The sequence below is a fragment of the Eleutherodactylus coqui genome, chromosome 1 (assembly GCF_035609145.1).
Source record: "Eleutherodactylus coqui strain aEleCoq1 chromosome 1, aEleCoq1.hap1, whole genome shotgun sequence".
In the NCBI taxonomy this organism is placed as follows: domain Eukaryota; kingdom Metazoa; phylum Chordata; class Amphibia; order Anura; family Eleutherodactylidae; genus Eleutherodactylus; species Eleutherodactylus coqui.
Window position 1 is genome coordinate 313091593 of NC_089837.1, and position 68903 is coordinate 313160495.

Here is a 68903-nt window from a genome sequence, read left to right on the forward strand (position 1 = left end):
TTGTAGAGGTTAACAATATCCTGCCATACTGGTAGTACTAGGGGGCAGGACCACCAAATATGTAGAAGGTCGCCTCTTCCGTCCTGACATCTCCAGCACACGTCCGGGGTTAGGGGATATATTTTGGCTAACAGCGCCGGGGTTCTATACCATTTGGTTAGGATCTTATAATTAGTCTCCTGAAATTTGGAGGAGGTCGCCAGTGAGTGGGTTAGAATAAAGGCATTTCTCCATGTGTCCCTCTCAAAAGTTCTCCCCAGGTCCCTCTCCCAGCTTGCTACAAGCCCCGGCGTGTCGTCCCCAACTTCCACGTCCAGCAGTAGGCTATAAAGTCCCGAAACCTTTACTGGGCCGATGGCAGGAGTAGTGCAAAGCTGCTCGAACTGGGAGAGGGGAACCTGAAGGGAGGTCAAAGGGCCCAGGGACTGGACAAAGTGTCTAATCTGCAGGTATAGGAACCATGCTCCGGTCCGGGGGACATCTCCACACAAGATCTCGTGTACTGGTCGTATTCCCAGGGCCGTCACCACATCCCTCGTTCTAATAGCCAGGGATTCTCCCTCTTGCAGGAGTGGGGAACCCTTAAGTAAGACTGGAAGGTCAGGGTTCCCGATCACCAGTGTAAGGGGTCTAGGGCGAGAGATCAAGCCCAAGTGGGAGGCGAAGCCATTCCACGCTATTAATATCCGCTTCAATAGGGGAGAGAGTGTAGGAATTCGAGCTGCCACCGTTGGCGGGAGCCAGATAGAACCCATCACCAGGGCGATATGTTCCCCTCGTTCCAGGTCTACCCAGAGTTTAGGAGGGTTGTTGTGGATGACGTCTAGCACGCATCTACATAGGGAGGCCCTGTAATAAATAGAGAAGCTGGGTAGGCTTACTCCTCCGTCCTTTTTCCTTTTGATTAAGGTCTTGTATTTAACCCTTGGCTTTGTCCCTTCCCAAACAAACTCCATGGAGAGCTTGCGAAGCTTAGTCAGGTATAATTTCGGGATTTTGATCGGAAGGGTGTGGAATAGATACAGAAATTTGGGCAAGACGTCCATCTTTAACGCGTTAATTCTCCCGAAACAAGTCAACATGAGGGGTCTCCACTTACAGAGATCCCTTCTAAGACTGTGTAACATCGGTTTGAAGTTATTTAATATTATTTAATATGGTCCTTCCTCCATTTCAAGGCGGAAGATCTGCTAACTGTCGGAACTACCTCCGGTGGGATCGAGACGTTGAGGATTTTAGATTTGCTTATATTTATTTTGAAATTGCTAACATTGCCGAGTCTCTTAAACTCTTCTAGGGCTACTGGGATAGCCACCCGGGGATTTGTAATGTAGAGTAGGAGGTCTTTGGCAAAGAGGGAAAGTTTATGTTCGTTGGAAGCTGATTGGATCCCTCGAATGTTGGCGTTACTCCTTAGAGAATTGGCCAGGGACTCCATCACCAGGACATACAGGAAGGGGGAAAGAGGGCACCCCTGTCTTGTCCCGTTCTTAATTTTAAACGATGAGGATAGGGCACCATTCACTCTGACTCTGGCTGATGGATCTCGATAAACGGCCAAGACCCAATCAATAAATCTGGGTCCCAATCCAACCTTTCCCAGGGTTGCCTCCAGGAACCCCCAGTGCACCCTGTCGAACGGTTTTTCGGCGTCTACTGACAGTAGGCACGGGGGGGCCCCCGAGAGGCGAGCCCGCGAGATCAGTGAGATCGTTCTGATAGTGTTGTCCCTTGCCTCCCGGCCTGGGACAAAACCAGACTGTTCGTGGTTGATCATGGTAGGAATAAGGGGCCTCAGACGAGAAGCCAGTATTTTGGAGAACATTTTAGTGTCGATATTTAGCAAAGAGATGGGTCGATAGCTAGAGCAGAGCGAGTGGTCCTTCCCCTGTTTCGGGATGATTGTGATTGTTGCCTGGAGGGCCTGAGGTGGAAAAGGACATGTATTAGATAGTGAGTTGAAGGTTTCGGATAATGAAGGCGTTAAGAGGTCACTGAACGCCTTATAGAAGCGTGGGGAGAACCCATCTGGACCTGGGCTCTTGCCCACTTTTAGATTTTGAATTGCCTCCTTTATCTCCCCTTCCGTGATGTTACTCTCCAAACCGACCGCGTCCTCCTCTGCGATTGCTCCCGGGGCATGTTTATCTAGGTACTCTTTAATTGCCTGGGCCTGTTCGCAATCCCGACCCCTCGCAAATCGTATAATTTCTAGTAATATTGTTGAAAACACTCTAAGATGTCGCTGTTTGTGTGTATGAATCCTTTGGAGGGTAAGTTTAGTGACGGTATGTATGGGGCGGATGTCCTGGGATGAATAACCCTGGCCAATAACCTCCCACATTTGTTCCCCTGCTTGTAGAAGCTGCTTCGCCATCTATCCCTGGCGCATAGTGATTGTTGATCCAGAATTGAAAGGATTCTACTCCTAGTATCTGCAATGTCTGCTTTAAGTGTCTCGGCAGGGGAACTCTTGTTAGCTGATTCGAGGTCGCCCAATTTCACTAGTAAATCTTTCAGCCCCTGTGCCCGTTCGCGTTTTAACCTAGCGCCGTGAGAGATAAAGACCCCTCTGATTACACATTTTAGAGCTTCCCATTGGGTGGGTTGGGCCGTAGGCTCATGTAGGTGGTCTGTAATGAAATTTTGAATCGCTTGTTTTACCTCCTCTACGCATAGCGGATCTTTGAGGAGATTATCATTAAGGCGCCACTGATGGTTCCCTCTTCCTTTCTGCAAAACCCTGGAGGGCCCCAAAGACCGGAGCATGGTCTGACCAGAGAAAAAACCCTATAGAACTTGAAGAGGAAAGGTCTAGGAGATCGTGCGAGACCAGCAGATAATCTATACGATTATAGCTATTGTGGGCTAGTTAATGAAAGCTGAAGTCTTTTGTTTTAGGGTGCTGTAGCCTCCATAGGTCTACCAGTTTTAAGGAGACTAGAGCTTTTTTGAATTTGCGTAGTTCAGAGAAAGAAACCCCGGACCTACCCGCTGCAGAGTCCAAGACGGGATCGAGGCATAAATTGAGGTCCCCTCCCAGGATTATGCGTGATCCCCCGGCGAAGCTTGACAGTGTGTCCATGACCCGGAGACCGAAGGAGGCCTGCGCCTGGTTGGGAAAATAAACATTTGCTATGGTTAGGACCCTGGTGCAGACAGAGATTTTAATGAACACATAGCGTCCTTCTGGGTCAATCTCAGAGGAGATAACCTGGTGGGGGAGATTTTTGTGGATTGCTATTGACACTCCACATATTTTCTTTTCTGGATGTGTGCTGTGAAACCAAGTCGGATAATAGTTAGACTTACAGTTAGGGGTGCTGTTTGAGGAGAAATGTGTTTCCTGTAGAAGCGCTATCGTGACTCTGTTTTTATGGAGATGTTTGAGTATCTGACCTCTTTTGGAAGGTTTATTCAGGCCTCTGAAGTTGTAGGTACAGAATGTAAGGTTATCCATGGTTGGTAGTCAGAGGGGGAGCTCTTGACGCAGGCGACCTGAAGGGGTGCAAGGGGAGAGAGGGGGGAAAGACAAAAACACAAAAACAGAAACAAACTGTACATCCGGAAACAGCCGGAACTTGACAGGCTATTCCCCGATCTATGTCGGGGGACGGACCACACATAGTGTCGTCCAGCCTGGCGGGGGAAGTGATTGACAGTAGCGGGGACGAACGCCCCTGGCCGTCTCTTGACACGAGTTAAATATCCCAAATGGGACCAGAATGAAGACCAAAGTTGTTTAGTAGTATAGAAGGTGATTGTGGGAAGCAGGCAAGTCAAAGATAAGAGCAAGTATGGCATATAGCTTGCAGGTATGCATAGGTACGTGAGGCATGGGGTTAGGAGGTGAGCTGAAAGCCAGAGGAGGAGAGGAGGGAAGAGGAGGTTTTAAAGCAGAGGGCAGGCCCCCTCGTGTGTGGAGCCCACCAGCGGTGGTGATTCCTTCGGGTTCTTCGAGGGCGATGAGCGGCTGTTCCCTCCCCCCGGGTCAAGTTGGTCTCGGGGAGCCCCAGTTTAGTGGTAATGTCCTCATGACTGTGGAGGTTCAGATTTGCGATCTTTCTTCCTGCGCGCCGGTTCTACCGTGTGCCAGTTCTCCATAGCCGGTTGTGCTGGCAAAGAGGGTAGGGCCGGCCAGTCTGGGAGCGACACCATCGGGAGTCCAAAGGTCCCTAGAAAATTAGGAAGATCTCCTAGGGAGCGAAAGATGGCGGATTTGCCATTTTTCCAGGCCGTCAGCTGGAATGGGTAGCCCCATCTGTAAGGAATATCTTTTCCTTTAAGAGCCTCCAACAGTGGTTTCAATGCCTTACGGAGTTGCAGAGTTCTTCTGGCTAGACCCGGCAGTAGGATAATGGGTCCCTCTTGATAGGATAGGTTCCCAGCGCTCCTGGCTTGTTTTAAGATGTCTTCCTTATTTTTGTAGAAGTGGATGCGACAGATGATATCCCGGGAGCGTCTCGGATCAGGGTTTTTAGGGTCGAGAGATCTATGTATGCGATCAATTTCTAAGGGCTTGTCCCGTGGCCTTTGAGTGAGGGATCCAAAGAAGTCCTGTGCCCACTGCTACAGCTGTGTATTGAAAACATCTTCTGTGAGACCCCTCATGCGGATATTGTTTCTTCTGTGCCTATTTTCTAGGTCATCGATGTGCGCGAGAATGTTGGAGATCTGGTTGGAATGGGAATTAATAACTTGCCTGTGGGCTTCAAGGTCTGTATTAGTTTGTTCCAGTGTCTCTTCGACAGCTTGCACTCTGTGCCTGATCTGCTGTATGTCTTTCTGGATCTGGCTCATCGCTCGTTTGTGAGATTGTTCGAGGTGGGAAAAGGACACGTCTATTTCAGCTTTGGTGGGGTGGGCTCTAAGGTGTGCCTTCCAGTCCCAGTCATTATCCTCTGAGTGTATGCTGAGGGAGGGAGAGCACGGAGCCCAATTTCCTCTGGAATTCTGGGGGGAGGGGGTGGAATGCCAAGATGGGGAGCTGGTCGTTCCTTCTCTGTGGGGGGGGGCTTGAGTCTGGGGTGCCTAGTGGCTTAGGTTGTGGGCCCCTAGTTTCTGCTTTTTCCCCCTTTCTTGCAGTTGGGGTGTGATGGGGTGTAGACTTCCCCTTCCCCAAAGCCCTGTCTACCCCATGTATAGGGGGGGACTGAGCCTCCACTGTCTTGTGTGCATACTCTTCTCCCTCAGTGCTGAGTAATGCTGCACTCCAGGGTCCCAGCTCTGCTCCTCTCTCCTCCATCGTTCCCCCCCCCCCCCCTCCTCCTGTAGCACGCACCTTTTGTGACCTCTGTCTGGTGGTGAGCTCGGCTTCTCTGCGGAGTGGATATGCGCTCCCCCCCCCCCCCCCCTGCGTCCTGCTGGCTGCAGAGGTATCCCTGCGGTGTTCAGGGCTTCTTCCATCCCCCTCCTGTTACTTCCCTCTGCATACTCTCCGGCCGCGCCGCGGTCGTTGCTGTAGTGGGTGCGCTGTGCCTCTTCCCGGAGTAAGAGCGCAGACGCCGCTTCAGGTGGCTCTCCCTCTCCTCCTGCCCCCGCTCCGTCGGCACGGGCCGCGGGGCTGAAGAAGCGGCTTAGACCGATCGGGTCCTTCTCCGCCGGTGTCCGTGGCTGACTCTTTATCCTCACCATATCCGCTGCGTGAGTGCCAGCTTTTCTATTGAATGTGGTCTATGGTGATTTTAAAGCATGGACGGCTCGGGAGCTGAAGTGGAGCACGTCCTATCCCGCCATTGGCAAGCCACGCCCCCCCAAAATTTTACACTTTAATTACATATGCTAACAAAAGTGAAAGTGCATTTGAAATTTTTTTTAATGACAGTTACATTCTAAGAGTTCTAAATTGATGGAAGAATTCCTGGCAGGTGGTTCGGTGTGAAGGGAATCATGTTGTGACTTCATGAGATCGTTTCCTTTTGGCTTGCCTCTTGTAAGTGAGTTCTAGAGCATCCCTACACACAGACCAGCAGTAATCAGCAAGCATTCCTTCATTCCAATGGCCCTGATATCTTTGTTCCATTACAGAAATATCCTGGTGGAGTCTTTCTCCGTGTTCATCACTGACAGCTCCACAACTAGGAGGGGAAAAGTCTAGGTGGGAGTGGAGAAAATGGATTTTAAGGGACATGTTGAATCCGAGTTAATGGTAATTTTCCAGAAGTACTGTCACCAACTGAGTGTAGTTAGCATCTCTTTTGTTGCTTAAGAATCCATGAAGGTCCTTTAGGCTTGCCAAGCTTCCTTTTCTTTTCCCTCCAAAACTTGGTCAAGCGCAGGATCCTTTACAATTTGTCGAATTTGTGGCCCAACAAAAATACCTTTCTTAACCTTTGCATCACTCAATCTAGGAAATTTGTCTTTTAAGTACTTAAATGCCTGTGCTTCCTGGTTCATACCTTTGACAACATTTTTTCATTAAGTCCACCTTTATATGAAGGGGTGGAAGAATAACATCTTTTGGGTCCACAAGAGGCTCGGCAATGACATTTTTCTTGGTAGAATCAAGATTTCTTGCAGGCCAGTCTGCTTGAATGTCATGTGATTTCCTACTGTCCCACATACATAAAAAGCAGCAGTATTTAATGTACCCCAGTTGCATTCCTAAGAGTACAGCGATGACTTTTAGATCGCCACAGATTTTCCACTTGTGTTCAGTATATTTGATTGAGTCGAGGAGGGCTGTCATGTTTGCATAAGTCTCCTTCGTGTGAACTGCATGACCAACAGAAATAGAAGGAAGACGGTTGCCGTTGTGAAGTAATATAGCTTTCAAACAAAGCTTGGAGGAGTCTATGAACAGCCTCCATTCAGTTGGATCATGATTCAATTTCAAACATTTCATGAAGTTATTGACGTCGCAGCAAACAACCAGATTGTTTTTCTTCTCATAAAAAAGAAGCAGATCACTCTGACGTTCTCTGTACTGTGAAACCCTGACATCCTGTTAGAGAAGATTCCATTCTGTAGCCTTGAACCTAGAACTTCCACCTTCTCCTTTGACAAGTCAAGGTTTCGAATGAAATCACTCAATTCCGCTTGACTCAGTCGGTGCGGTGTATCGTCTTTTTCCTCAAAGTCAGGATCATGGGATGTGGAAGGCTTGTTGCGTTCTTTTTTTTCCCCACACTTTCTTCATTTCTCTACTTCAAGCTCATAATGTTGGGGTGGAGTAGGAACTGGTGTAGTGGCCCAATGGGTCCTACAGAACATTCGCAGCAACACTTGTCCTGTCATATCTGTTTATGTGCCGTTCTTGGACATAGGTGTTGTACATCTGAGAAACTCCGTTTCTCCATTTCTTCTAAACCTAGAGCTTAGTCTGTCAGCTGCAGTCCAAGTGGCTGATAGTCAGCTTCAACTGCAATGGTGCAGAGCCAAGGGACGGGAAAACAGCAAAACAAGGTCCTATGCACAGGTGCTAGGAGTCCAAAAAGTGTGGGAAAGAAGCCGAGGAGATGAAAGAAAGGGACAGAAAGCAGTTAGGCAGACTCAGCCAGGTGTGATAGAGAGTAGGTTGCAGTCAGTCGTGTCGAAGAGGAGGAGGTGCTTGTACACAAGCAAGTCAGCAGTGCAGCAAGTTTCCTCACCAGATCGACTGTGGTGTATACTCATTCCCTTGTCACCTTACAGCAGAGGGAAAGATTCCTTTAGAGGTCAGTCTACTACTACCAGTGAGTCATAGCTACCTGGTGAATTCAAAGCCACTGTTTACTCTGCTTCATTTGCACTTCACTAAAAATCAATCCTTCAAGTAGATCAACTAGTGTGGAAATTGTATTTCAAGTTCAGTTCAGTAAAGGAAAGAAGAGAGTGTTGAGATCAGTTCCTAAACAATTCAATATTGTGGCATTCTTCATCGTGTTCAATTGTCTGCTTACTACTGCCTCTTCCTGCACCTATTCTAAAGTACCTTTGTGGAGAATTGTGAATTCAATTTGTTTAGCAAAATATCAGTCAGTAAATCTGCGTACTCCCAGATTTCCAAATTACTACTGTCCTCGACTCATTTATTTCAGCGTCATTTCACCCAGAGGGTCAAGTTGGAGTACTGGCGTCACCGTGACAGCAGGCCTTCCTGTCACCCGTGCTACGGTACATTCCATGGGTCGCTGCACAACCCTGAAGAGAGCACTGTTACCGCCATTGTAGGGAGGCCATAGTGCCACCAGTGACAACCTTTCTACAGACCCCGTGATCTCCCACACGTTGGCGCACTTTGCTCGGACATTGTACTGGTAAACTATCTGAATGTGGGATAGGTCGATTAGCAGATGGAAGATTTGGGTATTGAACTATTCCCGTTTTGTTTATTGACAAACCTGCCTTTATAGGCGGAGTCAGGCAGAAATAGCAGTCATCTGTATGGTTTGCAGGCTCCCGCCAAACCATAGGCACAGCAAAAGCCATAGATTTTTTTTTTTTTTTCAGCCATTCTCAAAGTTTAACTAAACAAGAGTTGCAACATACATCTGGAGCCCATGACTTATCTTGGTCCCCCATCTTAATACCAAAATAATGATGATAAGCAGTCTTCACAAGAGGCGTCAAATTGTGTTTCTGTGCTGAAAATGTTATTTCACCACAAATGTAACATTATTCACTAAATTTACACATTTTCGTGGAATTTTGATATAGCAAATTTCAAACTTCAAAAGCACTCCAAAACCAGAAATTCTGAAAAAAGGAAACCAGAAACAATATGAAACTCAGTCATAGAAACATTATGTTTATAACCTACAAACATATGGGGAACGTTGTGTTATGTCAGTTGAGAGGTGTGACAACTCCACCCCCCAAAAAAATTCCCACAAAATAAAAATGTAAAAAATGTAAAAATGGCATTTCACTGTATCTCCAAAGCAAGAGCTTATCGGTCATTTTTATGGTGATTTTTTAATTCAGCAGATGGGAATACATAAGAATAAGCTTATTTTGAGCCGAAACAAAATCATCATTGGGCAGTTCTATTGATAGATTACAACATCTAATATTAATGGAGCTTTCTTGATATCAGCCTTGTGGAGTACATATCTATAATGTTCACTTTTATAACTGCCGAAATTTCAACACAGCTCCAGATAAAGAGGACTTATCTACTGACCCTTTTATGAAGTTAATGTGCCCCCTCTTCTGGCAAGAGTGAGATCTACCATCCAGCAGAATTTAAATGGGAAATTAGATTATTTTCATTGCAATTAATTTGGTTTGAGGCTGTACTTCCTGTCATCGCATTGGACAGAATAACCCATCAATATCCGCTGCAATATTGTTTTTTTAATTAAGTACAACTTAAGTTAAAAAAAAATTTACATTTGCTTTCTGTCAACATTTTTTGACCACCTGTAACCTCTTCAGTTTTTATTATTCGGGTTATGGGAGGGCTTGTTTTTCGCCTGCTGACCTGTATTTTTACTAATACCGTTTGGGGTATATGTGACTTTTGGATTGTTCTTATTCAATTTTTTCTCGGATAGTGGGTGACCAAAAAAACAACACGTCTTGCACTGCGTATTTTTTTTTCTGACAGCGCTCACTGTGCGCTGTGATATTTTAGTAATTTGGACTTTTGTGGATGCAGTGATACCCCTTTTTTAGTTTTTCGTGCTATGACTGTGGAAAGAGGTGGGTTTTAACTTTTAATACTTTTTATTTTTCAGTAATAATTAACATTTTCTTAAGTTCCCATAGAGGACTTAAACTTGAAATAGTTTGATCATCTATACCAGGGGTCCCCAACTCCAGTCCTCAGGGACCACCAACAGGTCATGTTTTCAGGATATCCTATAGTATGAACACCTGTGGCAATGTCTGAGGCGCCGACAATAATTACATCACCTGTGCAATACTAAGGCTGGGTTCACACAGGGCGGATTCCCGTCGGAAATCTCACGGTTTGGCCGCAGCAAAAACCGCGAGATTTCCGCCGGGAGAACCGCCGCGGCTTTGAAGCGGCCCGGCCGCTTGCTTTTCCGTTGCGGCCGGCGCTTCCATAGAGGAGAGCGCGGCCGCAACGAAAATAAACAAAAAAAGGAAAGGTAAATAGACATGCTGCATCTTCTGAAACCGCGGCTGAGGCGGCCGCAGCTGCGGTTTCAGCCGGACTTACCGCAGCGGATTGGCCGTCCCGCGTGGACGAGATTTTTGAGAAGTCTCGTCCACATGGCTGGCTAATCCCGAGATTAGCGGCCGCGGGCGGATTTGCCGCGCGGCAAATCCGCCCTGTGTGAACCCAGCCTAAGGAAATACTGAAAACCTGACCTGTTGGCGATCCCTGAGGACTGGAGTTGGGGAACACTGATGCACTATACAGCATAATGCAATTCCATAGTATTGCATTATACTGCATTCTGACAGGCAGTCTATCAAGACATACCACAGGCACACCTTAATAGGCAATCATTCATTGCAGCCATGGTGGCTAATTGTATTTAAGGATAGGTGGCCTTTGGGGCACCAGAACTCCAATCAAGGCATTTAAATTTTGTGGTCAGAATTGACATTTAAAAGGTGTCAAAAATGACTGACACCTGCCACGTATGGAGTAGCCTTGTCCTGAGCCTGCTCCATACAGAGAAACAGACATGTACGGCGCATGTCGAGAAGGGGAAAATATAAATTTTGTACCAAAATGTGTTAAAATCATGTTTCTCTGAGCTGCACAACAGACATGGGTTATTGTAAAATTAGCCCATGAATGAACCCTCTTACAAAAAATCTTGCATGAATATAAACATTTTTTGAATGGTCCTACACTTGAGCGGCAAAATCACAGCATGTCCTATCTTTGGGTGTTCCCTTGGAATGCCTTGCATCACATCGCCTATTGTTTTCAATGGGGCCGACACAGCATTGCACGGCCTGAAATGCGGTGCAAGGTTTACATATTGAAAACAATAGGAAACACTCAGAGATTGCTACTTTCCTGAAGTGATGCAAAGGGGTTTTATTACAAAAACGCCTCGCATAAGCGGGAACATCGCACGTCAGCAAGTGCAATATTGGTCCAAGTTTCACAGCCCAAAACTGCACAAACCTGTATGAAATTAGCCTTAGGCTAGAAACACACAGACACCATGTTTTACTGAAAAGAAAAATTATTTTGTCACACTGGGGTTTTTTCTGTCTGCATAGTGGTATGTCAGCTTTTTTTTTTTTCTTGCATTGGTTTTAGTTTTTTTTCTACCATTTTGGAGTATGTATAATTTATTGTTTCATTTTCCACTTTTTACAGACAGTAAATTCTGTCGTTATTTTGAGGAGCTGGGAGGGTAGAGTGGTCACTTGTCATGGTTTCACTTACCAGGCTCCCTCCCGGAGAGACACCAGTAGCCTCGGGCAGAGCAGCACTGAGCCTCTTCCAAACACCCCTAGGATAGGAATGCCCAATAAACTGCTGAACAGTGATAGCAGATTTCACAGGTGATGCCACAATTCCATTACCTAATGGTATGACCGTCGGCGGTAAATAGTGGAGCCGCATACAAAAGTAATGTACCTCACGTCCCTGGGAACAGTCAGGGCCTGGCAAACCTTTACTAAAACAGAAGTAGAGTTAGGAGCACCTCCACCCGGTGATCCCAGACTTCAGGACGGCCAGATATGAAAAACAAAGGGGTGTACCTCTAGCGGTGATCACCTAAACTAGGACGGCCGCGTAGGAAAAATAATTACTGAGTACCTTTGCACTAGGCCTGGCTGTATGCACCTTCTTTGGCTCACACTCTATCTCAAGGGACTCACTCTGCCAAGGTTGCTGTCATACAGGTAAATGGGAACCACTCTTCCTCCTCCATTCTTCCGCACATGGGAGTTGAAGGTACCTCCATGTGGCTGGCACTCTCAGGAACCCAGAAAGAATGGAGATGCCTTTCCTGCTCTCACACACTCCTATTTATATTCTCCCTCATATCACGTGACAAGACAAATTGATACATTGCAAGCGTCTTCCAGGCTCATGCAAACACTTAACAAAATGACAAAACACTTGCACAGTGCACCAACACAAGACATGACATGTATGACATTATGGAGGGGGCCAAGAATAGATGTACTGGGCCACTACATTAGTTCATTCATAAATAGGTTAGGGCTCTACCAAAATAGTCTACGTAGACATAGCAGGCTTATAATTATAAGCCTTTTGGCCAACGCTTTGAGAGTTTTTACCCATTTTACATTTTATATCCTATAACAAATCTCTAAGATCACACAGGCAGTGAATAGCAGAAAACTGCCTTGGGTTCATTGAATGAGTGGATACACAATGTATTCTTCAACTATAACCAACAGTGAAGACAGTTGGTGCAAAAATTTCAAATTAAGTTGCGCTTTGTTATGTTATGCCATGGTATGTGATGTTGCACTATATAGGAGACTGTACGTGATAAATCACATGCTCTTTATTGCAGGTACTGTAATATGTATATATGAACTGTTGTATCATTTTGTACTCTACCTTTAAGGCAATATTGCTGGGCAGCAGTGGGCACACTAGAGCAGTTTTCCCCAACTCCAGTCCTCAGGGACCACCAACAGGTCATCTTTTCGGGATTTCCTCAGTGTTACACAGGTGATGTAATTATTGTCGGTGCCCCAGACCTTGCCACAGGTGTTCTTACTATAGGATATCCTGAAAACATGACCTGTTGGTTGTCCCTGAGGACTGGAGTTGGGGACCGCAGCACTAGAGGGCTGAGATGATTGGTCATGTAGGTATGACATGCTGCAATATGTTGCCAAATGAGTTGTGTCCTAAGAGGAGGCAGGTTATGAATAGAAGAGCAGTAAATGTCATGTTGGGGCCCTTTATGTTGGAGAAACAGAACAAAAACCGGAAGCAAGGAGGAGGTCTTACCGCCACACAGTTAAAGAGAGAAAGACAGAATTACCGGACACAGAATTACCTAGTCACGGACACAACATAGAACACATGAAAGTTATTTTACTTAAAAGCAATTTTAGATCCCAAAGTCACAGAAGAATTTGGGAGTATAAACTTACACCAACTTGACACTTACAACAGAGGGTTAAATTACTCAAGAGAATTCATGTTTGACTGGGAAGTATGAGACATCTATAACACTGCTGGCCTAGTGACACCCAATACTAATTCAGGGACCATAAAACCTGCTATGGTTTTATTTCTCTACTTATCCTGTTGTGGATTCTTTCAAGAGCAAATTAATCACATCCATGTCTGTGCCTTGTCATAGGTAAGTGTATGTGCATACACATGCTTCTTTGCATCTATTTTATAACGCCTGGAGGAAAAATCCTGAGAGGTTCGAAAGCTCACATTAACATTTTTTTAGCTATTAAAAAAGGTATCATTTCTACAAGACTACTTGGTTTCTTTTACTAATAACAATTACATTTTGCTCTACTGGCTAACATCGTACCAGACGTTTTTCATAAATAGAAGCAGCTCAGAGCCCCTCAACATAGTCAGAGAGTATATTACAGTACTATTAGCCAAAACCTAACTGCTGTGAGTTGGTTAGCAATGAGGAGGTTGGTGGAGGACCTGCTAGATAGTAACAGAAACCCTAAGAGCAGGGGGTGACAGTTTTGGGTAATGGTCTACAGCATAGAACTTACTCTGGGCTATGGTTGCTGGCAAAGACCACTGGAGCAAGCGTTCACTCTAGCAGTATAGATTGCCCTGAAACTAATTTTTTTTTTTACTAGAGACTGTAACCTAGTCTGCCTGTTGAGCCTGTAACCATCTGCAATGAGTAGTCACTTCATGTGCTGAACCAATGGAATAGCATATCAGTAAATAAAACTGCTCACCTGTGATTTCTGGATGAACTGAGCATGGGATAATGAAATAGAGCTGGTGGCTGCCCGTTCCTCATGTATGAACAACTGTTGAACAAATAATGCTAGGAACACAGCACGGTCCTGGACCAGGAGAGAGCAAAGTAAGTATAAAACTTTTTTTTGCAGCAGGTATAGGGGTCAAGAGTTAGGGGGGCCCCTCCATAACGTTCTATGTCTGTCTCGTGTCACTGTCTTGTCAGTATCTTGTTTGTGGAATGCATTAGATTTAGGTGTATTTGATGTTTACAGGACTGAAACTGTTAATGTCTGGTATGTTCTGTCCTGTCTGGAAAATGTATCATATTTAGTGTATCGTTTGTGATAATGTGATGTTATATGTATGTGTTTGCAAGAGTGCAAGAAAAGAGAGAAGGAGAGGGAAGAGTGTCCATGAGTTAGGGTGTCACTTCTGCACTACATAGAGGCTGTGGGATCGGCTTGCAAGTGGAGAACATGGAGGAAGCCGAGAGACTTCGCTACGCTCAGCGAGACGACCGTTCCCAGTTCTTGTGCAGAAAGTGTGTGGACTACTTTATTAAATCTGAGAGGACGGGATGGTGGCGTCACAAGTGACAACTGGATTTAAGATAACCCCCCGGTTACTACCCGTGTTCTCCCCCACTAACATGGTTGGGTCCCGAGCTAGCTCCAGGGGGAAAGATGGTAGAGCCCCGTGACAAGGCTTTTCTCTCCCTTGCTGTCTCCTCAGCTGTGGGCCCGCTCCTCAGATGCTGCACAGACTAAAAAGGCAAACCTATGGTGGTGCATAGACAAAGACTGGCAGCTTCCACAGACCATGTTAATACATGGACATTTATGTCTCGACAGGTGGGTGCAGTGGTCAGGTACGCCACTTTCCCACAACTGCTGCTGGCAAAAGAAAAACATCTTGTAAATGTATTAAACATTAATAACTTGCTGCTAATCTATAGGGATATCAATGAAAAATATGACATGATTCAATAAAAATAGGAAGTATCATACATGCCTAAAACCACCATATTACTGATTTCATATATTGTCACATTGAAATAAAAAAACTAAAATTTCATATTGACTCTAAAATACAAATTAAATTTAAAAAATACAAATGCTAATCAATAAGTCATCAATTCCGAAAAAAAAGATGTTAAAAGGCTGTAATATCAGTCCTGGTCAGTAGATGTCAGATATCTTTTTTTTTTTTTTCTTCAGCATAATCTTTATATAGCGCCAACATATTCAGCAGCGCTTTACGAACTGAGAAATATACAAAATCTAGATCATAACATCCTGTAATAAACCAATGCACATCTTGACTATAAGGTAGTATATACATAGGATGCTATTCATATATACATAGATACTGCTACAGTGGGGTATGCGGGGTGCAGTGGGGAGAGGCTAAGGTTTCCAAGTGAGTGTAGAAGCAGGGTAGATGGAGAAGAGTTAAGATTAGGGAATATAGTAGGCCTCCCTAAAGAGATGTTTTTAGGGAATGCTTAAAGCTGTAGGTGTTGGGAATTATCTGGATTGTGTGGGGTAGTGCATTCCAGAGGACTGGTGCGGCTCTGAAAAAAAATCTTGGGAGGTGAGAATGAGAGGCTCAGTTTAGAGATGAATTTAGTCTAAAGGTCACTAGCAGAGCGGAGAGCACAGGTAGGGCAGTAGATAGAGAGGAGGTGAGAGATATATGGTGGTGCAGCATTGTGGAGGGCCGTAGGCCACTCTCACTCAGGCATTTGTAAAAACACCGCTTTAACGCAGCGTTTTACTGCATTTTATGAAAGCATTTTTAACACACACCATCATTGTAATGGGTGATGTAGTACGTTAAAGACATGCCGAACACGTGAAGATATAACATACAGCGTACGTTTCCACATGCATTAGAAATGCTTTGCTAAAACGCTCGTCTGAGAAGCCCTATTGAAATGAATGGCAGCTTGATAGGACTTGTGGATGACAGTGAGGAGTATAAATTGTATTCTATATTTGATGGACAACCAGTGCAGTGACCGACACAGGGCAGAGGCATCAGCGCAGAGTGACCGACACAGGGCGGAGGCATTAAAAACTACTACATCTCGTCTCCTTCAGCACATCCAAATTCTGTCCTAAAATCAACACTTCTAATAGTGTGGCAGGGGGGGGGGGGGGTACTCTTGCCTGCAGGATCGCTGACTTCTAGACCAGAATGGGCACCAGCCGTGTAGAAACACTCTGGAGACATGGAAATTTCTTTAACCCTGGCTCCTGCCAGTCTTTATTCACGGCACCAACAACATAACAGAGTCCAGATCACGTACTTCAGTACAACATAAAGTCCATATATACACACACCCCACCTGGGTGTTGAGGTTAGGGGCGCCACCCTGTCAACCTCTTGCCTTTCCAGGCCAGCAGCCCCTCACTCTGCTGCACTGGTTCTCCCCTTCACTCTTTGGCAGGAACTGGCTTTTATCTGGTTCCTGCTCCACCCCTTGGTTAACCCTTGCAATAGAAGTCCTGTCTCTGGCCCTCTACAGGTCCTTCTGTGTACTGCACTACTACAATAGTTAAAGATGGCCAAACGTGTTCTTGTTGGAGATTCGTTATTCTACATTGGGCTGTTACTAACACTCAATAACTCATGTAAAACCAAACTACTGCCATGCTAGTTACATTATCCTGCACATTAGAAACCTTATTTGTATCAGCGACTACATCACCATCAAGTTCAGAAAGAACATCATAGGAATTAGATTTGGATAGTCCAAAATTAGCATGTTTATCCCCCATAACTTGCAATTTCCTAGAACCAGCAGTTATCAACTGAGCCCTTCTCTTCTAAAGGTCTTTGAGGGAGAGGTGGCTGATTAGTGGCTGCGTCACAACACTCACTGTCTGGGTTAGCCTTGTAAGCTCAGACGGAAGAGAACAGACTAAAGTCTGCAGCTTAGAAAGATCACCATATCAACCAGACAACTGCATACATATTAGACAACATCCCAAATTCCAATGGGTATTCCAGAAGACAGCAAACAAGTATTGCACTGTACCAGCATAGTATCCATCTGCATCTGTGAAAACCCGTGGACTCCAAGTACTCATTGAAAACGGCAAGAGTTTTCTAACAAATTTGGTTTTTGACACTACACACTTTGGTCTCACTGTGCTTATGTTGTGAGGCGCTCACAAGACGTAAACTCACAGGGAATAAAGACACTCCCATCACAATTACTGCTGATTAGAGGCTCTTGACACACAGGAGGGGAGATCAGAGCTCATCCTCCTGACTGTATACTTGTGGTCTGTAGCTCATTTAGGTTAATATAGAGTACAGATAGTAATGTGTGTTGCAGAGATGGTACAGGCTGAAATTAGTCATAGGATGCTGTGCTGATACATCATGGGAGCTGAAAGTAAAAGAAACATAAGATTGTGCCTGATAAGCATCAGACAGGAGACTGCAGTGCATGGAAGTGACTGCAATATATAGGAGGAGAACATAAGAGTGTGACAGGCAATCAGGTGAGGTGAGCAGGGATGGTAAAAGGCGTTTGCACTGGAAGGGTACTTTAAAGTGATTTTTTTTTACACTACCAAGCCGCTTCTTTGAAGGAAAACTTAGCTATTTGATTTTAGAAAACTGTTGAAAACCTCTGGTCTTGAAGAGGTTCATATTTTTTCGTCCCTATCTTCCAGAAGTCATAATTTATTTTCTCATTAACCTAGCTGTATGAGAGATTGTTTTACGTGGGACAAGTTGTATTTTGTAAATGGCACCATTTAATACTATTTAGTACAATTTAATACAGATCAACTAAAAAATACTTAAATTACCTTACCCAACCCATGACTGTTGTTGGAAAAGCAATGTTAGAATGAAAAGAAGACTTTAGAACCTCAAGAAAGCCCCTTTATTTACAATTCAAGCTGTATAACATATGTGGTAATGTTAAAGTTTTATAGACAGAAAAGCCGAAAAGTGGAAACTTCAAATGCCAATTAACCTTGTCCAAAAACATTTAATTATCACTGCACACTTTACATCTTACCTCCACAAGGAGCAGACACACAGGAGGTAAAAAAGGTATAAAAACGTAGCTTTAGTATCTGGGGTATTTTATATTATTCCTAGAGGAATATGGGATGAAAGGTGCATTTCCAATGAAGTTAAATTAAAGACTTGTCATTTACTCATGTCAACAGGGTTGGCTGCGTAGCTTTGTGGTCATGGCCCTGATAAATTCAGCAATGTGTCCCCCCCCCTCCTTCTACTCCATCCTGTTCCCCTCTTCTAAAGCTGCCCTAACACATTCAACAAAAGTTAAATGAGCCATTGGTTATCCAACAGCAGTTCCCCCTGGCTGCCATATAAACATTAAGCGTGGCCAAATTTTCATTTTTTAGTGTGGTAAGCCACAGCTAGATATCACTAGCTCTGCCTTATCTCCTGGGGAACCAAAGGATTGGGCATTGAAATGTAACATCTATCTATCTATCTGACGAAAGCCCTCACTCACTCACTCGCCAAAAGTTCTCCAACTTCCCAATATTGCAGAAACATGAATTTTGGCACAAGCATAGATTATCTCCAAAATAGGAAAAGTAATTGGGTCCCAACTCGATTATTCAATTCTAGCGCAAAAGAATTGGCGTCGAAATTTAACGTACATAATCTAAATCTCTCACTTCCCAATGTCCTAGAAACTTGAAATTTGGCACGGGCATTGAATATGTCATAAATAGGAAAAGTTAATGGGTCCCAACTCGATTATTCAATTCTATGCGCAAAAGAATTAGCGTCCAAATTTTACGTACAGAATGCATTTTTCTCATTTTCCAGTGTCATAGAAACGTGAAATTTGGCACGAGCATTGATTATGTCATAAATAAGAAAAGCTAATGGGTCCCAACTCAATTATTCAATTCTATGCGCAAAAGAATTAGCGTCAAAAGTTTACGTACATAATCTAAATCTCTCACTTCCCAAAGTCATAGAAACATGAAATTTGCCATAAGCATTGAATATGTCATAAATAGGAAAAGTTAATGGGTCCCAACTCGATTATTCAATGCTAAGTGCAAAAGAATTAGCGTCCACATTTTACGTATGAAATCTAATTCTCTCACTTCCTGATGTCATTTAAATAAAGGAAACGTCGCATGGTTACCTCCCCATGGCGTTTCCTGGGTAACGCAGAGAACTATGCAAAATGGTGAACATATGTTTTTCCGGTATCTCTAAAGTAACCACGACTTCATAAGATTTTCCGTGTGAACACCAGATAAACACCAGTACCAAATTAACTCAGGCGAAGCCAGGTATATCAGCTAGTCATCAATAAGGGGATGTTAAGCGACCCCTATGCATATCAGAGTAGCCACCGGCTGGTTCTGACGACTAAAGTCTAATGTGTACGTGTCAGGTCGGTGGTCCTTACTTCTCATTCTCAATCGGTGATGTCAGACTTGACCGACAGTGAGCAGTGGGGAACCGCTCACTTGACACATTCCCACCAAACTTAGGAGAAGCTTGTATGAGGGAACAAAAGTGAGTAGAGGGGAAAAAAAATTTTTTTTTAATGATATTGTTGCAGTCAGTTGTTTGGGCCTGCAAAGCTGTGCAGCCAGACCCACTGATATGAGGGCATGATAGGTCCTCTTTAAGCTACCTGTCCACGGGTGATAAATTGCCTGCAGAGCACTCTCTGTAAAGCTTTCCGTAGGATTACTATGGCAAGCGCAGCGCCGACGTCCACGAGCGGAGAATCATAGAGTTTCTCCGCTCACGAGATTTAAAATGGGGCATGCTGAGACTACCGCGATTCTCAGCAGCGAGCCTATCTGTTAGATAGGGTCACCGCAGAGACCTGTCAGTGCTCCCACCTCCTCCCCCGTGGCGGAATATCGCTAGCGATATTCAGCCATGGACACGGGGCCTTAATATGCCTGCCACATACTGCTATATAGACTGGACATAAATCAACATTTATTCAGAAGACTTGCCAAGTTAAAACCTGATCATAGATCTACTCTTTAGTCAGCTTTCTGTTTATGAATGGACAACCAAAGCTACCAGTTCCTTGTGCCAAGCAGCAAACTTCATGATTTACAAAGTTAAACCCTTCCACAATATGCACGGTACCAAGCAAAAGGTTGTTTGACGAATAAACTATGAATTTTATTAAAGGGGTTTTCTAGTCAGCACTACTGTCAGTGACGGCATACACAAGGGTCGAAGTGGAAGCAGCTGCTCGGATGTGTGTAGTGGGTGGTGCCTGTAATTGCAGACAAAGCTCCCATTCATGTCAATGAGAGCTGCGCTTGCAGTTACTAGCACCACCCACTATACGGGTCGGAGCAGCTACTTCCACTCCGACCCCGATATATCCCAGCACTGATAGCAGGTGCTGGCTCAGAAAGGAAAAAAAAAAAAAAAAAAAGGAAAAAGAGAACCACCACCTTGTGGCTGTTAGTGAATATATATGTAACATTGCCAAATTTATCTTTATATAAAGATTAGAAAGATATTCCTTATTGTGCTCAAAATTGTATGTGGAGCTTTACGAAATAGACATTTTATATTAGGAGGCTTTTCAGCTGTAGGGCGTAGTCTTGCATAGCCGCTTCGGCTCGGTTATCTTGCTGCCACGGCCAGAAGAAGCACCCTTGATAAGAAACTATGATGACATAACATGTGCTCTTATGTCGAAAACAAAATGACAAAATCAGAACTAATGTTCTACAACATTCTACACTTGTTTATTGGCTAGGAAGATAGGCGCACCCTTTGATTTAAGACTATAAAAATTGCTATATGATCAAATAAAGCAGAGATCATTCTGATTAGACCACGAGTGTAACGTGTCATGATTTCCAGAGCAGCTGCTATCGCTTTTTAATAAGTTTGACACAATCAAAATATATCTGGTCCGCAGACGTGCTGCGACAACATGGCGATATGTCATTACTGCAAATCGGACATTAGATTAACCAGTGATTTATAAGAACACCGCAATAGCCACATCTAATATGTGGTTTGAAAATGGTAAATCCTACATTGCCAGTAGACAACAGGGTTACAAAGCACAAGATAGGTTTGAAAACGTTACTTTGTCAATCTCGTTGTCAAACAGCAAAAGTCAAACAGTAAAGTTCACCGAAATGTAAGAAAAACTTTCGTCTTTGTTCCTGAGTTCTTTTAATCTTCACCCTGTATTCAGAGGCAATAGATGCTATAGAATTCATATATAGAATTGTATAGATTCTATAGAAGTTCCTTTAGTCATTCAGGAAGTCGTGAATTGTATAATTCCCACAGTTGTTTACCCCAATTTTCTGCATCCTTGTATCCCTCGGAATTCTTTCTCCATATTTCAGGAATCTGGTCCTCTCCATGGTAAGCACCAGCAATAGCCCCAGCCATGGTCGCAATAGTATCGGTGTCTCCACCTAGTAAAATGCAGAAGATGACTGTACGTTGCAAGCTGTTCAACTCTTTGGGAACATCATCCACTGGGTCCAGGCAGCGTAAGAAAGAGTAGATTGCAGTGGGTACAGAATCCAAAGCAGAAACACCATTACCTTGGAAATCAATGAATCAAGAATTAAATATACTGTGCACACGGTTTAGAAGCTTCTGCACATCTTATGATGTAATATTAAACAAATTTTGCAAGCATGAATAAGGCTAACTTCGCACAGGTGGGAGCAATATCAGGGCATGCATCACAGCCCGATATCACGCTCACCAATGTGTGATTTTGCCGCAGATGCGAGGCGTTTTTGTAACAAAACTGCCTTGCATCACTTTGGTGATGCGATGCAGCATTTATAGGTTTACAGCAGCACCATTCCCACAATGGACAGGAGGGGACCCATTGACTTGCATGGAGACTGTTCTATAGATGCTCTGTGACCCGTGCAGAGGTGATTTTGCAGGGAGGGGGAGGAGTCACAGCCAATACCCATTGTGAATGGTGGATCCTGTGTTATTTACATATAGGTGTTTAACTTTCAATGTAATCCTAACTGTGATGTTCGTGAGATGATTGCTGCAAAGTCTTTCTACAGATCAGGAAATATCAGCCTATTATTGGCTTCTGTACTCTGTGAAAAATGAGGGATTTTAGTTTTTGTTTTTTTTAAATAGATTGTGACCAATTGCAGGGTGTACTTGTCTGTATTCAATGGTGCATAAATCAACTATGACTTTAAATCATCTTCCCCCCCCCCCCCCCCCCAGTACAAAAGTGAACATGGCAGTATCTCCAGAGACGTTCAGTGTGGAAGAGCATAGGACCATTATGCAGTTCCTGTTTCTCTAAGGGAAAGGTGCAAAGCAGATCCATGATGAAAAGGTCACAAACTTTGGGTGACAGCGGCCCTTTATATGCAACAGATTACCTTTGGGTTGTAAATTTTAAAACGGGCCCTTTCGGTGTTGAAAGGAAAAAAACAAGTGGAAGGCCTGTCTGTCTTCTTGCCTGCAAATATGAAAGCCATCCATGACCCGATCATGGAGGACTGCCGTATATCAGCCAAAAGTATTGCTACATATTTGGTGATATCACGTGAGAGAGTTGGTGCCATTATCCACAACGACTTGCGAATTAGAAAGCTTATAGCAAAGGGGATCCCGAGACTTGACAACCAAACAGAAGACGAGACATCGGTGGCTGTTTTGGAGCATTTTGCAAGAAAGGAGTCAGATTTCCTGGACAAACTGGTAACTGGTTCCCCCAGGTCAAAGAAGTTCAGTGTGCAAAAGTCAGCACAGAAGTAAATGGCAACCATTTTCTGGATTAAGAAGGAAGTCCTGCTCATGGACTACCGCCCAAAGGGTTCAACTATCAATGCAACATATTACTATTCGTTATTGAGAAAGCTGAGGCAAAATATTAAGGGTAAACATCGAAAAAAAGCAGGTGTCATCCTGTTGGTTATCAATGCCGTAAAAAGTATATGTAGATTGTGGTAGCATCAATGGCAAGTCTTCTATAACAATATATATTTTTTTGTGTTCCAAAAAGTGTACAAAAGCTACGTGTCAGGCCAAGAACAGGGACCTTTTATATTACTTTCTGCAGCCATATTCTGACCCGCTAATGTTTTATTTTTAAGTTGATTGGCCTTGTTTTTTTGAGTGGCGAGCTATAGTATTTATTAGTACCATTTTGGGGTACATTCATCTTTTTTTCACTTATTACATTTTTTGGGAGATAGAATAACCAAAACCTCCCACAATTGTCATTTTCTAACTCTTATTTTATGAACATGGAAATACCAAATCTGTTTATTGGAAAATTCAGAAGATACATTTTTCACAGCTTTTAATATTTAATTTATAGTGTTAAAATATTTTAAAACTTTTTTTTTTAGTTCCTGTAGGGAACTTGATATTGGATCATAGTCCTTCTACTATATACTGCCCTGATGGGGCCTCTCCTCCAGCCAGCTTTCACAGTGGCACCCAAGTGGTTAACGGCCACAACTGGACTTAACTCCATTCGTAGCAATTGCCGGTGGCCATCAGCTGTCAGAAACAACCATCAAGTAGGAATGTTTTGCGTACATAACACTATTAACCCATTTAGGAAAGTTACTAGAGAAATGGCGTAGGTACAAAATATTGTAGCCGGACTGCATTGCTGCAGAAAGAGGATCCTCCTAAAATTCTATGGCATTTCACTTAACATTATGCACCCCACCTAACTTACCTAGTAAAATATCAGGCTACTTCAGAGTTTCCTTTATTGCTTGCATTAGAAGCAGAATGCTCCTACTATAAATGTTAGGGTTGCTCTGTACCCCTCCCAAAGAGTATCCATGTATATAACTAACTATGTGACACTACCCTTAGAGTTTGGGGTTCTGTCAAATATTCAGCATGCCTTCTCACCCCACCTTCCACTTTACGTTCTCTTACATCCTCACTCTTCGCAACAGCTCATGATTCCCCACATCTTTTGCCTGTATGTAAACAGCCTACTCTTGACTTCCCTGAAGTTAAGAGAAGATTAACTACTATACGGTCAATGAAAATGCCTTGACAAGGGGAATCCTTGAGAAATTTCAGAGAATCCGAGATCCCAAGGACATCATACACTCTTGGGCACCCCTCTCCCTCTCCCTTAGGCAACCTACATGTTCACATCATGGGCCCACTTGTCCATGTACTTCAACCATATAACCTACATGACTTTTCCGTCCCTCTATAGGCACCCCCCACTCCCTTTGTCACCTATTTGACTGAGTGTTTGAATGGCAATCTTTTTCTGGTCAATTACTGATAACGATTCTATAGTTTAAAACCAGTGATAATGCTTTCTAAATGTCTCACAATCAAGATATGCCGTTTAATCTCTATTGTACTTTGAGGCCATTTATTTTCTATTGCAAACACAAAAAAATAAAAACAAATGTTTAAATATTTTTTTGGAAAATGATAACATGAAGTCCTTGATGGCCAGAAATGCAGCGGAAAGCCAATCCCTCCCATCACCTGATCAATTGCTGGCGTGTCATGAAAATGCTCACATGTGCTACTCCTATGTGCCATATGTCCACAACTCATGATCTAGGACAAAATATGATCTCATAATTCTGATAAGGTCATGAAATGATCTGACAAGCAGCTGGTGCCAATCTGTTTAGATTACCTACACATTACATTGTTTTGCCCCATAAATTTTGGGTATGGCGCCACTGTTATACCTGTCATGGGCAAAGTACAGATACCTTTTATTAGTTAAATTGCATCAGTCTCATTAGAGGCTTCACATTTTCATGCCACTGAGCTCTAACTACAATTACAGTACATTTACCCCAAAAGAAAACACTCACCAAGTTCATCGATTATATCTTTGCAGGACACATTTCCTTTGTCTAAAAACTCCTTAACTTTCTTTAATTTGTTGCAGTAAGGAAATTCTCCCAGCTCCAGTCTAAAGGGAGAAATAGGGAATTAAAATAACTTTAATGAAGCATATTGAAAATCAAGTCATATTTATATGATTTAAGGGGTTTTCCATGACGACTATCTTTAGGATGGGTTATCAATGTCAAATTGGTGGAGTTCCAACTCTCAACACCCACCCCTCAATCAATTAGTTGATTGAAGGGACTGCAGTGCTCCTCATTGACTAGGCACAGCTCTGTACTTTTCTTAGTGCTTGTGCCTACTAAGACATCTCAGTGTCTTAAAGACCAGAGTTGTGCCATGGGCCCTTAAACCGAGTGATTGACTGGGAATGCCTAGTTGGACCACCACTAATCTGATATTTATGGCCCATCTACTACATTTTATGGTCTTTAACACATATAACACTTCCAGTCTGCCAAGCAGCGAATTTGTCAAGTGCTCTAAACCCAAAATTTAAAGTAAATGTGTACACAATACTATTTGACATTTCAGAAACCAGAGAAAGACCGTATCCTGCTAAAACCTCCGGTGCTAGACTAAAGAGACTGCAGCACTCTTCAGGTCACCACGTCTGTTCAATTTCTATTGGCCTCACTCAGAAGAGCAGCTGTAAATGGCCACCACAACCTCTCTCTAGTAGAGCATGGCAATCAGTGGGCATCTCAGCACCAGAAACCTGCCACCACCATCTGACAAATGTATCTATAATTTGTAAAAATTCTTTTAAATGGGGAGAAACCTTTTGAACAAGCTATAAATATGCAAGTGCGGTTCACAAAAATAAAGTTAAAAAAGGTCAAAAAGTGGAAGACTCTTGCATAAAAAGAAAAATTGGCTGTAACAAAAAGTAAGCCTTTGTCTAGCATAATGTATCTGAACTTGTCTTACAGGATGGACACATTACTGTAGGAGACAAGAGGCGCTGTCATTGTTGCTGTGATGAGAAATAGGATCTTCAAAAAGGAGAAAAAAAAAAAAAAAGTTAGGTTTTAGCAGCTAGTTTCCAGGTGTTATAGCTTCTAGGATTTGTTCAGGACCATATTATGTTGCTCCCATTGGAAAATTCACTGAGAAATCTGTGTGAAATGCAGAGAAGAAAGCCAAAAGTGTATATCAAGTTAAAGGGAACCAGTCAGGTCCTGTATGTTGCCCTCTGACTGGTTACTCTATTACTGTACATAGGGAGAAGCCAGCATGTCATTAGACCACTTATTGCAGCATTGGCTACACTGCAGAGTTTAACATGCAAGTACTCAAAACTTACATCACATTAACTCCTAAGTGCAGATCACAAAAATAAAACTACTCTATCAAAATGGGTAGCATAAGGGCTGAGAGGTTCCCTTTAACTGTAACGTTACAACAGAATGCTTGAAATTGCATTTAAAACTTTAACTTACCCCACAGCATCACTCCGAGACTTCTCATCTGCTTCTACTTCCTGCATGTTACTCAGCAGATGCCCCAGGAAAGATTCACGACTCAGATTTCCTTGAAGAGCGTAGTGCACGGCCAGGGCCAGAAGGATGGCCCCATTGTATCCCAGTGAAGACGCATGCGTCAGTTCTCCACTGATTTTAGCATACTGTTTGAAGAAGACAAAATGTATTATTAGGGAGTTCCAAATCCATTTTGTGGCTCATGTACTACAATAAGAGACTAGTTCTAGATGAGAATGAACAATGGAATAGAGAAACTTTCAGGACAAAATTAGACATCATGGTAAAAACATTATAAATTTACGCACCCAATATTTCTATTTCCTGGAGTCCATAGGCAGCACAGAAATACATGAGTTAAGTCCCCTAGATACAACCAGACAGGTTCATAAGCAATAATTAACTTATTAATTAGCATGCTTTTTCAAAAAGGTGGAACGAAGACACAGATACAATTATAAATAGGCAGGGTTTATTAAAAGGGTGGGAAAGCTGTGCCGCCTATGGACTCCAGGAAATAGAAATTTGGGGTAAGTAAATTTACACTTTCCTGATTGTCCTACGGCAACACAGAAACAAATGGGATTTGGTAAGCAGTAATTTCCAAATGGGTAAGGTAGAAGATGCCATTTCTAGCACTCTTGCCAAAGAAGGGACCCTCCTCTGCTGCCAGTCTATCCAACCTACAGTGATTGATAATGGTCACCGCGACAGGAAAAAATTTAAAAAAAAAAAAAACACAACACACACACGAAAATCCATTTATATATTATACCTTCACTGATTTGATTTCTTAAAAGATAACCTAATAGATACATATAATAATAGAAGGCTTCAAGACAGACAAACAAAGATATATACAAACCACCTCTCCCCATAGAGGGATTTATTAAAGGGGTTGTCCCGCGCCGAAACGGGTTTTGTTTTTGTTTTTTTTCAATAGCCCCCCCCCCCCCCCCCCCCGTTGGGCGCGAGACAAACCCGATGCAGGAGTTAAAAAAAAAAAAATAAATAAAAACGGTCCGGTACTTACCCGAATCCCCGCGCTCCGGGGACTTCTTACTTACCTAAGTAAGATGGCCACCGGGATCTTCACCCGCGGTGCACCGTGCGGTCCATTGTCGATTCCAGCCTCCTGATTGGCTGGAATCGGCACACGTGACGGGGCGGAGCTACGAGGAGCCGCTCTCCGGCACGAGCGGCCCCATTCAGAAGGGAGAAGACCGGACTGCGCAAGCGCGTCTAATCGGGCGATTAGACGCTGAAAATTAGACGGCACCATGGAGACGAGGACGCTAGCAACAGAGCAGGTAAGTGAATAACTTCTGTATGGCTCATAATTAATGCACAATGTACATTACAAAGTGCATTAATATGGCCATACAGAAGTGTATAACCCCACTTTGTTTCGCGGGACAATCCCTTTAATGGATTAATTCCCACTTTTTCTTATTAGGTCCAGACCCTCAAACCCATTGCCCAACCAAGATAGTATGTTCCCTTCCAGTGTATTATCACATGGGTCATGGGCCCTTTATGTTCAGGGTACGCTAGATGTGGGCAAAACATTATTTCCACCCTTGGTGGTACCCATGTGTCTACTTTTCATATCATTAGGGTCACTATTTTTTTCAATTCTCTCAGAAATGGGGTATTGTTTCTCCTAACCACTGGGGATAAGGGCAAGAGGGCCGGTTTGAATACATCCGACTACCCCAGATGAACTTATGTAACTTTATTTAGATGCTAAATTCGTGCACAACCTCTTTTTGATTTATACAGCTAGTTTAAGCTCTACAATTAATATTCTAGGAGGTGGGTATTCTTGAGGATTCTGCCCTTCTCTAATTTACTACATTATTTCTTTTGTCAGACGGTATAGCTGTTTTAGTCCATACTAAAAGGACCCTCAACACTACTAGTTTTATGATTCAACGCATTTCATCATGTGACCGACTCCTCAGGAACCTTGCTGAACATTTCATACCCAAATTATCTGATATCAATATATAAAATTTTTCAAAAAAGGTGGGTAAATACCCAATTAGGTGTTATCAAATTCCTAGAGCAAAACTCTTTAAAACTAGAATGAACCCCATCTCAAAAAACAAGAGAAAAATATCTCCTAGCTAATACTAGCCCTGTCTCCACTCGCAACTACTCCAGATTGAGGTAAATACCCCCTATTTAGCCTAATAGCTAGGAGGAGCCTTTCAATTCAATCAGACAGATAAGTCAATCTAAATCAATATCTAGACTGGTAGCCTTGTTCTCAACTAAAAAATATAAATAAATAAAATATATAAATCTGGCAAGCAAATTTACTGATCAAGATTACCTTGCAAAGCCTAGGCATAAACCCAGGTATAGTACGGAGTACAAGGCAGTGGCCAGTAATTCATTTATACGCCTAGCAGACATAAAAGCCACAAGACAGTAAGATTTGAATGTCAAGAACTTTTTTCTGTGACTCAAAGGGTTGGTTAACTACGGAAGAAAAGACGACCGTAAAATCCCAAGAGGAGAGGTAGAGTGGAAGGCTGGTGATAAATTCTTCTAGGCTCTAAAGAAGGTCATGATCAAATTATTGGAATATTGTGTTTAATTGGGGCTTTGAGAAGGGCCCACTTGTAGAAACTGTAGATGACAGAGTCGAGAAGAAAATTATTAACGTAGAACCCCGTTTTAAAAAGAGTAACCAGACTCTGTTTTATAGTTTTACTGTAGATGGTCTGTGCACATTAATGTTGTAACCACATTATTTGGTAACCGCAAGTGCTTTAGAGATTCCCGCTGAGCTTCCAGGCTGTCCGTTTCATAATGCGGAGTTGATGATGAAGAACACCATTCTTGGATAATAGATCTTCTTTGAGAGTAAGCCTCCAGAAAGTGCCCTTCACTAGACTCCACGCTAGGGAGAACCAGGCTCGTTGTGGCCAGAAAAAATAAATTAAAAAAAATAAAAAATAAATAAATAAATAAATATGAATGGCTATTGCATCTGCTTGTTCTTTCAACACTATGAGGACTTTGGGCATCAGTGGAAGAGGAGGAAACGCATAAAAGTTCATCCAGTGCCAGGGTTTTCAGAGAGTGAACAGAAGCTGATGACCTTGGTGGTTTCCGCTATTGCTATGGCATCTACGTCTGGATTGCCCATCCTTCTCACTATCTGATGAAAACCAGAGAAGTTGAGGCTCCCAGAAGTATCTCTGCAGTGGAGATGATCTGCTTTGGTGTTTAAAGTGCCTTTTATGTGGCTGGCTGATCTCCCTAGGAAATGGTTTTCTGCCCATTGCATTCACTTTTTGCACTCGACCATCTATTGACATGTGAATCCACCTGGTTTGTAGATATATATGGCTGTTGGCAAATTATTGGTTTGTCCCGACACCAGATGACTCAAGGAGTATGAAAATGAATCAAAAAAGCAACCTGACAGACTTTAGCTCCTTTCCATCTCATCTGTACCCACAGATTGTGTACATGGGCATCACAGCGCATAGAAAAGTCATCTTCCCTAGAGAAGAGGATAGTGACACAGCCACCATTTTAGATCTTGACAGGAGGAAGAGTGAAAAATGGATTTGTTCAGAGACCTGCGGTAGGTGTCTCGTGACAGTAGGATATTGCAGTGGAACGATACGAGCCTTCACCCAGGTAACAGCGTCTATTGTCGATATTAAGAGGGCCAAAGATCTCATGGCACCTCTGATTGTAAACTCTGATGTGACAGAAGATGCTTCACCAATTTCTGTCTAGATAGAATCATCTCTGGGCATAACTTTACTCGTAACTGATGAGTCTTGTATGAAACCCAGGAACTCCGGCTGTTGAGGGGGAAAAAAAAAATAAAAATAATGAAATTGTGATTTCTTGTGGTTTACTAAAAAACGATGCTCCTGTAAGATCTGGATGGTTCGTTGTAGATCCTGTCAGAGCCGACGTTGAGAAGATTTTTAGCCGGTTGTCGAGATACGGAATCAGACAGATACCCTTTATCCTGGGTGCGAATGTAAAGACCACCGCTATTTTTGTGAACATTCTTAGTGTGAAACATCTGCCGAATGGCACCCATGGGAATTGGAGATGAAGTATTCCATATTTTGCCTGTATAGCAATTCTCAGGTATTTCTTGTGTGTTGGAAGAATTGGGTTGTTGAGATATGCATCTAAAAGATCGATTGTAGCAAGAAAGTCTGTCATCATAGATCTGCTGGTTCCCATTTTTAAATTTAATTTGGTATTGGTTGAGAAAGTGGAGATCCATCAAAGGCCTCCACTTGCCCCCTGGTTTTGTGACTGGAAAGGCTGTCCCCTTTCTGCTCTGTGAACTTCTTCCAGGACTACTTTCTGTAGAAACTCTTGTAAAAGTTGAAGGAGGAACAGATTTCTGCAAGTGTTGAAAATGAAGTTGTCTGGAGGAAGCCTTAAGAATTCTACGGTGTATCCCCTGGTTATCGTAGAGGAGACCCAGGAAGTTACTCCCCATATCTTAGAAAAAATCCTTAGGCCTCATGTCCACGGGGAAAATCAGATCCGCTGCAGATTCTCCATGTAGAATCTGCAGCGGGTCCCTCCTGCCCCGCGGACATGAGCGCCGAAAATAAGAATTTAAAAGTATTTACCATCCGGCGCGGGCGGAGAAGGTCAGCTGTTCCTCACGGCCGGATCTTCATTTTCGGCCGGCGGATTAATTCCTGACGCCGGCGGCACGTCGCCGGCACGTCGCCGACGTGCCGCGCGCATGCGCCGGGCACATCCGCCGAGCCGAAGCAAGGAAGATGCGGCCGTGAGGAACAGCTGACCTTCCCCGCCCGCGCCGGATGGTAAATACTTTAAATTCCTATTTTAGGTCTCCCGCGGATCCGGACGGCTTCCATAGGCTTCAATAGAAGCCCGCGGGAGCCGTCCCCGCGGGAGACCCGCACGAAAATGGAGCATGGTCCGGATTTTTCCATGCTCCATTTTTTTTTAAATCCCTTTTATTGACGATCCGCGGGTATTTATGTACCCGCGGGTGGTCAATGCATCCCTATGGGATGCGGATCCGCATGCGGGAGATCCGCTGCGGATCTTAAATCATATTTTGCCCGTGGACATGAGCCCTTAGTCTGGTTACCACTGGAAGCTGTGGGGGCCTGGCGTCACGCATCCTGGATGATTTGTTTGGCCATTTTCCTTTTGAAAGATGTAGCTGTATCTTTTCTTGTATTAAGCCTAAACCTTGGGGACCTTCTCTTTTGTCCCTGAAAAGGCCTGTATCCGGACTTCTTTTTATTTCAGGAAACTTAACCCCCTTGGACTCAGAGTCTCAAGAATTTTTTCACATTGCGGACCAAAAAAAAACTAGTTGGAAGGGAAGGATGAAAACATGGCGTTTTGACGGTACATCGCCTGCCATTGTTTTATCCAGAGCCATCTTCTTGCAAAGTTAATACCACTGCATACATAAAGTGCCATGCCCCACATCCGCAGACAGAGGGCTCAGCAACAGGCAGGGAGAGCCTGTTTAAATAGAGTGATAAGCAAAGACACTCCCCTCCAATGATGCAATTTGCATGATTACTGATCCAAAGCCAACAGTGCCATCCATTGTGGATTAACCCCTTAGTGACAGCCCCATAGTATATTTAGGTCCTGCAGTTGCAAGATGTGTATGGAGGGAGATCGCACTGCGACCTGCCTCCATACATTGTGGGTGTCAGCTGTTAGTTACAGCTGACACCTGCGGGCAATAGCCCCGACAAGCTGCATGGCTGTTCAGGGGCTGTTAACCCTTTATATGCCAATTCTGACAGCGGCAATTAAATCATAGTTCAGGGGTCCCGTACACCCCACCCCCGCAATGAGATTGCAGGGAGCCGCACAGGTGTCATGGCAGCCGGGGGACTCCTGAAAGGCCCTAGGGCTGTCTTGGCAGTATGCCCATCAAGCCATCCCCGTGGGGTGGCTTGTTAGACTGCCTGTCAGATCGCAGTATGATGTAATGCTGTGGCATTACATCATAGGGCAGGAGCGATCAAAGTATCGCATGTTATGGTCCCCTAGAAGGACTAAAAGAAAATGTCAAAATAAGATAAAAGTTTTACTATTTAAAAAAAAAAAAAAAAAGCCCTAGTAAAAAGTTCGACCCCCCCCCCCCCCTTCCCTTGCTTGCAATAAAATAAAACTAAATAATATAGCAAAAATACATATTTGGTATTGCTGCCTCTGTAAAAGTCAGATCAAAGTAATTTATTTACCGCGCACAATGAACGTCGTCTGGAAAAAATAAATAATGAACGTCACAAATGCAATTATTTTGGTCACCCTATCTCCAAGAAGAAATGTAATAAAACATGATAAAAAAGTTGTATGTATTCAATAAAGGTACCAACGGAAACTACAGGATGTACCGCACAAAATTAGAAAAATAAAAGTTACTGTATACAGAAGATGGCAGCAGAAAATAATGAAAAAAAATTAAATATCTTTAAAAGTTTTACAGCAAAAAAAAAACAAAAAAAAAAAAACACAACACTATACAAGTCTGGCATTGTAGTAATCGTACGGACCCATAGAATAACGTTAGCATATCATTTTTGTGCCGTAGAAACAAGACACCGAAAGATGACGGAAGGTCGTTTCTTTCCCTCCTCATTTTTTAAAATTTATTTTCGTACCATTGAAAAATACAACTCCTCCCACAAAAAAACAAGCCCTCATCCAGCTACATCGCTGAACAAATGAGTTACAATTTTTACCATTTTTCACATCTCACATCCTTTACTTACGCTTTTTGTTCTGCTCTTTTTAATGCTGTGCCTCACTGGCACAAACCTACCAGGCAAGGCCAATTTAATTCAGATAAACAAATGGAAGGGGATGATTAAAGCTGTCATTTCATCAACTACTGCAGTAAATGCTTGTAGCTCTCATACCACAGATTGTGCTGTAATGTGTTTTGAGGTGTATACTTTATTTTCCTGTAAAGTGCCCCAGAGCTGCTGCACTGTTATAAACCATCCACTCCTTTTCAGTGGGGGGTAACCCTGCCGGAGGGGTCTGCTGGTACTATACATGCTTCCTTTCCCCTAGTTCTCATCCTGCATTTGACCAATTGCTGGCCCTGAACCAAGACCCCACCTCTCTTCACCGAGTGAAGACAGACAAACATACATAATGGAGGAAGGGATTGTGAAGTTAAGTGCTCTTTTGCATGGACCGATGAACCACTCATAAAAATCGTTCAGTTTATGCATACCTAAGAACTGAATGATGAATCGGCCCGTGTTAGCAGACAGTCGCTAATCCATAAACGAGTGCTTGTTTACTGTGAATGGAGGCAGGCGGCTGGAAGGATCCCAAACCTGCTGCACCCTTCTTCACTGAGCAAACATTGTGTCTGTGTAGAAGCACAGGAACGAAGACCGCTAGGACAAGCTGTCTGGCATCTGTGCCTAACAGGTCATCCCATGTAATAAGGACCCTTAGGCCGCCTGCAGACAGGCGGAAATTCCGCAGCGGAATTTCCCGCAGGATTTCCGCCGCTGGTACCTGCATAGGATTGGGTTAACAAACGCTATGCAGACGGCTGCGCTTTGGCCGCGCGAAATCTAGTGCGGCAAACAAACCGCGGCATGTTCTATTTCTGTGCGGGGCTCGCAGCTCGGCAGCCGGCACATGAAAGATCTGGAGCTGCTGGGCGCGGGCGAGTACGCGCTGCTCTCTGCAGGCGCTCGGGTCGGGTCCCGCGGCGAGAATTCTCGCTGCCGGATCCGACCCGGCCATCTGCAGGCGGCCTTAGTCAAAGTGTACCAGTACCCGTCAGAAGATCTTCCGCTGACTACTGCTTCCAATGACATATCGTTGTGTTCTTTCTGATGACAGAGCTCTGCAATGTACAGATCAATTGGGAGAAGTTGCTAACAGCCAGTTACAAGTATCATTACTTTACTGTGCCATTATACTTTGTGGAAAAAATATGGTTTTTGCAGCAATCACAGGAGACAATGCAATTGCACTGCAAAGCACAATTGCACAGTAATCATCCTTGTGTTTACAAGTTGCCAATAGCAACTAATACGAGTATGCCTACTGCTCTACTACACTGTGTGGTCAAATCGCGGGCAACTGATTTGTGCACCGCAGAGGTTTGGCATGAAAAAGAACATAATGTAATACAATTAGATGAGGGAGTTCAGCAGTAATCACAGTACAAAGTCTTCCAGGAGCGACAGCATTACAAGTACAAGTGTACGGCAGACATAGCTGACTTACAGAGCTACAGGGACTGATGGCTACTTACTGCTCAGTACTGAGATAGGAGGGAAACAAGGAGAGAACACATAGGGCAAGCAGAGGAAAGCAGGATGCACAGGCTATATGAGCTGTATCTATTACACAAGGGCATGCTTATATCCATATGCCATATGACCAAAAGTCACAAGTCTCATCACTTAAAGCTTTTGCTTGGGAAAAAGAAGCAAAGAAAAAAACAAACAAAAAAAACATGGTGATCACATTGTATGTAGTAACCTTTATAACATCCTGAACACAGGGGAATGCCAGTGGAACCCCAACTACTCTCATAGCTGCTCCATTTCCATAGGAACCTTTCCCATTGAACTGCTCCTTAGCTGGGGTGAACACGTTACAGTACTCTCCACTTTGAAGCTTTTCAAACACATGTACAACTCCCAAGCCATAGCCACGGTCAGGATCATTGAAGTACTCCGTGGTGAACCTGTGGAGATATAAAACACAAGAATTAACAGCATTTTAAAAAAGGGACTATAGATCAAAGTAATTTTACATTAATTAAAACTAGATTTAGACAAATGGAATGTGTTTCTCTTCAGGCATTTTCTGAGTGCAGAATTTTTTATTCTATTGTCAGGGTGCGTTCACACAAGCGTGTTTTGGTGCATACATACGCACGCACAAAAACACGCTTGTATTTACAACACTGCATTCCCTATGGTGTGTGCACATGTCCGTACTTTGCAAGTGCGTGCCTGCAAAGATAGGACATGTGTGCACCATAGGGAATGCACGCATTGTTCTCAATGGAGCCACGGCTGCTGCCGGCGGCTCCATTGAAAACAATGGTCTGCCGGCTCCCTGCATTCTTTTTCAGGGAAGAGCTTTACATATAAGCCCTTCCCTGAGAGAGAAAAATTTTAGTGTAAAAAAAAAAAAAAAAAAAATTTAAAAAATGCAGGCACTCTCTTCAATGGAGCCGCTGCTCCTGCCGGCGGCTCCATTGAAGACAACGGTCTGCTGGCACACCCAAATTGTTTTTCAGGGAAAAGCTTTACATATAAGCTCTTCCCTGAAAAAAAAATGTTTCCTTCATCCCTACTAGTTAAAAGAATTCCCTGCTGCTACATCTGCCACATCTGTGGCAAATGCAGCAGAGGGCTTCTTCAATTCTCTACCGCAGCTGTGGTAGAGGATTCTGCTGTCGGCAATTGATTTCAGGGAAGGGCTTTGAATATAAGCCCTTCCCTGAAAATCAAATATAAGTGGTTTAAAAAAAAAAAAAAAATAGATACTCACCTCCCTTCAGCTGCCTGGGCACAGTCCTGTCTTCTCCTGCTGTCCCCTGCACTGTGGTGCTGATCTATCAGCAGCCGGGGATTTCAAATTCCCGCCTGCTGATAGATCAGCATCACAGTGCATGGGACAGCAGGAGAATACGCAGCTGTGCCCAGGCAGCTGAAGGGAGGTGAGTATCTATTTTTTTTGTTTTTTTAAACCACTTATACTTTATTTTCAGGGAAGGGCTTATATTCGAAGCCCTTTCCTGAAATCAATTGCCAGCAGCGGCCGACAGGTAAGTAAATTTTTTTTTACTCTACTTTTAATTGGCTTTTCAGGGAAGGGCTTATGAAGCCCTTCCCTGAAAAGCCATTGACAGCTGCCGGGTTGGCTCTGCCAATCACAATCAGAGCTACCAGCAGGCGGGGATTTTAAATCCCCGGCTGCTGATAGCTCAGAACTACAGAGTTGGGGACAGCGCCAGAAGTCGCGGCTGAGCCCCGACAGCTGAAAGGAGGTGAGCATTTTTATTTTTTTTTTAAATGGCTTTTCAGGGCAGGATTCTCTACCGCAGCTGTCGTGTGACAGCTTCGGTTGAGAATTGAAGGATTCCCTTTGCTGCCTCTGCCACAGATGTGACATATGTAGCAACAGGGAATTCTTTTAACTAGCGGGGGGTGAAAAAAACATCTGCCGCATGCGGCAGATGTGTTCTTCATGCCTGCGGGGGTCACGGCAGCGGTGGAGAGGTAAGTTTTTTTAATTTTTTTTTTGTTTTGCACTAAAACGTTTCTTTTTCAGGAAAGCTTATTTATAAAGCCCTTCCCTGAAAAAGAATGCAGGGGGCCGGCAGAGCATTTGTTTTCAATGGAGCCTCCGGCAGCAGCTGCGGCTCCATTGACAACAAGCACGCAGCTGTGTTTACGCTTGTACCTAGGTGCAGACGTATGCACGCACAAAAACACGCTTGTGTGAACGTACCCTCAATCCATTACTATGGGGACTGCCATCTTGCCCGAGTTGTATTTAACAGCATTTAGAGATTATGCTTTACAGCAGCTTCAGACCCACGCTCCACAAATAGGACGGCATGTACAATGTTCTGCTCTCAGGACAATTTCAACAGCAAAAGATCAGGTGTGAATATAAGTGCTCTGTGAAAGTACTGAAGGGATCTAGTTACACTTGTTATTCTGGGGTTAATACTGTTGAGTCTGACGCTCGTCAAGTTATGTAAATTGGACTGGACTGTCCTTAAAACTGCGAGCTTTAGCATTTCCTGGAGGCCAGTATTTAGTCATATCAGAATTCCTTACTTTTATCGATGTAGTTAATATATGCACACATTACGTATTCATTTGTCAGTATTACACTTTAATGATTTGCTACTGCAATAAGGTGTAACTTAGAGTGCTATTCCCTGTGATTGGACCAATATTCTTTTCTTTGTTCCACTTTCTGCAATAAAGACTCCTGTGAATGAGCTACTTCCTTCAGAAGAGATTTGGAACACCACTTACTTGCTCCATGTTGTGTTCTTCTCTGATGCACTTTACAGACAACTGGGCATACCTGGTTGATGAGGCTTTGATACCCCTTGAGTATCACCTAAATTGAGGTATTACTTTACCAGCTCCAAGTCACTTCTTCCCTCTGGGAATTAACTCCAGTCAGGGAGAGAAAAACATCGAAGACACAGGTGTATGTATCAAAAGGGCTCTCTCAAACCACAGCCTCAAGAACAGCTTTAGGGCTTATTCAGACGACCGTATATCAGCTCGGTTTTCACGCCGAGCCGATATACGGTGTCCTTGTCTGCAGGAGGGGGGGGGGGGGGGGGGTTTTACAAAAATCTCGTCCACAGGCTGTGGAGAAGCCACAGGGGGGAAGGGGTGAGAGCCAGGAGCAGGAACTGAGCTCCCGCCCCTTGCCACTATCTGCAATGGGAGGGGCGGGGAAGAGGGGGAGCCAAACACCGATACTTAGCTCCACCCCCGTCTCGCCCCCTCCTATTGCAAACCGAGCCGATATACGGTCGTCTGAAATAGCCCTTAGGCTGGTTTCACACGGGGCAGAGTTGTCGTGGAATTTCTGTGCAAACTTTTTGCACGGAAATTCCTCCCGCAATTTTTATCCTGGGATAAAACAGCAAAGTGGATGAGTTTTGCAAAAATCTCGTCCACACGCTGTGGAGAAGCCGTTGCGGCCAAGCCACGCTGAAACTGACATGCCGTGTGGAATTCCAAGCTGTGGCATGTCAATTGTATTGCCATCTCTGCTGCGGCCTCTCTATCCTCTCTATGGGGAGAGATGGCCGTAGCAGAATGCAGGCGGGAAAGCAGCTTCAAAACCCTCACTGAACGGAGCAAGTTTTGAAGTTGCATTTCTGCCACGGAAATCTTATATTTCTGTGCGGTCCCGCTGCAGTCATTCCACGAGATTTCCGCGGGATTTATGTCCCATGTAAACCCAACCTTAGGTATGTTATTCCTGGAGTCAGCACCTCATATATTTGAATATAACCAATTGCATTACAATTTTCATAATTTGTACTTATCAAGTGATAAAATAGGAAAATCGCAACATGCTGACAGAGGAGTGAGAAATATACTTAAATCGTTCTGGGCATGATCATGAAAATCCCCTTCAATAGCACTTTCATGGATTGGTGGTCCAGAACCAATAGTGCTGTGCTCTGCTACTTGCCGTTCAGCTAAAATTTCCCCTAATTTCCAAGCCAAGAGTACAACGTTTTGTAATAACTGCTACTCCCTTCAAAACTTCCTCTTTCTTAGGGTTACCAAATGTTATGCTTAAAACAAGAATTACAAGAATTAGTGGATTGAAAAGATTACATTGTTAAAGGTTATTCAGCAGCAAACTAGCAGGTATTGGTACAATTATATTCATCAACTTCTTATCCACATACCAATTTATTACACTTCTAGCAATGCATTTAGGATCCTGGCATGTGTCATCTTACCAACCAGAAGCCCTTCGCCCGAAGTCCAAAATGCATGGTTAGGCCTCGGTCAGACGGGCGTTTTTTCGCCCGATTTGTGCATGCGTCCGGCGATTTTATAAAACCATTGCTTTGCAATGGTATCGGACACATGAGCGCTTTTTATGCGCTCGTCCGATAAATTATAGAACAGAAATTGCAGATCGCACCTATCTGCGATCTGCGATTCCTGTTCTCTTCTCTATATGCGCTCAATGGGGCCGGCGGCAGCAGCGCCGACCCCATTGAGAACATATAGTAGACACATCATTCTCCTCTGCCACAGCTATTACAGCTGTGGCAGAGAAGAATGATGTTTGCCCATTGAATTCAATGGAGCCGGCAATACAGCCGGCTCCATTGAAAGCAATGGGCTTCCGGCGATTGCACGATGAATTTTCAGGAAGGGCTTAAAAATATAAGCCCTTCCCTGAAATTCATCCAGAAATGTGTAAAAACAAAAAAAAAAAATTTATATAATATATATATATACATACATACACACATACACATATACATATATACACACACATACTCACCTGGTCCCGGCAGACGGAGTTCAGCCGCGGCCGGCCGGCAGTTCTTCTGAACTGCTCTGAGTAGTATTCAGCAGGTGGGGATTTAAAATCCCCGCCTGCTGAATGAGCTGCCTCTGATTGGTCCCAGCCTCACCAATCAGAGGCAGCTCTCACTTACCCATTCATGAATTCATGAATGGGTGAGTGAGTGCTGCCTCTGATTGGCTCAGCGCAGGGACCAATCAGGGGCAGCTCTCAGCTCTCTTTCCGAAAATTCATCGTGAGATCGCACGCAGCCCATTGCTTTCAATGGAGCCGGCTGTATTGCCGACTCCATTGAATTCAATGGGCTAACATCGTTCTGCCGGGACAAGGTGAGTATATTTTTTTTTTTTACTTTTTACACATTTTAGGATGATTTTCAGGTAAGGGCTTATATTTTTAAGCCCTTCCCGAAAATTTATCCCGCGCTCGCCGGCAGCCCATTGCAATACAGCCGGCTCCATTGAATTCAATGGGCTAACATCGTTCTGCTCTGCCACAGCTGTTACAGCTGTGGCAGAGGAGAACGATCGTTATGCTGACAGTGCGGGGGGGGGGGGGTCTCACTCTTGCCACTATTGTGGCTTAATAGTGAGACCTCGGAGCCCGAAATGCAGCCCTGCATGTTGCTCCTCACCTGCCCTATCCATTTCTGTGTTTTTTACATGACTTTGGTGATTTGCTAAGATTTTCACAAATGAGAACCTTAGCGGAGCACCAGTCATATACAAAAATGCTCGAGTCGCCCATTGACTTCAATGGGGTTCGTTACTCGAAACAAACTCTGAATTCATGAATGGGTGAGTGAGTGCTGCCTCTGATTGGCTCAGCGCAGGGACCAATCAGGGGCAGCTCTCAACTCTCTTTCCGAAAATTCATCGTGAGATCGCACGCAGCCCATTGCTTTCAATGGAGCCGGCTGTATTGCCGGCTCCATTGAATTCAATGCGCTGGACAGCTCCGGCCCGTTTCTAATGAAACGCGGCTAGGAGCAGTTTTTTCGGGCGATTTTTCGGCCCCGGTCACGCGATTTGCGGATGCGCATCCGTCATGCGATCCGCAAATCGCGGGAAAAACCACCCGTGTGACTAAGGCCTTAGAAGGATAATATGGAAGGAAGTGGTTTGTCTACATCTGCGAGTCTGCTACTGTACGGAGCCAATATTCACACCTGATCCAAAAAAAACTGCAAAAATAACTTTGGTAACTGAAGAATAAAAAAAAATATATATATAAGACCCTCAAATTAGTAAAATCTTTAAAAAGGGTCTGGTCCTTTAAGTACAAAACACCCTGGTCTTTAAGGGATTAAGCTTTCTATAAGAGAAAACCCCAATAAAGCATGTGGTTTTATTTGAGATGCACATACAATAGTTTCTGCTTATTGAATACATGTGAACTTACAATATATACTTATATGTAAAGCATGCCCTTTTAAAGTAATAGCAGACGTACCTCTGGGCAAGATCCTTTTCATCAAAAGGTGGCTTCTCTAACAAAGACTGCACCAGCGACCGGGCCATGGCTGTATCATCTGTGTACATCAGCGCTGCCAGAGGAAACAAGAGAATGCAGGTTTATGGCTCAGCCTTGTTCCCCTGAGCTCTAGGTCCCCACAGGGTAGAATGTCTGCAGCGGGACCGCACGGAAATTCTGCAAGATTTCTGGAGTAGAAACGCTGCTTCAAAACCGGCGACAGAGAGAAGAGAGCCCGCAGCAAAAACGGCGATACAATTGACATGTTGCGGATTTGAATTCTATGCAGCTTGTCCGCAGTGTGTAACCCCAGCCTAAAAAAGGCTTTTACACGGGCCAATAACCAGGCACGGAGATTCATAGGAGCATTTGACAGCCATAACTTTTTCATTGTTCCATCGACATAGTTGTGCGATCGTTGATCGTTTTCGTGGGACGTCCTATAGTTTCTATTAGTGCCATTTTGGAGTACATACATCTTTTTGATTGCTTTTTATTAAGTTTTTTTTGGAGACAGAGTGACTAAAAATGTGCAATTCTGGCGTTGTTTATTCTTTTTGACAATGTTCACAGTGCAGGGTAAATTACTTTGATAGATTGGACTGTTTTGGACACAGCAATATAACTTTTTTTTACTAACTTTAATTAACTTTTAAAATCTGGACAGAACAAAACACATATAATAAATCCCGAGGGCCCATCGGGAATGTATCTTTTCTGATAGTTTATTCCTTGGCTCCTCAGTCGCATGAACCGTCTCTTATGTAACCCTGCTATTTAATGGGTACCAGGCACCTAGACCACCTATAGAACATTTATAGTATATGTGGAATGGTAGCCTATGGCCATTGATTCAGCCCGGGTTGTAGAGACAGATAAGGCAACGCCTTTTGTCAAAAATCTTTTTGTAGATAGTCAGGTGATAGTGTATTGCAGTGTTTTATACTGAAACTGCACCTTTAAATAAATAGTCTAATCTGATTCACCTGTCCCTTAAGCGTAAAGGGAGTTCAGGTGTGTTGTGTTCTTGGTAACTTAGTCACAGAGTGACCCGTCAGGACAGAGGAGCACAGTTTCCAGAATATTTGGTGCCCCAATCCTTTGAGGGTATTTTAGGAGAGGTTACAGAGATATTTATATCCCTATAGGGTGATCTTGAAAAAGGGGGTGTCAAATTATGTATCAGATCCTTTAATACTCAGTGTATAAAAGGTTAAATAGTCCCTTTAAAGAATTCCAGCAAACATAGAAAGCAGGAATGTTGATAAAAAAAGAGCCGCTTTCCAGAGCCTGAAATTCCGTTTGAACTTATTCTGACTCACAGGTTGATATTGCCCCTGGAGGGAGAGAAAGGGGTTAAATTTGAATGGATGGGCTCCTCCTAGGTGGGGTACATTCCTGGCCCAGTCACACAACTATGATAGAAAAGATGATGGGCATCTAGAGTTGTGCCTTTTTTTTAATTTTATGCTAAACAGCGCATTAGGAGTTAATTCCCGTTAAATGGGAAGTTTTATTGCGCTGGTGATACCTCTCTCACACCCAGGTATCTCCCCCAATTAGAGAAGTTCCTCAGTTTTGCATGGAAAGTCCCTATTACCTCTCACAGCAACGAATGTGGGGATAAAGAAGTTCTTTATATATGTTTTATTCTGTCCAGATTTTAAAAATTAATAGAGTTAGTAAAAATGTTAACAGATTCTTCGTCGGTGAATATCTAAAAAAAAAAAAAAAAAAAAAATAAAAAAAACTTTATTGATCTTTTTAACTTTTCTTTTAAGTCCCCCTTGGGGGACTACAACATGCAATGCTTTGATCGCTCCTGCAGTATGATGTAATGCTATAGCATTAAGTCATACTGCATTCTGACAGGCAGTCTATCAAGCCACCCCACAGGGATAGCTTGATAGGCAGTCTCTTTTAGAAGGCCCCTGGCAGCCATGACACCTGCACAGCTCCCTCGATCTCACCGCGGTGGAGGGGGGGGGGCGTTTTCATTTAAATGCCGCTGTCAGAATTGACGGCGGCATTTAAAGGGTTAATAGCTGCGAAAGGCCGGCCGGCTGCAGCTATTGCCCGTGAGTGTCAGCTGTAATAAACAGCCGACACCTGCGCTGTATGAACAGAGGTCGCCCCACAACCTCTCTTCATACGTACCCCGACACTCCTGGTCGTAAATGTACGTCCTGAAGCAAGAAGGGGTTAAACTTTTATTACTTTTTTTTTAAAGTAATTAAACAATTCTGAAATTAATTTTTACTTTTTTTTTAGTCCATTAAGTCAACTCCAGACCGCCTCCAGGCAAACCCCGAACCTCCAGGAAGTAAATGTTCAACCTGCAGCTGACTGGATGGTTTAAGCTGGCATTAAACTATTCAGTTACCTGCAGTACATCTCCCTGTGAAGAACTGTATTAAAAAGGGTTTGTCAGACTTCTACTGATGACATCCTCAGGATAGGTCCACCGATCAACTGTTTGCTGGGTCTGCCGTCATTGCAGACATAGCTGAAAGCAGGCAGCTCTGTCCATAGTGCAATGGCCCAGAATAGTATTGCAGGTGCAGCAAATGAATTCAATGGCAGGCGTGCCGACATTACCATACCGGGCCGCTGAGCCATCAGCACTGCAGTCTACTTCCAGCTCTAACCACAGTTGGCCTGATATCAGCGGGGATCTTGAGTGGCGGACCCCCACCAATGCACTGCTGATGACTTATCCTGAAGTGAATGGGACTCAAGGGAATTTATTTTTCTTGTTCCTCACATTTGACAGTTTCACACTTGGCACAGTTTGCAGCGCAGTCCTTTCTGCTGGGCTGTCACACTGCATGACAGCACTAACACTACGCTGTTCTATGCAGAGACATCCAGCAAAAACACATCAGCATAGACTGTGCCGTAAGCAGATTTTGACATCAGCAGCCTTTGGGCGACAGATATCACTAAAGCCACTGACATTAACCCCTTAGTCATGAGGGTTTGTTTTTGGCAGAGGATTGGGACAAGTTGTATATTTTAATGGCCCCACTCTGGGGTACACACAATGTGCGGTGCAGGCAGTGGATGGATATGAAGAACATCCAGATCTTCTGCCATTGTCTTGGGGATTTGTTTTCCCAGCAATCCCCATTTGGTAAGGACAACATAACTTTCTTATTTAATTAGCACGGTTACCGCAATGCCAAGTTTAGGGAGATTTTTATTTTTACTACCTTTGCACAATTAAAACACGTTTTTAAAAGAAAAACAACCGATTCTGCATCGGCCCACGGCCGTGATGGACTTCGCCAGTGGAATATCGCAGCAGAATCAGACACTGTGCTTCCTAAAGATCCCATACTCCCCTTTCCAAATCCGTTGTGAGTCTCTCGTCCGGTGAGCCGGCGCGTGTGCGCAGTGCAGTGTATAACGCACTGGGCTGTGATACACAATTCAGCAATACTTCCGCCGTGCTAACACTGTGGAAGTATCATGGGACGGACGGCTTCCATTGACTACAATGAAAGCCGTCCACGCGTTTTCCCGTGCAAAATAGAACATGCTGCGATTCTCCCCCGTGAGCGGAAAATTGACACTAATTACCGCTCATGGACACGGAAGAATCATTTACTACAGCACATATATGGGCAGCTATTGCAGCTTTTTAACCACGTCCCGCTCCAGGACGTAAATGTACGTCCTGGAGCGTTGGGTTATGCATGCAGAGAGGTCATGGGGCAACCTCTCTTCATACAGCGCGGGCGTCAGCTGTTTAGTACAGCTGACACCTGCGGGCAATAGTCGCGATTGGCCGATCGAGGCTATTAACCCTTTAAATGCCGCTGTCAATTCTAGCATTTAAAGCCCCCGAACAATGTTTGGGGGTCCCGCACGCCCCCCCCCCCCCCCCGCGGTGAGATCGGGGGAGCCGTGCTGGTGTCATGGCTGCCGGGGGCCTTCTAAATGACCCCAGGGCTGCCTATCAAGTCATCCCCATGGGGTGGCTTGATAGACTGGCTGTCAAAATGCAGTATGGCTGGCGTAATGCTACAGTGTTACGTCATACTGCAAGAGCAATCAAAGTATCGCATATTGTGGTCCCCCAGGGGGACTTATCAGTAAAGTTTAAAAAAAACAAAACACTTTATTGCTCTTTTTTTAACAATTAAGAAAAAAAAAAAAAAAACACAATATAAGTTTAAATCACCCCCCTTTTGCTATATCTATAATTAAAAAGTGTAAATAATAAAATAAAAATACATATTTGGTATCGCTGCGTCCGTGTAAGTCCGATTTATCAAAGAAGCGCATTATTTATTCCGCATGGTGAACTTAGTCCAACAAAAAAAAAAAAATAGAGAACACCAGAAATGCACTTTCAGTCACCCTGTATCCCAGAAAAAAATGCGATCAAAAAGTTATACGTTTTCCAAATTAGTAGTAACGGAAACTACAGGACATTCAGCAAAAAATGAGCCATCGCTGAACTATGTCGATGGAAAAATATTGCGTGCACAAGATGACGGCAGAAAATAATTTTTTTTTTAAATTAAACGTCTTTGAAAAAAAAAAAAAAGAAAAAAAGTAGTACAGTAAAAAAAATTTAAAAAAAAAAAACTATACAAGTTTGGTATCATAGCAATCGTACTGACCCATAGAATACAGTTATGTCATTTTTCTTGCAGTTTGTGCGCCGTAGAAACAAAATGCACTGAAAGATGGCGGAATGTCATTTTTTTTTTCATTTTACTCCACTTAGAATTTTGTAAAAGTTTTTCAGTACATTATATGGTACATTAAATAGCACCATTGAAAAATACAACTCATGCAAAAAACAAGCCCTCATACAGCGACGTTGATGGATAAATAAAGAAGTTACGATTTTTTTAGGGGTGGGGGGGGCGAAAACGGAAGTTTTTTTAAAAAAAAAAGGGCCGCGTCATTAAAGGTGTTAAAGTTGAATTTCATGGCGTTTACTACGTGGGCTAAACAGCAAATATTTTCATTGTCTAGGTTGTTAAACGTGATAATACCCATTATGTGTAAGCCGCCACCTTAAAAAGACGTGCATGTTTAAAGCCCAATAGCGAGGTCAGTAAAAAGGAGTTTTGAGGTCACTTACACACAAGGATTATCGTTCAAATGAACGACTGAGCAATAATCGTTCAGTATAAATGCAAAAAAATAAGAATATCTATCTATCCATCTTAGGGCTAATGCCCACGGCCAGATTTTTGCCGCATTTCACGCGGCGGAAATCCTCGGCGTTCTCTCGGGGCTATTAGGTTCCATTGAACCTAACAGCTTAATGTTCACGTTGCAGAACTCCACTGAAGACTTCCACAGCGTGAAAAAACGCGGCATGCTCTATTTGCCACGGGAATACGCTCGGCCGGCTTCCATTGAAGTCAATGGAAGCCAGCTGTCACAATATACTTCTGCCGTAGCACAGCGGAAGTATTGTGCGAATACGTGTCCCTGCCCACCGCGTCATCCAGCATGTCACGCACTGTACTGCGCATGCGTGCCGGCCCGCCAGGTGGGACGCGTACAGCAGATCCGGAGTAGTGAGTATGGCGGTTTTAGGGGGCGCCGTGGCGGGCTCTGCTGTGATATTCCGCGGGCGGAGTCCGTTGCGCCGTGGGCATGAGGCCTTACTGTTCCTTTGCTTCTCGTTATCATTGACTTTCGGTACACATAAAACTATTGCTGGCTTCCTGTTCCGTGTAAACGCTTCCCGCTCAGCGCCTCCCATAGAAGGTGAAGCAACGAGCGAGAAGTCCACGATCCGTCTTTCTGTGTACATACTCTACACGAGCACAGACGACCTTAGCAGCAACATCAGCGCTCGTGCAGTCGTTTAGACGACCATCGTCCAGTGCAAAAGGAGCATAAAGGGTTAATTAGCCAAAGTGTGTCAAGGGAGCAAGCACCACTCTGCATTCCCATTATTTTAGGGCACACTAGGGGTGGAACCTTTGGTCTCTGACTAGTTCCGGTCACTGGTTCAGTCCTGACGCTGTTTTCAGGGCTTCAGAAGGACCGCGGGGTGGGAGGCCGGACCTACATGGCGGTACGCGGGCCTCCAGATGGGCGGAGGGTCTGCATCCATATTAATGGGTTGCTCCTGGCCGAGGGTCTATGGAGCCGGCCTCACATGGTCATGGATGCTGTGAGTTCAGGTCTGGGCTGAACACTCATCTATAAAAGGTGTATCAGTAATAGCCTGAGTGTGGCCTTAAATTAGGCACCCCAACGACCCTACGCCACAGTGACGACTGCTCATCACATTGCTAGATTGTCCACCAGCGCTCATCATACAGGCAGAGAATCCACCCAGCCAAAGGGACCTGGAAAAAGTTGGCCCACAGTTTATTAATTGCAGATCAGAAGGGATCACCGATCAGCAGGCAATCATTGTCCATTCACTTCAATAGGAAGTGCAATACCAGCATGGGACACTGTGCACTGTACGGCGCTGTCTGCTTCCAGCAACAAGAGCAGCCCCTTACAGCCCAGGACAGATGCTCCACAGTACACAGGGACAAGCCATGGAAGGCTGGCTTCAAACACTCAAAAAAAGCGCTATGTTTTGATGCTTGACAGCCAGATGAGTGCTGAGCTTGCTGTGACAGCCGCATCCCCCCCAGTGACAGCTGCATCCCATTAGTGACTGCCCCCCGCCGACCCCTGTACCTGACTTCCTCCAGTCCCTCTTCTCCAGGCCCCGCACAAAGCTGAGCACAGACCGGGCAGCTACTGCCTCCCTGCTCTCAAACACGGCCCCCAAGCAGTCGCCGACTAGCGCCCCCAGCAGGGCACCGCGGAACCTGAGCACAAGCATGCTGCAGCAAGACTGAGGCAGCCCGGGCCGCACATATGTCACGTGACTGCGGGGTCCAATCACAGCGGCGCTCTCTCCGGTGCGGCCAATACTTCCTACAGTCACAAATATGCACACCGGTCAAGTAGCGCTTACCGTCCGCCCTGCCTCCCAGGGTGTGCACAAATCTATGCACCCACTCCACCGATACATTTTCGAGTCCCTCGCACAAAGAGCCGAAGCAGTCCCCGACCAGCGCGCCCAGCAACGAGCCTCGGAAGCGGCGCAGCTCCACCAAAGCCATCCCTGTGCGAGCGGCCGACAGGAGCACTGCTGATAGGAAGTACCCCGCGTGTGCACCAATCACGGGCCGGCCTGGCGGAGGGGAGTGGGGGGGGGGCAGTATTTACTAACAGTACACGCGTTTAACCCCTTAGGACTCGGTCCTATTTTTTTTATCCATTTTTAGATTTTCCTCCCCTCACTTAAAAAACCTTTCTGTATCCATCAGCAGAGCCTGAGGCTTGTTCTCAGCGGACGGGTTCCATTTTTCAATGTACCATACAATGTTCTGAAAAGCTTTAAAAACAATCTAAGGGAAGTGAGATGGAAAAAAAAGGAAATTCTGCCATGTTTTGGGGTGCGGTGGGGGGCTTGTTTCACACGGCAGCAAAACTGATGTGATAACTTTATTCCGCGTAACGGTATGATAACTGCAATACCAAATGTATATAGGTTTTGGGCTTTTTTTGCTGTAGTATTTTTATAATATCTTCCGACTTCTCCTGACAGCCATAACTTTTTTTATGCCTTCGACATAGGTAGTTGTGCGCAGGAAACCCCATATTATCTGTTGGTACCATTTTTGAGTACCTTTAACTTTTTGATCGCTTTTTTTAACTTTTTTTTGGAGACAGGGTAACCAAAGAAGCACAATTCTCATGGTTTTTTTTCATGACAGCATTCACCATGCGGGGTGAATAATGCTGTACTTTGAAAGATCAGCCTTTTATGGATGGAGTGATACCAAATATGTGTTTGAGTTTTTTAATTATATATAAAATTTAGTAATATGGCAATAGTATTTCCAGTGAAAGTTGATCAGCCGGGGCCTATCGCTCAGACACCGACCGATCAGCTGAGTGGGCGCATGCTGTCAGCACGCTGGTAACTGCAGGCACAGCTTGCGTTCATTTCAATGAAAGCGTAGCCTGCAGTTACAAGTGCCGGCCACAACACAGGTTGGCGCGAAGACTTCTGCTCCGACCTCTGTGTTATTGCGGTGCTAACAGCATGCACCCAAGTCAGCTTAGTCAGCTAATTGGTCGTAAGTTGAATAGTAAATATACCCAGCGTACCTTGCAGACACTCGCGTGCGGGACAGCGCACCTTGCAGACGCTCGCGTGCGGGACAGCGCACCTTGCAGACGCTCGCGTGCGGGACAGCGCACCTTGCAGACGCTCGCGTGCGGGACAGCGCACCTTGCAGACGCTCGCGTGCGGGACAGCGCACCTTGCAGACGCTCGCGTGCGGGAGAGCGCACCTAGAAGACGCTCGCGTGCGGGACAGCGCACCTAGAAGACGCTCGCGTGCGGGACAGCGCACCTAGAAGACGCTCGCGTGCGGGACAGCGCACCTAGAAGACGCTCGCGTGCGGGACAGCGCACCTAGAAGACGCTCGCGTGCGGGACAGCGCACCTAGAAGACGCTCGCGTGCGGGACAGCGCACCTAGAAGACGCTCGCGTGCGGGACAGCGCACCTAGAAGACGCTCACGTGTCGGATAGTGTACCTAGAAGAAGCTCACATGCGAGACAGTGTATACAGGCAAAGCTACCTGCCACCATAGAGTTAAATGATAACATTAGTTTTACCTTTGCAGGGAGTTTGCTTCCTGTGAATATATAGTGTTTGTATTGAATTCAATGGCATTATTATAAGTTTGTCTAAAGGCTCTTTTACACACAACGATTATCACTCAAAATTCTCTCAAAAGCCATCTTTTGAGCGATAATCGTTGTGTGTAAATGTGCGCTCATCCTGCACGTACCGTGCACTTTTCGTTCATCGCTGAGTTCAGCTCAGCTTAAACTCTGTCGTCCCTGATAAGAGGGAACGCACGCTGAGTTCTCCACGGGCAGCGCTAATAACAGTCTTTCAGCTGCTGTTCTCTAAATACATGCAAATGAGCTAGTTAGCTGCTAATGGGCTGATTAGCCCATTAGTAGCTAATGCAAAATGACCGCTCAAAGCTGTCAGTTTCTGATGAATTTTGAGCAATCATCTATATGTGTAGATGGGGCTTTAGTAAGCACATCCTAGCAATGGCTGGCTCGTAGAGTGGTTGTCCTTTCAGAGACATCTTTCAGAATGCGGCCTGATGACCCCAAATCCCACTCACCCCACCCCCACCCCCACCCCCCCTCCTCCACGCAAGTAAACAGTGGACTTTACTGGGAAAATTTGCAGCCATCCAGCATTTCCAGCAGCTGTTATAGGGAAAATGTAGTATCACATGATGGCCATTCACATGTATGGCTGTCCTTATAATACAACAGTGGCTCAAAGTCTCCCTGAATGGATGCTGGGTATGCGTTATAAAAAGAGGGACCCTGCTCTATGATGTTCATATGGACTAATAATACATATAAACAGTGTACCCAACTTTTCAGGGGAATTTACAGAAAAAAAAGCCACTGTGTGTGTCCATCAGGAACAGCTCCATCTACGCCATTATAGGATTTGCATATGGAACTTTCACTAGCTTTAATAGTTTTCCTTTCTGCAGGTTCCATCTATCATTCTTTCCTGAGCTGGTGGATAGAGACTAGCTATTATATCTTCCATATCCTGCACATGTAGAAGGGCAGGATATCTTCTCCATCTCTCTGTAGCACACCCTCATAAGTAACAGGAGCATGTAGGACATCATACTGTAGTACTGAGCAGTGTAGATGTGATTTTAGTAGCTGTGAGACAGTAATTTACTTACTATTAATTGCAGCAGCATCTGTGCAAGTCTCTCAGTCTCCCTCTAGCAGCTATCTTCCCCTACCTCTCCATAGACTTCTATGTACAGCATGAGAAAGCAGCAAGCAAAGCTCTGCCCCCACTTCCTGATGTCCATCTTGGTGTCTCTGTTACTAGAGATGGACTTGATTTGACAACAGGCAGAAAGCAGCTAAAGGGATGTTTTTCACTGCGGATTCAGAATCCATACCAATTCTGCTCAAATCTGTGGTGAAATTTGCATCAAAAGAGTCTGATTAGTTTTAATGGGTATTTGCACCGTTGCGTATTAACCACAGATTGTTTTTCTCTATGCAGACTTGAAATCAGTGTGCAGAAAAACAATGAACTGACATGTCACTTCTTGGAATCAACATTGGGAAATCATCATGTAGATTTGCCTATTCAAAATGTCTAATAGTCTACGTGCAGAAACACAGTATACTGAGGAACTGTGCAGGAAAATCCAACACGGATATCATTGTGTGAACATAGCCTTAGCACTTCACAGGGATTTTTTTAGCACAAAAACATAAGTTCAGGTAAATAAATGTATTTGCACTTTTACTAATGATAACATTGGCTATCACATAAGCACAAGTTTGCTGAAAATTAAAGGGGTTGTCCCGAGGCAGCAAGTGGGTCTATACACTTCTGCATGGCCATAATAATGCACTTTGTAATGTACATTGTGCATTAATTATGAGCCATACAGAAGTTATAAAAAGTTTTATACTTACCTGCTCCGTTGCTGGCGTCCTCGTCTCCATGGTGCCGACTAATTTTCGCCCTCCGATGGCCAAATTAGCCGCGCTTGCGCAGTCCGGGTCTTCTCCTCTTCTCTATGGGGCTCCGTGTAGCTCCGCCCCGTCACGTGCCGATTCCAGCCAATCAGGAGGCTGGAATCGGCAATGGACCGCACAGAAGCCCTGCGGTCCATGAAGACAAAGGATCCCGGCGGCCATCTTCAGCAGGTGAGTATGAAGACGCCGGACCGCCGGGATTCAGGTAAGCGCTGTGCGGGTGGTTTTTTTAACCCCTGCATCGGGGTTGTCTCGCGCCGAACGGGGGGGGGGTTTAAAAAAAAAAAAACCCGTTTCGGCGCGGGACATCTCCTTTAAGTCATCTTTTAACTTAAAGGGGTTGTCTCGCGGCAGCAAGTGGGGTTATATACTTCTGTATGGCCATATTAATGCACTTTGTAATATACATCGTGCATTAAATATGAGCCATACAGAAGTTATTCACTTACCTGCTCCGTTGCTAGCGTCCCCGTCTCCATGGCTCCGTCTAATTCTGATGTCTTCTGGCGTTTTTAGACGCGCTTGCGCAGTCCGGTCTTCTCCCTTCTGGTCGTCCGGGCACGAGCGGCGTTCTGGCTCCGCCCCCTTCTACGTGTCATGGCGTAGCTCCGCCCCGTCACGTGTGCCGATTCCAGCCAATCAGGAGGCTGAAATCGGCAATGGACCGCACAGAGCCCACGGTGCACCATGGGAGAAGACCCGCGGTGCATCGTGGGTGAAGATCCCAGCGGCCATCTTGGTGAAGGAAGAAGTAAGAAGAAGGAAGACGTCGCAGAGCGGGGATTCGGGTAAGTAATATATATATATTTTTTTTTTTAACACATCCATTGGGGTTGTCCTGCGCCAAACGGGGGGCCTATGGAAAAAAAACAAAACGTTTCGGCGCGAGACAACCCCTTTAATATTTTTTTGAAGGGATGCAGGAAATTTTATGCTCTATAACAAGAAAACCACTCCAACCTCTCTTAAGATAGAACACTGGCAGAAAAGTTTGGTAAAAAGGTAGGGAACTGTGACGAATGTAGATTCAAGCTGCATGTCAGCAGGGATGCAGCAGCTATCCTAGAAAATGCTGAGGTGGGGAAATGTGAGAAATGGGGGACAGGATAAGAAAGTAATGGCTGTGTGATTTGTACCCATAAACAGCTGCGCATAAACCTGGCACAAACACCTTTCATATCTAGGATTTTTGAAAAATTTTTATTACAACCGGAATATCCCTTTAACCCCTTACCGTAAGTTTACGTCCTGGGGATAGCGCAAGATCACTTATGATCTGTCAGTCATAGCCGGCCTCCCGCTGCAAAAGCCCGGGTGCATCGGAGATGCGCCCCTCGCTGTTAACCCCTTCCCTGCCGTGATCTATGTAGATCGTGGCATGGGAGGGGTTCACGGAGGGAGCGTGCGCCCTCTGTGAAGTTGCTAGGCTCTCGCGATATAATCGCAAAGATCCCGGCTGGTTGCTATGGCAACAGGACGCCAGATACCGGCGTCCTGTATTGCCATAGCCTGTGATTGCTGTATAAGCGATATGGCAGGGCAGTAGCCCTGCCATGCCTTAACACAGTGATCATCAGTGCTATACTGTAAATGCCCCAGAGGGACACAAATTGTGTAAAAAAAAAAATGTACAGAAAAAAAATGTTAAACCCTTTTTTTTGTGCTTTTTGTCATATTAGCATTAAAAAAAAAAAAAAAAAAGGTAAAAAAAATTTAAATCCCACATATTTGGTATTGTCGCTTCCGTAACGATGCGTACAACACGTTGCACATGCTTTTGACTCCACACGTTATAAAAAGCATTTAAAAAAAACACTTAAAAAACTGAGGCAAAAATGCTATTTTTTAGCGTTTCGACTCCCTAAAAACGCAATAAAAGTGATCAAAAAAGTTGTATGTACCCCAAATTGGTACCAATACAAACTACAGCTCGTCTCGCAAAGAATAAGCCCTCACAGAGCTTCGTACATAAAAAAAAAATGTTAAAGTTACAGGACTTTGAATGCATCGATTTAGAAAAAAAATGATTTCCAAAAAAAGGGGTTTTATTGCAGAAAAATGGAAAAACCTAAAAAAAATTTAAGAATTTTGGTATCGTTGTAATTGTACCGGCCCGCAGAAAAAAAGGATTGTGTCATTCATGCTGCATAATTAACGCTGTAAAAAAAACCACAAAAATCTATGGCAGAATTGATGCGTTTTCTCTCCCTGTTATAAAAAATAATAATAATAAAAGTTTTACAATATAGTCTATGTACCCAAAAATGGCACCATCAAAAACTACCGTTCGCCACGCAAAAACAAGCCCTTATGCGGCCGCGTCGACGGAAAAATAAAAAGTTATGACTTTTGAAAAATGGAGATGAAAATCCGCCAAAAAGCGTTGCGTCCTTAAGCCCAAAATAGGCCCTGTCCCTAAGGGGTTAAAGGGAACCTGTCACCTCCAGACAGCACCTTAAGCTAAGTTATGCTGCTGTTCAGGGCGCGACAGGCAGCCGGGGGATTTATTTTTATACTCCCTCCCCTATTAACGTGGTGTCCACTGGTGAAGTGCTCTAGAAATCTGACTTTTCAGACCGCCGTGCGCACGTACTCCTTTAGAAGTCATTTGGTGAGTGGTCTGAAAAAGAGTCAGATTTTCTGACTGCGTGGACTTGACCGGTGGACAGCGTATATGGGAGTGGGTGCTAGCTGAATGGCGGGGATGACTAGGTGTTGTTGTTGTTAGCTGTTTAGTCGTTCACCATCCTAAAGGCTCCCCTCCCTTTCAGTTTTGCTTCTTTCAGTTGTGTGATATCCATGCCAGTATCAGCTCTGACAGTATCAGCCATCGTGTCTTTGGCCACTGATCTGTCCAAGCATTATAGATTTTTCTAGCCATCTGCTCCCATTACATGGCCAAAATCCGTGAGTCTGAGTCCGGTCATCTTGGCCTCCAGTGATGTATCGGGTCTTATACGACTCAGGACTCTGTTTGTAACTCTCACCGTCCAGGGCATACGCAGCAGCTTTCACCAGCATCACAGCTCAAACGCATCAATCCTCCTTCTATCAGCTTTTTTTGCAGTCCAGCTTTCACATCCATACATGGCTATGGGGAAAACGGTGGTTTGCACTATCCTGTGTTTAGTTGCTATACCGATATCCCTACTTTTCCAGATTTCGTCCATGTTTAGCATCGCGCTTCGCCCAATGGTATCCTGCGTTTAATCTCTGGCATAGATTCTCTATGCCAGAAAAACAAAAACAAGCCCTTATACGGCCGCGTTGACGGAAAAATAAAAAAGTTATGGCTTTTGAAAAATGGAGATAAAAATCTACCAAAAATCGTTTGGTCCTCAACGCCAAAATAGGCCATGTCCTTAAGGGGTTACCTACCACAGATATGTAATGTCTGCTGGAACGTCCACCAGCTATCATACTGGGGGTCAACTGACACTTCTTACCTTCATGACTAGGGAGTGGTAAGAACAGCCGAGCGAGTGTTTCCATCCCTCTTTATTGAGTTCAAGGGGGTTTGTCATACATATGTGTAGTAAAAGTGCCAATGGACCTCCATTCTGATGACAATGGAGGTCCTGATGTCAGAACTCCCACCGATCATTTATGCCAAGTCTGTAGAATCATTGTACATTGTGCTGTGTACTGGGTGGGTGGCAGCATGATTTGTATTTAGGGTGGATGAATGACATATTTCAATATCTCTGCTTGGAGTGGTAAGAAAACAGGGGTGTGGTGTCAGCAGTAAGGAAAAGCATTAAAAAAATTATATCTATGGAAAAACCTGGAAAAAAAAGTTTCTAATTGGCTTCTACAAGGGCATGTTCACACTGGGTAGATTTGCTGCAGAATGTCCACAGCAGACATTCTGCAACAGATCCACAGCTAAACGTCTGCATCAAAACTGGCATCATTCAGTGTGACTTTTGATGTGGTTTTGAACATAAGAAGAGAATTCCGCAGTGTAAAAACGATAAAATTGACATGCTGTAGATTTAAATTCCGTACTGTTTGTCAATTTCCACAGGGTTTTTTAAAAAGACTGGGTATGACTTAGTATGAGGAGACGGCGCTGCTCCCGGCCAATCATACTTGCTAATAATTTATACCAGAAATTCACGAAAATTAATCTTTGGCACATGGACAACCTGAAAATGTGCTAAATGTATTAATCCTTTCCAATCCACTGTCTGACGTCTAAAGACATTATGATTTAACCCCTTCCCGCTCCAGGACGTACCAGTACGTCCTGGGAGCCTGGTACCTCCCGCAACAGGACGTACCGGTACGTCCTGGGGATAGCGCGAGATCACATAAGATCCCGCGCTATCCCACAGCGGGAGCCGGCTGTCAGTCACAGCCGGCGTCCCGCTGCAACAGCGGGGGGGCATCGGAGATGCGACCCCCGCTGTTAACCCCTTCGAGAGCCCGGCCTGTCACCATGGCAACAGGACGCCAGACACTGGCGTCCTGTATTGCCTGTGTCTATCATCGCTGTACAAGCGATAAGGCATGGCAGAGCAGTAGCTCTGCCATGCCTTATAACAGCGATCATAGGCACAGTGCTGCAAGTCCCTCAGAGGGACTCAAATAGTGTAAAGAAAAGAAAAGTGTAAAAAAAAAAAGAAAAATGTAAAAAAAACCCTTTTTTATGCTTTTTCTAATATTAGCATAAAAAAAGGGAAAAAAATGAAAACCCCACATATTGGGTATTGAACCGTCCGTAACGATGTGTACAAAAAGTTGAACATGCTTTTTATTTTGTACGACAAAAAGCGTTTAAAAAAAGCGCTAAAAAACAGAGGCAAAATGCTAATTTTTAGCATTTTGCCTCACAAAAAAATGCAATAAAAGTGATCAAAAAAGCCGTACATTCCCCAAAATGGTACCACTAAAAACTACAGCTCGTCTCGCAAAAAATAAGCCCTCATAGAGCTCCGTACATACAAAAATAAAAAAGTTACAGGACTTTGAATGCAGCTATAGAGAAGAAAAAAAAGATTTCCAAAAAAAAGGGGGTTTTATTGCAAAAAAGTGTAAAAACCTAAAAGAAATATAACAATTTTGGTATCGTTGTAACCGTACCGACCCGCAGAAAAAATTTAGTGTGTCATTTATGCTGCATGATTAACGCTGTAAAAAAAAGAAAAAGAAATCTATGGCAGAATTGATGCGTTTTCTCTCCCTGTTATCATAAAAAAAATAAAAAAAAATTTTACAATATAGTCTATGTACCCAAAAGTGGCACCGATAAAAACTACAACTCGCCACGCAAAAAACAAGCCCTTATACGGCCGCGTCGACGGAAAAATAAAAAAGTTATGGCTTTTGAAAAATGGAGATGGAAAAATACCAAAAATCGCTTGGTCCTCAACGCCAAAATAGGCCATGTCATTAAGGGGTTAAGGCTGTGCAGCTCGGATGTTGGAAGACGTCTGTCAGGGTTCTCTTACTGTATATTGCCAGCCTCTCATGCAGTACTGGCTTTAGCCAGCATATAGCGCAGTTGTATAACGGCAGAAAAAGAGTAAGCCCCCTAGGAAAACCAGGATACAAAATGGACTGGAAAGGGTTCAGAGGAGTGCGCCACTCAATACATATAGTGCACTGTTTACTTTTTATAAAATGCCAGTCTAAGTAAATCTGCTCTTATGTGTTTACTGCCCCAAAAAGCACTAAATATGCTATGCGAGAGCTATACAGGGGTTGTCCTGTATAGACATCCCCTTCTCTACATGAGAACTTGCTGTAAACGAGCCCTGAGGGTATATACACATGGGCGAATAGAAAGTTGCGCCTGAGATTCTCCGGCACAACCTGGACAAGTGGTGAGAAAAGATAAGTAGTAAATTTTTTGCACAAATATAGCCTACAATAAGATTTGTAACTTTTGGGCTTTTTGCACCCCATAGATAAGCAGTGTTATGTCCCTGTCCAGCATGGAGAGAGTCCTGGATCCGCTTGGGGTAGAATTGGGAGGATCCCCAATATCCCATGAATTACACCTGCTGCTCTTACTGACCAGGTGAGAAGAGCTGACTCTTTCTATAGGAGTACTTGTGAGTGATGGTTGTAAGACTGGAGCAAACAAGAGGGGTAAGTCCAGTGCATAGACTTCTGATGAGTCTGTGCTGCTCGTATTGACCCTGCTACCACGGAGGAGTACTAGTTAGTGATGGCTGTAAGGGTGGCTTCACACAAGCGTGTTTTTGTGCATGCATACGCACGCACAAAAACACGCTTCTATTAGAAACAATGCATTCCCTATGGTGTGTTCACATGTCCGTGTTTTACAGGTGCGTGCCACCATAGAGAATGTACGCATTGTCTTTAATGGAGCCGCGGCTGCTGCCGGCGGCTCCATTGAAGACAATGGTCTGCCGACACCCCTGAATTGTTTTTCAGGGAAGGGCTTTACATATAAGCTCTTCCCTGAAAAACAAGAATTTTAGTGTAAAAAAAAAATGTAAAGAATACTCACCTGTCCGCCGCTGCCATGTCCCCGCAGGGATGAAGAACACATCTGCCGCGTGCGTTTATGAATGGGTAAGTGAATGCTGGCTCTGATTGGCTGAGTTCTGTGACCAATCAGAAGCAGCTCTCAGCTGTCATTCAATAGCTGAGAGCTGCCTCTGATTGGTAACAGTGCTCAGCCAATCAGAGGCGGCCCATTCAGCAGCCGGAGATTTTAAATCCCCACCTGCTGAATACGCCTCACAGCAGTGCAGGAGAAGAGCCAGCTGGACGCGGCTGAGCCCCGGCAGCTGAAGAAAAAAAAGAGTATATTTTTTATTTCTATCAACATTTTTGTTGTTTTTCAAGAAAGGGCTTATATTTAAAGCCCTTTCCTGAAAAACAACTACAGGATGCCAGCAGCTGGATCCCCTACCGCAGCTGTTATCCGTGATACTGGAACAGAAAAGAGGGGTAAGACCAGGGCAGAGACGGCTGATGGGGCTGTGCTGCTACTATGACCCTGCTAGCACGGAGGTGTTACAATCGTGTGGGCAAACTAAGCACAGGGCCCACACGATCGTGACCAAAAAGTGAGTAGATAGGATGGACGCACACAGGTTCCACACGGTATTCACATGGGTTTCAGGCAACTGACCCTGTGGTACACGGGAGGATGACGTGGCTGATCCTAGGAGCCACGCACAAGAACAGGACGCATTCACATGCCAAATGACAGGGACTGAACAGGACACACAGAGCCAGAATACACAGCATACAAAATGCAACCACTAGTAACAGATGATAAGCTGAATATAAATACCATATATATAATGACCCTGCTACCATGGAGGAGTACTAGTGAGTGATGCCTGTGAGGCTGGATTCACATGAACGTATATCGGCTCAGTTTTCACACCAAGCCAATATACGTTGTCTCTCTCTGCAGGGTGGGGGGGGGTGAAAGTGCCAGGAGCAGGAACTGAAGTTCTGCAAATTAGCCCCGCCCCCATCCCGCCTCTCTATGAGGTGCGGACGGAGGCGGCGGGCGGAACTTAGAGGTGAGCGGCCGGCTGCCTACCACGCTTGGCTGAAAAGGGACGGAGATTACACGCTGCAGCGTCTACATAGATTTGTCCCAGCGCTGCACCCTTAGGGCGCCCACCCACTGGCTTTTGCGATTTCCGTGCGTGAAAAACGCAGCGTTTTCGGCGCATTTTCGCAGCGTTTTTTGCGGCGTTTTCGCGGCTTTTTCGCGCCTTTTCCGTTTATTTCCATTGACATTCATGGGTACATTAAGAGAAAAATAAGGACACATATGCAACTGACAGTTCCTATGTTAAAAATTGCAACGGACCGAAAAAAAAAACGCCAGTGGACAGGAACACATTCAAAACTAATTGCTCTTGTGAAAAAACGCAAAGGAAAAAAAAACGCCAGTGGGTGGGCGCCCTTAGCCTGAGGCTTACTATAGTTGTTAGCCTTACATTATTACCTGTAAAGGCTGCCATGTAAATGCTATCCACACTGTGCTGCTAGGACTTTCGTGCCTTCACCCTATCGGGAGCTGGGGGTGTGAGAGGGGCGTTCCTCCTGTCAAACTCCTATCTTCCGGTGGCGTCAAGATACAATAATACCTCTAAGCACTTAGTGTTTATAGATGAAGATATAAACTGTCTAGAATTATCTTGTTTGTTTGAATGTTTTATTGCTACATCAATCTCCTCGGTAGATTATCTTGCATGCAGACCAACACAAGAGAAGTAATTCTTTAAAGTAACTCATTCTTGCAAAACAATTTAGGCCAGCTCCAGCTCACGACTTTTCAGAGGTGAAAGATGACGGTTCGTGGTTCGGTTGAAGGTGTCCACTGTTGCTGCATACTGTCCAACAGGAAGGATGAGCTTTCGACGACTGTCTACACACTTCTTGTCCAGAGAGAGAGAATTTTCCTTGCACTTGATGTCGGCTTCTATACGAGCAAGATGTTTGTAAAGAGCATCCAGGGCATCCCTGCAGGAATACAGCAAGAATGTTTCAGTAATTTGTAGAATATCAGTAAAGCATTCAAATCGTCTGCAAACCTACTAGTAACATGTATACAAGGGGTGGACAAAAATATGGAAACGCCATGCGAAATGCACATCTTAAATTACATGGTAGTATTGTGAAACATGATTTATAATCCTAATAAATTGTAACTATATCAAAAGGGTGGCTCAGTGCTAGTGATTAAAATACCATGGGACTCCGTTCAAATGTTTCGGGATCCATACATGTGTACTACAGCGGAGTTAGTAGGCGGTGCTGTAGTTGTGTGATGCAATGATCTCTATAATAGCGCCAACACATGGTGAGTGTCATTTGTCTTTGAGACAGCGTTCTGTGCAGTTGTGAAGGAATCATAGTAGAGCTGACGGAATTCCAATGCGGTCAAATTGTTGGGGCCTATGTGGTGGGTGCCTCTGTAACAAAGGTAGCAGAAGTTTTTTCTGTATCACGAGGCACAGTATCGAAGACTTTGACCATATACAGTAAGACTGGAAAAACTGCTTCTGACAAACACCCGAATGGACGGAAATGTGTATTGAGTGACAGACAAACGATAATTGTGTAGGGTTGTGATGAAAAAGAAGCAGACTACAGCTTTTGTGTTTCCATATTTTTGTCCACCCCTTGTATGTGTTGGGTAAAAAAATTATTCAGTTCTGCTAATTTTGTGCAGGCTTCGCTTTATCACTGAGCATTAATTTGTGTGCAGTTACTTCCATATACCCAACCTCCATTGCTAGTTTCCGACTGGGGGTCATTGGAATTATCAGGGAAGATTATTAGAGGTGCTCGATCGAGCATTGCCCTTAGCGAGTACCTGCCCGCTCGGGAGCATAGGTTCGGCTGCCGGCATGGGTGACAGGTGAGTTGCGGCCATGAGCGGGGGGGGGGGGGGAGATCTCCCCTCTGTTCCTCCCCGCTCTCCCCCGCCGCTTCCCGCCCGCCGCCGGCAGCCAAATCTTTGCTCCTGAGCGGGCAGGTACTCGCTAAGGGCAATGCTCGATCAAGCAATTGCCCTTAGCGAGTATGCTCGCTCATCTCTAAAGATTATTCAAATCTTTTAATTGCATAGAAAACATTATTGTATATACAGGGCATATCGCCAGTAAGGTGTAGTAGGATACTTGTGACTCAACCCAAAAGAAATAGACCCTAGTTAGATCAGCTCCAAATGGTTTTTCCTCTGCTGGACCTCTTAAGGCCCTTAACTATGTCAGAAGTTGAGCCTAAAGTGAATCCTGGGGTGCACTGCTCAACCAGTCTATCCATGGCGACAATCTCGCCCATAAGGCAAGAGATCCAAATATGGCAGAATGAATGACTTTTTGATAATTTTGCTCATTCACACATAACAAATATTGCAATCTCCCACTATCAGTCACATCTAAAGAATAACTGCTATGTGTAAATGATCCTTCACTTTGTTCCAATATGGCAATAGTATGTATGGCATACGGCTTCTGCATGTGTAGTGTATATTAAAACGCATCATGGCATAGAATTGGGCTGGTGCTTCATAATAATCAGAAAAATGTAGTACATTCAAGAGAGAATTGGGCAACTGTGCGATTGTGTGAATGTAGCCTAAGGCCGGTCTCACACGGACAGGTCGAATTCCCCATGCGCAGTACAGATTTTTTTTTCAAATTCCTGGTTTTCCTGCGCCGTCGCTAGGCCATGACGCGAGTATTCGTGACCTATCTGTAATGTCAATTTGTGGATAGGCTGTGAGTCAGACAGCTTCCGTTGACTTCAATGTAAGTCATCTGTGCGGAATCCACTATAAAATAGAACATGCTACAATTTAATTTCCGCAAGCAGAAATCAGAATTGCTGTCCGCTCATGTGAGCAGACATGAGAATGTTCTATTTTTTGAATGAATGCGAAATACCGCAGATAATCTGTGCGGGTGACTATCGCGGATTCCACAATTCAAATCCAGTCGTGAGATCGGCCTAAGGGCTTATTTACACAAGCGTATATCGGCCGGTGTTTTCACGGCCGGCAGATATATGCTTCCATCTAAGCAGTTCCCGCCTTCCCTCACCGGCTCTCTGCCTCTTTCCTCCACTCCAGCGTTTGCAATGGATGGGGGCGGAGCTAAGCTCTGTTCTGTCCCGCCCACTCCCATTGCTGGCTATGGACAAGGGGAGGGGTGGGAGCTTAGCTTTACTCCCGTCCCGCCCACTCCCATTGCAAACCGCTCAGAGGGGAGGAGATAAGCAGAGAGCCAGTGAGTGGGAGGGAAGGTGGGACTACTCAGATGGAAGCATATATCGGCCAGCCATGAAAATGCCAGCTTGTGTAAATAAGCCCCAAGAGTAAGGGCATGCATTGCGGAAGTCGCAATTAGCTGTCATTGTTTTCAGATCAGTAATGCTTGCATTATTTTGCAGGTAAACCACACAGCAAAGACACAGGTGTATTTTCAGTCTGTATGCTGTCCACGTCTACACTCAGACAGCACACTGAGCCATTGAAGTCAATGTGCCAAAACACATTGTGTTTTTTTTTCACGCAGACACAAAGATTGGGTGGGAAAAAAAAAATGGCATGCATTATTCTGATCCAATTTGCGGATGAGACTCGCCTATTGAAGTCAAAGTTAGTTGTATCAACACAAACTTACTGTGCCTGAGCCAGTTTTTGCTTCAGAGCAGCAATAGTGCCCTCTAGCTGGTGGACTTCATCTGTCAGCCCATACTGCACCTATAAATCAAAAATGTTATGGAGTCATTGCATCCATTACTGCATATGACACAATCTCTGCTACATGCGTCTACTCTCCCCTTACATTCAGAGCTACTCCGTTACCATAGTGGCATATCTTACCGCATCTCTGCAATGATCTATGTTTGGTCTGTATGTACGGGTCTCAAGTCGTGTATGAGCCAGTTTTAAAGGCCCACTCTTGTCTCTCAGATCCCCTTCTAAACGTCTTATATCTTCCTCCAGTTCTTCAATCTCATCTTTGGTCTATTTGAGTGTGAAAGAACAATCAGTAGCCATTTTTATTTTACAACACTCTACTCATCAGTGCAGGAAAAGGTGTTCTAGTGATGGGTTTGGTACACAGCTCTCACAGAAGCACGCCATCCTGAACAAGTCTGACATTGGCAGGAACGTGGTACAATTGCCTCTTATTAGCAATAAGGCCGATTGACGAAGTCAATTAAAAAGCATTTTCATCATGTTAGGAACAAGGCTTGTCTTTGTGATGGCTTGTCTTCTCCTTCCATTGAGACAATACAGGCTGCTTGAAATGGTACTGGCATTTTGCTGTAGGTGTGCAGACACCTGATTACCCCCTAGTTCCAGGTATCTGCAGACCTACAGACAATGTCCATATTTCCCTCCATCCGTCAGTGTGCAGATGCCTGTGTCTAACCAGTGTTTTTCAACTCTAGTACTCAGAGACCCCCAACAGGTCATGATTTCGCCCCACTTTTAGGTAGGATTACTTTAGTTATATTAGTGTAGGGACTCGCAAGATTACAAGGACACATTGAAGTGGCTTATGATCTTCAGTATTTTGGCCACAATATGTAACCAGCACCTCATATTTACTGGTAATTCAATCTGCCTTTTAGTATAAGTGTATTGGTAAGCGTTTGATCACTTTGTCTGCTCTGCACTCCTTCAGATTTAGTGATCTTTGTGTCCGGTTTTGAGTGCATATTCCTTTCCTTCAGCAATAAATACATTATGTTCGTATAGGTCGCTGTTCACACGGCCTGCACTGAAATATCACAGTATGCTGAGAGATTACAGTGCACAAGAAAACCCACTGAAAATCAAATAGTATTGAAAAAACAACAGTACTGACTACACAAGCATGATGCCATTGCTACTTTATAAAGATTTTAAAAAGTGCAAAAATCACATGTAGACTTACATTTTTCTCTTGCCACTTGAGTTCATTGTGGGCTTTCTCAAATGCATGGATCCTTTTCCTGAAGGCAAACTCAACAGCCACTCTCTGGGCTTCAAGTTCATTATTAGTCTGTCAGCGGAGAAAAGAATGACTATTTCAGTATGAGGCATGTTCTCACTGCGGATGTTTCCGTGCAAATTTTAACTCTAAAGCTGCCTGCAGACGGCCAGGTCGGATCCGGCAGCGAGAATTCTTGCCGTGGGACCCTACCCGAGCACCTGCAGAGAGCAGCGCGTACTCACCCGTGCCCCGCAGCTCCGGATCTTTCATGTGCCGGCTGCTGGGCAGCCGGCGCATGCGCAGACCGGAGCCGCACAGAAATAAAACATGCCGCGGTTTGTTTGCCGCGCGAGATTTCGAGCGGCCAAACCGCGGCCGTCTGCATAGGATTGCGTTTGTTTCCAGCGGCGAAAATCCTGCGGGAAATCCTGCTCGTCTGCAGGCGGCCAAACTAGAAATCTGTGGCTATTTTGTTGCAGATCTGCACCCAAATTTAGCCCTGTCAATTCCTGCTAAAATTGCTCAAATCCATCTTGGTAAACAAGATGGACAGGAGCTCAATGACAGATGAGATTACATGCTGCCTATAGAATCCTATGGAGAAGAGAAGGATGAGTTGGAATGAGGAGCAAAATGAGAGAGAATCATAGAGACACACATAGAGATGCTGCTGTAGCTAATAGTAAGTGTTTCGCTGTCTTACAGCTACTGAATTCACATCTGCGCTGCTCAGTACTCCTCTATATCTTCCATGCTGCTTCTGAGGATGTGCTATAAAGAAATAAGAGAGCAGAAACTCCTCTACTTTCAGAGATGGACCATCCAGAGGAAAAACTGCTAAAATACTGAATACAATAGAGAGAACCAAATGGAGCAAGGTGCTGCTCAAAGGAAGTTGAAGTATACAATATCAATATGACTTCAAAAGGTATAAACACATTTTACCTATAAAAAGGCAGGCTGCGCGTTTCAACCCCAGAGTGGTGTCATCAAGCATCTGCTTGATCTTTTTAGTGCCTCACAAACAGGACCAGTTATTGAACTAGTACTTCTTTCTTCGTAGCTTGTTTCAACAGTTCAGTCGTGGCTTAATCCCTTCCCGCCACAGGGCGGAAATGTACATCCTGGCAGAGGGGTATTTACCATAACAGGACATACACTTACGTCCTGTGGATAGCGCGAGATCAGAAGAGATCCCACGTTATCCGGCAGGGGGAGCCGGCTGTCACCGATAGCAAGCCTCTCACTGCAACAGTGGGGGTGCATCGCAGCAGCGACCCCTGCTGTTAACACCTTCCCTTCCAGGATCAATGTACATTGCAACATGTAAAGGGTTCACAGTGTGATGTCATTGGACTCTTGCGATTAAATCATGGAGAGCCTGACGAGTTGCCATGGCAACAGGATGCCAGATACAGGCGTCCCGCATTGCCATTGATCGCTATAACAAGCAATAAGGCATTCGCCACGCGAAAATGGCCCCTATATGGCCACGTCGACAGAAAAATAAGTGTTATGGCTTTTGAAAAATGGAGATGAAAATCCCCCCAAAATTGATGTGTCCTTAAGCCCAAAACAGGCCATGTCCTTAAGGGGTTAAAGGCCATTCACACTTGTGTGAGGGCTCCATCAGGGGTTTCTGTCTTTTGTTCCTATTTTTGAAAGAATTGTGTTTGCTTCCCGTGTTCTTGTTTTTTCTTTTGAAAACCCATTGAAATCGATGGGAGAAAAAAACAAATCCGTTTTAATTTCATTTCTCTGCTCCAAAAAAGGGAACAGAGATAGGGAGGACTAATTTAGCCCCAACTTGGGTGTGAATAGGCTCTTATGGAGGCATTTCCAGCTTGCAGCTAGGCAACAGATAACTATAGAAATCCAGAGATGTGTCTGGTCCAGTTCAATTAGTGGCAGTGGGTGACCTCATGGCTGTATACTGTCCACACCTTTTTATTCTCTATTCTTTTCTTCGAAGAGTCTGAGTTTCTGTTTCTTTTTATTTTGGATCGGTGTGATATTTTGCTATTGCATTGTCAGGATCCTGTAGGATGGCCGGCTTATTATTTCTTTGCATTGCTTATATAGTATCTTATTTTCCCACTATATTCCCACTTATGCATGGTACTTTTTTATATCTCTTGGTAACCACCTTTTGTTTACCTTTTAAAAATATCCTTAATATAACTGATTTACTACACACAAAAAAAATGCCATAATATTGAGATGCATTTTAAAATAACACGTTCAGGATTTTACCTGTGCAATTGTCAAAGCAATGGCTTCTCTCAACTGTGCAGAGGCTCTGAGCTCAGCTTCTGCTCTGTCCTTGTTATAACGGCTGAACTGTTCCCATTCCTGAGGGGTGGTGGACCTGAGGAGAGACTATGCTTAGTGATCATCTCCACCAAACTATGTTCTAAGGAATCCTAGAATGTGAATGGAATTCCTCGATATACAGCTGCCTCATGCATAGCGATAATGTTCAAACCACTTCTAGGAGAACAAAAACTGGAATCTGATTGCTGTAGACTATCATTTTATTTATCTTTTTCATATTCAACAAGTCCAGAATGTATCAGCAGTCACAAAGAAACTGTGTGTTGTCTCTATAAGCATAAAATTCTTAGTTAACAGAGGAGTTCCTCTTTCAGGACCTCCATCAATTAGAGGGAACAAAATGTGGTTGCAAATAGTGTCTATGACTTTAGAGGACCAGGAAGGCCATATTATACAAGGAAAGACCATTGACTTTAATGTCTATCATGTGGTGCTTCATCTTTCCTTTACTAGAGCAAAACACTTGCCCTATGCTTGTTTTTCACTGGCTGAAATATCACTCGATTGTGTAAATACAGTACACAACTCTTCGAAAAGGGTTTACCAGGATATCCCTCACCATTTCTGTTGTCTGCAGATAAAGTGGAACCTCCCCATTGCCACCTATTGGAAGGCAGCATTACTTCAAGTCAATGTTAGACTGTTTATACGAGCCTTGTAACAATTGAAAATTGAGTCATATTCACTTCACTATCTATTTTATAGTATGCTCCTTCCATTTTGTATGATGTAGGCCATGTCTTTGGCACATGGACAACCTGAAAATGTGCTAAATGTATTAACCCTTTCCAATCCACTGTCTGACGTCTAAAGACATTATGATTTAAGGCTGTGCAGCTCCGATGTTGGAAGACGTCTGTCAGGGTTCTCTTACTGTATATTGCCAGCCTCTCTGCTGTCGGAGCCTATCCAACGTGTTACCTCATGCAGTACCGGCTTTAGCCAGCATATAGCGCAGTTGTATAACAGCAGAAAAAGAGTAAGCCCACTAGGAAAACCAGGATACAAAATGGATTGGAAGGGTTAAGAAGAGTGCGCCACTCAATACATATAGTGCACTGTTTACTTTTTATACTTTATATATAAAATGCCAGTCTAAGTAAATCTGCTCTTATGTGTTTACTGCCCCAAAAAGCACTAAATATGCTATGCGAGAGCTATACAGGGGTTGTCCTGTATAGACATCCCCTTCTCTACATGAGAACTTGCTGTAAACGAGCCCTGAGGGTATATACACATGGGCGAATAGAAAGTTGCGCCTGAGATTCTCCGGCACATCCTGGACAAGTGGTGAGAAAAGATAAGTAGTAAATTTTTTGCACAAATATAGCCTACAATAAGATTTGTGACTTTTGGACTTTTTGCACCCCATAGATAAACTGTGTTATGTCCCTGTCCAGCATGGAGAGAGTCCTGGATCAGCTTGGGGAAGAATTGGGAGGATCCCCAATATCCCATAAATTACATCTGCTGCTCTTACTGACCAGGTGAGAAGAGCTGACTCTTTCTATAGGAGTACTAGTGAGTGACGGTTGTAAGACTGGAGCAAACAAGAGGGGTAAGTCCAGTGCATAGACTTCTGATGAGTCTGTGCTGCTCGTGTTGACCCTGCTACCACGCAGGAGTACTAGTGAGTGATGCCTGTAAGACTGGAGCAGACAAGAGCGGGTAAGAAGAGGGCAGGCTGCTGATGGGTCTGTGCTGCTAGTATGACCCTGCTAGCACGGAGGAGTACTAGTGAGTGATGGCTGTAATGGTGGCTTCACACAAGCGTGTTTTTGTGCATGCATACGCGCGCACAAAAACACGCTTCTATTAGAAACAATGCATTCCCTATGGTGTGTTCACATGTCCGTGTTTTACAGGTGCGTGCCACCATAGGGAATGCACGCATTGTCTTCAATGGAGCCGCGGCTGCTGCCGGCGGCTCCATTGAAGACAATGGTCTGCCAACACCCCTGAATTGTTTTTCAGGGAAGGGCTTTACATATAAGCTCTTCCCTGAAAAACAAGAATTTTAGTGTAAAAAAAAATGTAAAGAATACTCACCTGTCCGCCGCTGCCATGTCCCCGCAGGGATGAAGAACACATCTGCCGCGTGCGTTTATGAATGGGTAAGTGAATGCTGGCTCTGATTGGCTGAGTTCTGTGACCCATCAGAGGCAGCTCTCAGCTGTCATTCAATAGCTGAGAGCTGCCTCTGATTGGTAACAGTGCTCAGTCAATCAGAGGCGGCCCATTCAGCAGCCGGAGATTTTAAATCCCCACCTGCTGAATACGCTTCACAGCAGTGCAGGAGAAGACCGAGCTGGACGCGGCTGAGCCCCGGCAGCTGAAGAAAAAAAAGAGTATAGATTTTTTTATTTCTATCAACATTTTTGTTGTTTTTCAAGAAAGGGGTTATATTTAAAGCCCTTTCCTGAAAAACAACTACAGGATGCCAGCAACTGGATCCCCTACCGCAGCTGTTATCCGCGAGACTGGAGCAGACAAGAGGGGTAAGACCAGGGCAGAGACTGCTGATGGGGCTGTGCTGCTACTATGACCCTGCTAGCATGAAGGTGTTACAATCGTGTGGGCAAACTAAGCACAGGGCCCACACGATCGTGACCAAAAAGTGAGTGGATGGGATGGACGCACACAGGTTCCACACGGTATTCACATGGGTTTCAGGCAACTGACCCTGTGCTACACAGGAGGATGACGTGGCTGATCCTAGGAGCCACGCACAAGAACAGGATGCATTCACATGCCAAATGACAGGGACTGAACAGGACACACAGAGCCAGAATACACAGC

The 68903-nt window shown here is 44.4% G+C and overlaps 2 protein-coding genes across 3 annotated transcripts; both read right to left on the bottom strand.

The window, feature by feature from the left end:
• Positions 1–20526: 20526 nt before the first annotated feature.
• Positions 20527–47871, bottom strand: ADPRS (ADP-ribosylserine hydrolase). 2 transcript variants are annotated; one of them, XM_066574983.1, is made up of 6 exons: positions 47675–47871; positions 40696–40789; positions 34675–34882; positions 26116–26300; positions 24637–24737; positions 20527–21375 (listed from the first exon to the last, which is right to left on the bottom strand). In XM_066574983.1, exons 1-6 carry the CDS (start codon positions 47820–47822, stop codon positions 21077–21079), a joined length of 1035 nt encoding a protein of 344 aa, XP_066431080.1. In that variant the 5' UTR covers positions 47823–47871; the 3' UTR covers positions 20527–21076. The 2 variants fall into 2 exon arrangements, with proteins under 2 accessions (XP_066431080.1, XP_066431081.1); XM_066574984.1 differs by lacking the exon at positions 47675–47871 and adding an exon at positions 47392–47559.
• Positions 47872–59477: 11606 nt separating this feature from the next.
• LOC136586614 (tektin-2-like) lies at positions 59478–66321 on the bottom strand. The gene is made up of 6 exons (XM_066584795.1): positions 66256–66321; positions 66024–66149; positions 63732–63839; positions 62669–62812; positions 62466–62545; positions 59478–59796 (listed from the first exon to the last, which is right to left on the bottom strand). The coding sequence occupies exons 1-6, from the start codon at positions 66319–66321 to the stop codon at positions 59583–59585; spliced, it is 738 nt and encodes a 245-aa protein (XP_066440892.1). The 3' UTR covers positions 59478–59582.
• Between the last annotated feature and the right edge of the window lie 2582 nt (positions 66322–68903).

Bases quoted from the DNA above. Each gene is read 5' to 3' on its own strand.
- LOC136586614 (XM_066584795.1), bottom strand. From the start codon at position 66,321: ATGAAAAAGATAAATAAAATGATAGTCTACAGCAATCAGATTCCAGTT. The intron at 66,150-66,255 runs GTTTGAACATTA...CACTAAGCATAG, and splicing joins TTTTTGTTCTCCTAGAAGTG to TCTCTCCTCAGGTCCACCAC. The intron at 62,813-63,731 runs GTAAGTCTACAT...ACACTCAAATAG, and splicing joins TCAAGTGGCAAGAGAAAAAT to ACCAAAGATGAGATTGAAGA.
- ADPRS (XM_066574983.1), bottom strand. From the start codon at position 47,822: ATGGCTTTGGTGGAGCTGCGCCGCTTCCGAGGCTCGTTGCTGGGCGCG. The intron at 34,883-40,695 runs GTACGTCTGCTA...ATATCTCCACAG, and splicing joins GAAAAGGATCTTGCCCAGAG to GTTCACCACGGAGTACTTCA. The intron at 24,738-26,115 runs GTAAGTTAAAGT...TTCTCCCTTTAG, and splicing joins TCTCGGAGTGATGCTGTGGG to ACTGGAGCTGGGAGAATTTC.